Here is a 60,948-nt window from a genome sequence, read left to right as displayed (position 1 = left end):
TGTTTTAATTTGTATTATGCATAGGCCTGTGATTGTTCTGTTCATTAATATGTAAAAAAAAATAAGTATGTATTATGCATAGATGTTAAAACTAACTTGATTTTTCTGTGGGTGTGGGGGCGGGGCGCCAGGAAACTTTCGCCCCGAGCGCCGTCCGAGCTTGAAAATGTGAACCAGCACTAGGGCAAATCGTTTTTTTTTTTTTTTTTTTTTTTTTGCAATTAGAAAATTTCATGCCCTATAATTGTTGCCCCTATATCCCCACACGAACCACAAAAATATTTATCCAAATCAAAAAATATTTAGGTTTCCAGCAAAAGGCCTAAAATTTGTAATTTTCTTCAAAAAATAGATTTTTTTCTATATAACGGGTGAGTTCGATCAAATCTGCCATACGAAAGGGGGTGATAGAAGAGCCCATAAGCGGAGCATAACCACCCACTGCGGTCGCTCATCTGGTTTGCTAATTCTGCATTAGCTACCAGTTTGTTTGGCTCTCTTGGCTCCCTTAAGAGATTTTTCGCCTCCAGCTCAAGTGATTCCTATTCCGGGCTGATGAGTGCTAAAAAGCACGAAACTGCAGTCCTCGGATGGAATAACTGAGCTGGCGGTGTATTTTAATCACCCACTATCGTGTTCAATCCTTAACCGTAACCGAGTCATGGTAGATATAAGGAAAATGATTAAAAAACCAAAATTCTGAGAAAACGACCGGTTTCTGATATTTCTGCAGGACCTACGCACAAAATAAGTACATATTTGGAAGGTGCAGACTAAACCCTAGAAAATGACTCTTTTTCTATCAAGATAATCGCATTTTACAACAAGCTACAAGCTTTGAAACATTGGACACATTCAGAATTGAAATGGTGCCGAAATTTTCAATCTATGTTTTCAAAAACAACCGTATGAGCTACAACCGGGCAACTCTACCAAAAACTGACCCATTTCCTAGCTTTCACATGATACAACAAATCATAAAATTTAGAAAAATATTTCTGTGGAGCATGTGAGGCGAAAGGGGCAACGTTTTATCGACATAAAATTTCCAACTTCCAAAAGAAATTTATTTTTGATTCGGCCCAGTACACAGGGCTGGTTCACCTCTTTCAGGCGCAAGTCGGCACGGGTTGTCGTTGCTCAAATCATATGAAACTTTTTTAACAATAGGGAAGTATTCGATTTTCTAATTTTATTTTTATATGATAGAGTAACATACATGAACATCATCTGCGAAAAATTTTTTACGATACGACTAATACTTTTTTTTTAAATATTTTTTTTTAAGTTCACGCGCGAGTGACGTCATTTGCTTGTAAGTCCTTTGACTGACGTCACTGCCGCGCTGCGAGGCGGCGTGGTTGGCTAGGACAAAGAAGTGCTTGGCGATCTTTGGGGGAAGGCGTGGGAAAACAAGAGCCTTCTAACAGCAGCGCGCATAAAAGGCTAGTGAAAATCCTTTGCTGTCTGTAGGGTTTAATGCATTCTGCGATTGTTTTTAATTTGATTTTCTTTGTCATGGCTAGTAGAATCAATTACAAGTATTGCTTCGTTCCTGGATGCGTATCTACATCTAAAAAAACTCCTCACAAGCGATTTGTTATTGTTCCGTCCCAGCAGGATCTTCGAAAGAAGTGTTTTCAAGTGTGTTTATTAATTAAAATTTGAAAATGAAAATTTTCACTGGATTTCAATTAAAAACTATGTCAAGTGAGAAATACAGTTTGAAATATATGTTCACAACTGTTCATAAATAAATGTTTAATAAGTATATGAGATATTTTTTTAAAAAATGCAAGTAAACAAAGGAATTTAAACCCTGCACAATAAACTTAAATAGAAAGTAATAGATGCATTACTATTACCATTTTAATAACAATGCAAAAACTATTAATACTTTCTTTTTAACATTCAAACTATCTTCAAATTTTAACTATTACAAATTGATAATTTAAAAATACATTTTCAGTTTATCACCAGAAGCGTTTCTATATCTACAAGACCTTTCTTACATGCAAAAAGGTACTTATTTTATGAAATGAACACCATTTTCAAATTTATTATTTTTATAAAAAGAGCAAAAAAATATATTTTTCCTTTTTTTGCTAAGTTGCACAAAACCTCAAGGATAATTAACATGTATTAATGGATTTAAAACAATTTTCCACAAAAAAAAAGCAGATCAACTTTTATTGCCAACAAAGCGAAAAATTTTCAGGCAAAAACTGCTCTAAAACTTAGTACTGGAATCACTTGCCGTAGGGTTGTTACAAAATGCGCGCCTCATTAAAAGCCGCCAAATAAGAACTGGAATATTTCTCTTACATTGTAATTTATATATTCAGATAAAAAAACCATCGACACACAAATGGAAATGATCAATCTTGATAAGGGAAACTAATGCGAATAATATGAACTGCAAACATAGACGGATATGTACGTACAATTTTAAAGAATAACAATGGTGAAACTTTGTTGTTTCACTCCTAAGTTGTTGTTGTGAAGGGGCTCAACAACTTCTAGGACATTAAATCTCTCGTCCTTTCGAAAAAAGTCAAACACCATGAATGACTTTACTTGAGGAAGGTTATTGGATTGACCTTTCGTGAATCCTAGCTCCATGATGGAAAAAATGCTGGTTAAAGGCTTTAAAAAGGCTGAAAAAGACAGTGCTATTCACCTCCTGGTAGGCGCAACACGGCATGGAAATGGAGCTCTGATCGGAACAGGGAAATGACGTCAGCTGCTGACGTTTTAGGCCACACCTCTTTTTTGCGCATCGCTCTTTAAAAAATTCATAAAAAATCAATCGTTGGTTTTAAAAATCCGGCCATGGTGAATTTTTGTTTTTTGTAAGCCTGTCAACATTGTGCAATAGTTAAAATTGGAATATTTGATAGGTTGATACTTCCCTATTGTCTTGACATAAAAGGAAAAATATAAGAGGGTGCGCTACTTGAACATTGACTTTCATTTTCTTTTGGGACACCCTATTGTACACATGTATAAGAAAAATGCTTTAAATAAAAACCTTTGTAGCGGAGATACATGATTTTTGCAAGTGAAAAATGCTTGATGTTGCAGTCAATCAGGAGCACGACAATAAAACATTTACTAGAACTTCTAGTTAGAGCTTGCCGATAAGCTTGGTATTAAGTGGTGCAAAATTGATTTACTGTAACACAGGTTATGACATTGGTTTGATAATAAAATATTTTGTGAAGCACATTTTTATATAAAGTCTTTTATTATTTTTATTCAATCAGTTACTGTTTTTCTTGATAAGTGACTGCAATGTACAGCAAACAGCATTAAAATTTGAGAATGCTTTAGGTTTTGAAATTGTAATTTTCTACTACAGTCAGACCTCGATTTAACGAACCTCTAATGAATATCGCGATTTAGCGAATTTTTCCTTTTCCCCGTCTAAAAGGAAGACAAAACTCCCTATTTACTAAATAATGAACCCCGAATTAACGAATTAGTTTAACAGCCAAAAAAAATAATAATAATAATAATATTATATATTTTTTTCAATTTATGTTAGGAAATATTGAATTAATTTCCAAATGATGCATCCATCTTGTCCGAAGCAGTAAAAGACTTTTCTTGGAATCAGCCAAGGGCAAGAGGGCAACCAATGTAATAGCGATTCTGATGCAGAAGGCGATAATGAAATTTCCATTAAAACTTACTTTTTCAATTGCTTTACATGGCCTGGACAGTGGCGGATACAGCCGGCGGGCAACCAGGCATTTGCCCGGTGGGCCGGTCATGTTTGGGCCGCTCAGTTGCCCTGTCCACAAACAACAAAATGTAAATACCGCTACGTAAATTATCCAGCTTCATTCCCTCTTAACGCATAGGCTCAAGCCCACGCCGTGGGTGGAGGGGGCAAGACCGGCACCAAGGGGGCCGGGTGGGATGCTATCCCACCTCAGTTTTTCAGAAATGGGGCCGCCAATTTCATTTTAGTTATGCAATAAAAAACAGGAAAACGTTGGCAGTATTAAAAAGTTAAAAATACTTTTGCCCAATTGTCAGTTTCAGTTACGAATGATAATTCACATTTACTTTACGTATGAATTACAATTAACAATTGTTATGAATTGTATTTCATGACAATTGCAATAAAAGTGACATTTTTCAATAAAATTTTAACATAAAACGCAAACCTAAAACACAATTTAGAGCATCCAAAATGCTATATTATTAAAATTATTCAAGTAAAGACCTCCGAAATGTGCGTTTCTAACACTTTTTACGAAAAATGAAGTATTTAGTTTCCCTCAGTATCCCTCGAAGGGTACAAATCCACAGTTTAAGACCCTTAGAAACCCTTAGTTAAGAAAGTTAAATTTGAAAGTGATTAGATTTTTAAAAAAATAATAATAAAAATATGGGTCTCAGGGGTCGTCGACAAAAATACCCTTTCTACCATTTACCTTTCTTACTTTTTTTAAATAAAAAATATCATCTTGAAAATTAGAGTTCAAGTGGAGAAAAATACACAACCCCCAAAATATGGTTTATCTAGAAGAAAAATTAAAATACAGCGAGAAAGATTGAAAATATATTTAAATAAATAGTCCCACCAGTGTTCTTAGCGTTTGAATGTGAAACAAAATTTTATCAAGAAGTGAAGAAGATTATAAAATTTAAAAAAAAAGAAAAAAAATGTAGAGTGGAAAAAAAGCCTTAGATCATTAAGGGTATTTAAGGTCACCAAAGCATCAGGTCAGTTCAAAAAAGGCTTTTTTTTTTTTCCTGCGGCCGCAGATAGCTTGCATTTCAAGCTCATTCTAAATGGTTAGAAGTATATACCATGAAGTCAACAGCAGCCAACAAAACGATAGACTGTCTTAGAGTTTGTTTCAGTTGATTTGGTTTACCAGTTGTACTCGTGAGTGACAACGGACCGCAATTCACCTCCAATGAGTTTGAAAAGTTTATGAAATGCAATGGAGTGAAACACCGCAGAACTGCTCCATCCAAACCGTCGAGTAATGGCCAGGCGGAACGTTACGTGTACACATTGAAGCAGTCTCTCCGAGCTATGCAGGATTATGAAGGTAGCGTCACTCAAAAGTTGAGCAGATTTCTCCTACAGTATAGGAAAGCACCTAATGTCACGACAATGCATAGCCCTGCAATGTTATTCCTGAAAAGAGACGTTCGTACAAGAATAGATCTGCTGCTCCCTGATCTTAAGACTAGACTTCATGAGAAGACCAGAAAAGGCGTATATGAATTTAATGACAAGAAATTCGAAATCGGTGACCACGTTGCAGTTAGAGATTATCGAACACGACATCAACGTCACGGGAATCAAAAGTGAAAGTTTGGTAAAGTTGTGAGTAGAGATGGACAACTTCATAACACGGTAGACGGTAATGGTAGATTGTGGCGTCGCCATGTAGACCAGATGAGAAGCACTGGCGAGGTTGAGGACCAGGATTGGGAGCCAGTCTCTCCGGCTCCACACCTGAGTTCCAGACCCCATTCTACAACTGAGACTGCTACAGCTGAGGCAACAACAGTGAGTTCGACGGAGCTTCAAGACGTCTTGACGACAGACACCAGTTTCGCAGATCCGGTAGCTGATGTCACCACCTCTACAGCTAGCCCAGCACCAGCAGCTCATCCGCCTCCTCTTCGACGATCCAACAGGTCCAGACGACCCCCGCAGCGGTTGGACTTGTAAAGAGGGAGGAGATGTTATGTATTAACCTTAGGACAGTAACTGCAACCGTCCGATAAGGAGATCGGAACGGTCTAATGCAATGTAACAGAATCGCGCGCCAAGCCACGAGAGAAGTCGGTTGGTTCCGAGCGTAGCGCTCGTCGTTCTAATACGGAATAGTTTATGTATATATAATGTAAATAGTTTAGTGCTAGTAAATCATGTTAAAGATACACCTGTCTCATCATTATGCCTGTCTACAATCACTCGGCAACACAACACGCGGTATTAGAATTCTGACATCGTCCAGTCTTAGTAACCAGTAATTTTTTGCTTTTTGTCATTCCCTCTTTTTAGTCCATACTGTTAATAAAAAATAAGCAAATATCATTTTTAAGCAAACAAATAATATATGTTCAGATTTTATTATTTTCTATTTCAAAATATCAAACAATATGTTATGCAAAAAATGTTTTTTAAATTTACTTTCTATTAAAAGTAATTTCACATAATTATTTTCAAATTTCTCTCGAGTGAATTGCATTATTCCTTCACATTAGTAAATCCCCCTCTCCCCCCTCCCCCACAGCAGCGCGAAAAAAGAAAAAAACTCTCAACATCAACTAACAAGCTAACTAACAAATATGTAATTAACGTGGCCAGTTTGCACCCCTACACTTATCGTACAGAGAATACCGTCGTTATGGTATTTTTAATTATTATCAATTTTATATGATGAGAATCAGTGATCTGGAAATTAATTATTCAAATGAAGTTTTGCTATTTAAGTTCATCTAGATGGGTGTTTTTCCTGAAAAAAAAAACCGTTTTTTTAGTATAAAATCTGTTTGAGCTAAGTCTTGGGAAAAAAAAAGAAAGAAAGAATGATCGCCAACCGTAGACAATTTGTAACCATGACAACAAAAATTAGTCTCTCTAAATAAGTACTTTAAGCAACTAGCTAGGCTGATTCTCGACGTCATAATAATCTGGAAAATCAAAGAAACGTCTACTCGATCAAGTGAGTAAGAATAAGCAATACGTAATTACCCCCAAAAAAAGTAAACATTTAGTAATTTATAGCTGCTAATGCACGGTCTTAGTTGCACGGTCAATACCTGCTAATGAACATTGCAGCACATTTTCTTCCTCGAATTCTTAAAATTTTGTCTCTTAAATCAATTAGAATTCATCAAACCAGGGTTTTTTTTTTTTTTTTTTTTCATGTGTCATTCCATTTTCAAACACAAAAAAAGATAAAATAGTGCAGGAAAACAGAATAATCATAAGAGCTTACTTTCTTGTCTAAGAACGTTTGTATGGATAAGATTGATCATTGATCTCAAAAAATCAATTTTGTTCATCTACTATAATCAGGGCCGGATACATAAAGTCTGCCCTCCCCCCCCCCTGCAACAAAGGGGGACCTCTCCCCATCAGCTAGCAGTGTATATTTGCCACGTTAATAAGGCTTGTGCCCGTTTTTTTTTTTTTTTTTTTTTTTCAGTTTTTTGTTTTTATTTCTTGGACCGTTGGGCCCCTTAAGGACATGAGCCCCCGCGCACTGCGGGGTCTGCGAATACGCAGATCCAGGCCTGACTAATCAAATATTAACGAATATGTTTGTTTCCTCTCGCTCAGGTCCGTCTAGACTCTAGAGGAGTGAGGTCCGTCATTTGGGCAATCAAGAGAGGAAGGGAGGGGTACAATTGATCCCCCTGTATTTTAAAAACACTACGTAATTACGTGTTTTGATGTTTTTCCAATAAAAGGATTCCCCGCAGCACCCCGCCCTGGAACGCTTTGAAATGACAAACCTGCCCTGACCATGCTGTTATTTACTAACTCATGCAATAAGTGAGGGAATGATTCTAAGGAGTTATCTGTTCAAAAGGTTTTCTTTTACTTGAGATACATTTTTTCTAGTTGTTTATTTATTTATGTTATTTATATTTTTTTCGCGATTATTCTAAGCATAAATTAATAAATATTTTTACTAAATGTACGTTAACTTTTCAATTTTTATCAATATAGATATGTTTTTTAAAAATTTGTATTGCATAAACCTATTTATTCGCAACTCCAGCAAACTATAGGGGGCGTTGCATCCACTGTCTAATGGTAGATGAAAAAGGTAAAACAAACAAATGCCGTAACTGATAACTTACTTTGACGCTTAGTGAATGACAGTAAAGTTTTCATCGTGTTTGTGAGAAGCTTTCTTTTCTATTCTTCTGAAATTACATTACACCACAAACCGTCAAAAGCTTATAATTTACCCCAAAGAAAACGCGTGGAATGGAATGTTTTACCTTTTTCGGTAATATTGTTAATCACCGAAAGGTAGCGCATTCGAGCTCTGGAGTTGCGATGAAAATCTTCATGATAATGTCCCATTTAGCTTTTTATAATCAGGGGTGCTCATCTCCCATATGAGCAAGGGCACACGCACACCCTCAGACACAATGCATAGTCCTAGTCCCCCCCTCCCCAAGAATAAGAGCCCTCCCTTCCAAAAAAAGATAAAAAATCTCCTCCAAAGTACCCCCCCCCCTTTTAAAAATTTCAATGCCGCAGTCTGCGCCATGACTCCCCCCCCCCCCCCCCAGGTGTACACCCATGTTGTTAGGAAATTACAGCTATGAAGAAATTTTTTGTGGGTAGAGTTCCTTAAGGACTCTAGTTTCCTGATTGCGGCTCCTTCATTTTAGTTAGCACTGACGCACTGACAGACCTAAGTTGTTCACGTGATTCTATTCTCTAAGCTGTGTGAACTATTTGTATCATATATTTGTTTTCAATTTCATTGACAGAATTCGTTTGACATATTGTGCTGTTATGGACTTATGAATGACAATTGTTACGTCTAATTTCTTACTTAATTTTTTGCTGATGGGTCCTATCCCAAGGAATGTTTTAATAAATCAACTGCACCTTAATCATGGGTAATACCGTTGCACATAGTTTCTTGCGCTCACGATTACCTTCGAAACGTAAAACGTCAATTCGTGATTATGGAAGGGAAGAAACAGATGTTGAAGATGAAATGTTTGTTCCTAAAAGGTAACTAAGACAATGCACTAAAACTAAGCTTTATCGTGAAAAAGTTCAGAAAGTAGCTCGAAATATTTTTCAATTGTAATTAATCATTCAGATTAAACTCGACCATTGGCAGGGGTGATTGTGTTCCGGTATTTTACCGAATTTCCGGTATTTTCGGACGTATTTTCGGTATTTTTATGTCCGAAAATACCGGAATTATGCTGTTTTTTTTTTTTTTGTTATGCTTTTACCACCCTACCTCCACATTTTTTTAAATGATAGAATACTCATCAAATATACCTGCAAGTGCGTTAAGATGGACACCTATCCCTTAAGATGGACAAATGTCAAGATAATTTGTATAACACCAACTCGTAACTTTGTAATCCATTAAAAATTTAATCAAATGTACACACAATATTTTGACTCAGAACTATTTAATACTGTGGGAAAGGTGCACTTAAATAATAGGGACCAAAGATACCCCCCCCCCCCCCTGTTCTCGCTTTGAAACTTTCAGGTATTTTTTGATGAACTCACAATCACCCCTGACCATTGATTTGAACGGTCCAATCTAGGCAACATATCCTATTTTATATCTTCCTAAGGTCGAGTTTTGTTTAGGGAGCTGAATTCAGGTGTAAATGATCAATGTATCTTTCCTTTTTCCTCTACAAAGTTAATGCTAACTGGCTTTCTGGCAATATATTGTGAATATTTATATTGGATGTAAATTTGCCTTCACTTGGATAGTTAAGCATTTTATGTTGCTATGTGATTGGGGTATTTAATTTTAACGATCAGAATAATTTCTTTTAAACCAACAAGGGTCCTGCCTAAAAAAATTTGGACCCCTTTCAGACTTGCAAATGAACGTAGTGTACAAGGTCTTCAAACTGGTATTTTGTTATCGCATGCATGCTTCGAAAAAAATAATTAGAATGAAACTAAATATTATGCATATTTTAACTAAAAATGTCTATTTTATTTTAGTTTACATCGTTGCTAAAGAAACCAGACTAGTAGAGCAGCTGGAAATGTATTTAAGTATTTTACATAAAGAAGTTTTAATTTTTATTATTTTGTATCAGGGGTCGATCCAGCGCCAAATTGGGGCCGCTTTGCGGCCCCTTCACAAAATTCCGCATGGCAAAAGCGGCCCCATTCACAAAATTCCGCGCCGCAGAAGCGGCCCCATTCACAAAATTCCCCATCGCAAAAGCGGCCCCATTCACAAAATTCCGGGTCGTAAAAGCAGCCCCTTCACAAAAATTTATAAAAAGGCAGCCTCTTCACAATATTTTTTAACCGCAAATGTGTACGCATCTACCCGCCCCCGGGAGCCTCTTCCACCTTCCCCCCATCTTATCTTTTTGCTTGCTGCGTGAAGTGTTTTTGCTTGAGAGCGTCAGACGGGAGACGGGAGAGGGACACTTGTGATTGGTAGCTTCTTTTCAGGAAAATCTTAAATTTTACTTTGATTACGCAATATATATTTAGTATTAATCTGTGTTGAGTTTCAAAATCCAATTCTAAAATAACTTTACTTAAAATAAAATTATTTTACATGCTGTTTTTATATTTTTATTTGTTTTGAAGATCTTAATTTCCTTACATCGGCCATGGTAAACGAATTTTTCGCATTTTTAATGTTTACTGTACCTTGTTAAGAGGCAAACAAATAAAATTTCTTATATATTTATTAACATCATTAACTTGCAAAGTTTTAAACGAAATACCTACTCTGTTAGAGGGCAGTTCTCAAAAGGTGGGAACAAAAAAGTTAACTTTGAACAATTTCAAAAATTTTCGAATTTGATATCAATTTTGCTATTATTCTATAGTATGCATACCTAGAACACAATATATGAACATGAAAAGACAGCAGGTATTTGTAAAAATTGTTAATTAGCAAATTAAATCAGCAGTCTGTAGGTAACAGATTTTGGACATTGTTGTCCTGTAGGTAACGGATTTTGGACATCATCATAATGTAAGTTTCACCATTTTTGACAACTGTTAATCTGATTTTTAACTTTTCCAATGAAAATTTTATTTACTACTTTTTGAATTTTGCAATTTAATGATAAAGAGGATATTAATGAAGTACTTGAATGGCTATACTGCTCTTTACATATAATAAAGTTTTGGAATGATTTTGAAGAAGTTGATGAAAGGTAGAAAAAAGCTTCATTGAAATAATTATACAAACTTGTAGTTTGATTTATTGGGACAAATAAGGAATAAGAATAGAGACAAATAAATACGACATATATATTTTTAAAGGAAAAATAAAGAAAATATGCTTTAAGAAAGAATGTAAAAAATGACATCAGTTTTAATAATGAATATTTTTTCTAATGTTATAAGAATTAAAACGATGTCAAAAAAAAAATATTGAAAAAAGAAATTCGTATTTCTATTTGGAGATCGTTAAATTATGTTTAAAAGAAAGAAGAGAAAAAAAATCTAAAATAATAAAAGCGGCGGGGAAAAAAAAATGCTAGCGCAGGTGATAAAGGCGCCAAAACTGGTGCAGCTGACGATTAACTACATTTGTCAAACTGGAATCCCCCTCTGGTAACCTTTAGCTTTTCGTATACTGTGTTGTCGCTAACGGAGGTTTGCTTGGCAATTTTCGCGTAAAATGGCTTTCGTTCGATCATAACCAGCCATGTTTCTACTGTAATTTATGTATTGTTCAATGTGTAACGTATTAATTATGCAAAATACCAATGGATTACAGAAGATAACATCATAATAATCTTTTTTATTGATGTCAGAAGACAGTGGATTATAAAAAAAATTATAAATAAACGGACAGAATTATCGGCGTCAAGATCGTAACGCGATTTGGACATCTCACATGTATGTTTAAGAAAAATTATTTTTCTTCTAAGATACTGCATAAAAGCTTATGAAAACACTTTTAAACAATTGAAAACTGATTCTGATGATCGATAAATACCTTTAAAACGAAAACATCATATACTTAGTTCTCAAATAACAGCATTGTAAAGATCGCAACTTTTGGACATGCATCAAATTTCAAACTTACTTTTTTCTAAAATCGTTTACAAAGTAAATAATCTGTCTTTACTTTTGTTATTTGTGTAAAATATTAACAAAAAATTATTCAGTGTAAGATTCATGCCTTTAATTTTTTTTTTTGAAACGTATGGAAATAATTTAAAAAAATTTTTTTTAATGGTACATTTGCTCAGTTAACGTTTTGGTATGTCCAAAATTGTGCCATTTAGCAAAGAAAATATTTTTAAGGGCATTTGAAGAGCTTTTTTTTTTCCATAATTTACGCCAATTCTTGTCTCTATACAGCATTATAATTTACCTCAAAAATTTTAGGGTTAATTAAAACGAAAGTTATTTGGTGTTGAAGCTTCAAAGTTGAAGTCTGTGTTTGCTCCCACCTTTTGAGAACTGCCCAAGAACGTCAAAAGTCAAAAAATTAAACGCTGAATTCTGGTGCAGTATTATTTTGGGTTTTAATTACTTTTTAGTTTTTCAAACACATACATGGAATCTTTAATGAGTATTTCACTTCTGTGTTAAGAAATATGTGATATCTTTGAGTCTGTTCATATTGTATTTATTAGGAGTTATCATTACGTTCAGCAGCATGTGCAATTTTATTGCTCTTAAAGTATTTGAGAGAGGCAAACAGGAAATCTGTTGTGAGACTTTCACCTTAAGAAAGTGTGCCTTGCATATGTATATTTGTAAAAAGCAATAAATGTAATGTATGTGTCAAATTACGAATAAAATGTTAAGGGTCTTACTTTCCCCCCTCCCCCAGCGCATTTTCTCTTGACAGCTTTCAGGTATTCTTCAAGAACTTGCAATCACCCCTGAAACCTGTCTAGGGCTTTTCTATAACGATACGACAGCTAAAAATGCTTTAATATAATCTTTTCCAAGAAAAAAATCACGAGAAGGTCTTTTTTACAAAAATAAAGAAAATTCACAAAAATATTTTGCTTTTTCACAAAAATAACGAAATTCCACAAAAATATTTTGCTTTTTCACAAAATGGGGACCCAAAAAATAAAACCCGGATCAACCCCTGTGTATGCTAACACCAATCTGACCTTGAAGAAAAAAAAGCTTGAAATTCTTCAAATTTTTCTTTTTTGTGATTGCTTTCATTGTTTCTTTCATCTGCTTTTATCAGAGCTAAATAATCTTCGGAAGTTAATGCCTTGGAAGTAATAATGATGGTGTCAACAAATATTTTTCAAATGTTTCTCAACTACACAAAGTTAAAAGAAAAGGCCGTTATTAATGGATCTCAGGTTTTATGATTCATTACTAGTTTTCAGTTGACTTTGGAATGTTAAAGGAATTTTACTAAGAAAGGAAAGACTGAGCTGAAAGGAAGTACGTAGAAATTTTATGAATCACACAGTATTTCTTGCTTTAAACAGGGGTTGCTCGTTAAAAGTTAATTGTATTCCCATAGACTTTATATTGCACAACCAAGCAATTTGGATATCCTTGTGAAATCAGGGCTAGTTATAAGCAAGTTTGACTGTGCCAGTGAATAAAAAGTAATATTTTTCATTTTTATATTACTTCGTATTGTTAATTAAATAAAAATCTAATTGATATTTTGTAGGATTTTTCAAAAAATGGGGATTTAAATGAAAACTTTTTTCAGATATGTTTTTAGCTATAAAGCTGAAAAGGTTAATTGTTGCATAATTTATTCTCTATCAATCAAACTTATTATGAATCTAAAAAAAATTAATAACACTCTGAATGGCAATCTATCAGGGATAATATTTTTCTTAAAAAAGAATACCTTCTTCGTTTCTTTCCATCATTTCTTCTTTTTTCCTTTTTCTTTGAAAGAGGAAATTACAATAAGAAACATGTACTTCAATGTCCGGATTGGAAACTAATTTGGTGGAAAAAATTTCTAACCCTCATTTGATTTCAAACTGAATCTGAATGCCTATTATATGATCTATGGATTTGTGTTTGTTTTTCAGGAGGAAGCTTATGAGCACATCAAAATACATTTATAAAACTTTATTTGAGGAAGGACAAGGAAGTGATGTAAAAATTATAGCTCTGAATAGAGAATGGAACTTACATAGAATTTATTTATCTCAGGTACTTTTTCACATTATTTTCATTCTATGTGGTAAGTTCAGAAATAATGGTAGATCTTTTGCTTGAATCTGTTTTGTTTGAATTTTTAGTTGCATTCAAGTTTTAATAAATATTAGACTTTGATAATTTTAGAAAATTTATTTTTTGTGTGAAAAGATGTTAAATATAATGATATGAACAAGTTTTTATATGCCATGTCTATAAAATGAACTGAAAAAAGTATGAAATAATTTCTCTAAGTTTCATGTAAACTTAAAACCCTATACAATTTCAGAATTTTTTACAGATTATCTGGAAAATTTGATTGGGAATTTTTAACAGCTATCAAAATACTTATAAGCTTTAAAAGGAAAAATATGGGGCACTGACAAAAGACAATTGGTGCATTTATAATTTAACTAACAATTTTATCACTCTGCAACTAGTATAAACTGAGGTGTAATTTTTCACATTGCTAGCTATCCTCTACTTAAGTTATCTACATACACCCTATGTTTTCCCTTTTAAAGCTTAAAAGTATTTTGATAACTATTAAAAACACACAATCACAAATTTATCACACCATCTGTAAGAAATTCTGAACTGTATGGGGCTTTAAATCTAGTTGAAGCTTACAGAAACTATTTTATACTTTTTAGTTATTTTAAAAATATAATACATTTTTTAAAAAATCATTATTGGTTTTCTGCTTTTTAGTATTACACGTCTGAAATGTTTCAATTAATTTTAAATACTTCGATCAAGCAGAAACAGAAACGGTTAAATTGTCAATGACAGAGTTTGGAAAATTTATTCAGGCGATAAAAGTAGCTTAAACACTAAACTGCCGTAAATATCGTTGTAGTCCTATAAAATATTTACAGTAGAACCTCGGTTATCCGAGCTAATTGGGATCACTGTTGCCTTGGATGTTGGGAATCTCAGTTAGTAGGAACTTTGTATAAAGGCATGTCACAATTGCAAATTTTTTAAATGTATTAGTTAAAATACAATAAAATATTTGTAAAGGATAAAAACAAAAACAAGTAAAAATAATGTTTTACAGTTAAAGAGCTAAACTAGGAAAATAACTTGTAGTGAGTTTTAAAACGTCAATTGATTTTTTTACCATGCAAATTTAAACATTAACAGATGTCTTTAAAAAAAACACAAAATTTCCAGAATTTTTTTTTTAAATTGAAAATTTAATATTTCATTAAATTTACATTATTGTTGTAAAATCTGTTATCATTCTTTGCTAAAGTCCCGAATTTCTGGCAATAGCTTCCCAATCACGCAATTTCTTAAGCAACAAAATTTCTATAGGTGTAGTTACTATCTGTCACCTATTCTAAATATGGGTCATTCTTATGTTTCTTAGAAGCTAGTTCTTGAGGCAGAAAGGCACGCAGCGCAGTCAGAGAAACAAAACACCTCGTCCTTTTAAGGGCTTACGTATCTAGACAAAAAAAAAAAAGACTTCATTATCGGCTCGGTTATTAGAAACCTCAGTTAATGGAAGCACGGATAATCAAGGTTTTACTGTACCATTATTTAAGTTTCAATGTACAACATCATTTCAGTGCCAGCAGAATATTTTTAATGTGATAATATAAACAAAAATGCACATATTTCTCTTAGAATGAACTGGAAACACACAGCCAATCACCTAGCATTTTATTTACATTACCTCATATTCTAGCGTCATTACATTGAAAGTTCACCAGTCTGCAATATGCCTTGCATTTACTAATTTGATATTGTATCAAATTGTTTTTTACCATTTATCTCTTTGGACTGCCAAGCCTGTTAAGACAGATTTACAATGCCAAATAAAATGAAAAAAGGTTATTTTAAAATAGTAATGCTTATTTTACTTTACTAAAATCTCATTGTTAGTGACAATTGTTCAATACAAAATATTGTATTGACTGAAGTATAGCCTTAAAATAATTTTGCTTAGAATTATTTTTAAATAATTATTCTAACCATTCTAATTGTCACATATATTTTGAATTAACATCATCTGGAATAGTTTAAGGGCTTTCCAGTTATATCAATCACAAATTCCATTAGAGTGAAAAATGAGCTATCAAATAATTTAATTAATCAATCAAAAAATAAAATATTGTCATCAAGTAAGTAAGACAAGCTTTTAAATAGCTTGAAAATTTCCATTAAAAAAATCTTTGAACTGAATAAAACGAAATTATTAATGAGCTCCATTAAAATATGAAATATCTTCCAACTAAATATATCAAGTCATTAAAAAACAAAAATGCTCCATTAAAATGTAAAATCAAAGAATGAGGAACAAACATGTCCGCAATTTGAGGAATATTTATCTGTATTCTCCTATTTATAAAGTAAGTCCCCACGTGCCGTTCAAATGATTGAAGTATACTTATAACAGGAAAGAGCCCAAAAAGGTGCTAAATATGCAATATAATTGAAATTAGTAATTGTTTTTGGCGTTTATATTTTATTAATTAATTTTTTTTAAACATCTCTTTTTTGCATAAATATTAATGTGATTTATTTCTCCTCTTTCAGTCACCTTATTTTAATACTATGTTTCATGGACTTTGGGTAGAAACGACACAGAGTGAAATCAATATGGGAATAGAAGATGAAAATGTTACAGTTCAAGGTAAAAAAGCAACACATGTTTTGAGAGATTAAAATTTTGAATTAACATGTAATGATGTAAAATTTTATTTGAATTATAGAAACATGTTTTAATACCTAATTTTTATGCAAGCACTTTTTCTGATCACATTGTATAATTTAATTATATTGTTTGAGTTATTAAATTTTTTATTGGTTTTATGAATTTACCATGCAACAGAGATTTATGTAGCCAAATCAAATGATAATAAAGCGGTTTATTTTATTGAATTTAAATAAGTGGAACTTCTTTTGTTATACAAAAAACCTTAGTAATAATAGTCGCTCGCTCAAATTACAGTGAAATCCCATTACAACGAACTTCAAGGGACAGCAAATTTTGTTCGTTGTAGCGGAAATTTCGCTGTAATGGATTTCAAATAATGGAATGGCAGTTATATAGTCACTGAAAATGTAGTTCGTTGAAACGGAAATTTCATTGTATTGGTATTCGTTGTAACGGAATTTCACTGTATATGCTTTTTTGTTTTTATTGTAGTTTGGCTAATTCATGAGGCATTTCTTATCAAATCCAGCTCAATCCACTTTTTAAAATATTACAGGAGGGAGAAAAAAAATTCAAGGATTAATCTGTTTTTCAATAAAAACTCTGGTTTCTTTCTTTTAAATTGACAGCAGTTTTCTATTTGATTGAGCTAGATGTATTTCGAATTGCTTATTAGCATGATAGTATCCACTAAGATTCAAATTATGGAATGAAAATACTTGAAAATTCATACATAAAAAGAAAATTTAAATATTACATTGCCTTTAAACTTTGGATTATAATATGTTAAATAATATTCACTTAAAAAGAAAGGATTTAACTATGCCTTTAATAAATGCTTCGAGCAGTTAGGAGAAATTAATTTATTTACAGTAAGCTCTTTGATTAAGTAATGTAAAATTTCCAAATTTTACTATCAAAGTAGCTTTCAAATATTTTTGCAATCTTGCTAACTGTATAAATTATCCAAACATTTAATTTTTTTTTTTTGAATGATAGCCGTTGTTAATGTGAAATTTTATCCTAAAATATAATGTGGCTGAAATATGTTTCTTAACTACTTTATAAAAGCATAAACATATGTTACTTTTGAATTCTCTTCTTAGTTCTTTTTGTGCAGGCCAATGGTGGATACAACTTTTGGTTTTGGATGGGTTCATCATTAAAAGAGGAGTCATAAGTTTTATTTAGGCTCAAGAAGGGAGTCAAGGGCAAACCTTTTCCCCCGTAAAGCTAGTTTAGGTTATATTTGGTCACTGAAGAGGGGTTGACCCTCATGACACCTCCTTTACCCTGCTCTGAATTCTTGCACACTGCATGCAAGGCCTGAAAAGGTTAATAAAATCAAGGAAAATCACTTTTTAAGTAAGCTTGAAGACATGACGAAAGTCATGTCTTCAAGCAGAGTTGCTTAACTGACATCACTGTTGAGTTGCTTGACTGACGTAGAGTTGCTTAAACTGATGCTTTGCTTTACTGCTTAAACTTTTGCAATAATTGCTTTGTGACAGAACTATCAACATGTTTTTTTTTTTTTGTTGTTGTTGTTGTTGTTGTTCTTGAAAGCTTAACAAAAGCACAAAAAGAAAAAAAAATCATTTTAGTTTTTTCCATTTGTTTAGTATGTTTTATGAATATCAGAAATCTAAATTTAGATTTTTCTTTCAGCACTGCATAAAGTTTTTGGATCTTTGTATAAAGATGAAATTCAGATTGATTCTTTTGAAGCTGTTTCTATCTTAGCCTGCGCCATCCTTTTGCAGTTGGTAAGAGATTTCAGTTTTGATGATGTTTTGTCTTTCTGTTGAACTGTCGAAAGAGGGCTTTTTAAAATATTTTATTGCAAAATTATCTAAAGCTTAAAGTTTGAAAAGTGGAAAAGAAAAAAAGAAGCACAGCATTTTTTCACATGCTTTTTGTATTATTCAACTCAAAATTGTAGTTCAAAATTTTACTGAACCAAATAACAGTGAAAGAATCAAAACACTAACTGAAATGTGTTGCTCATATTTACTTAACAGATACATAGTCAGCACTCAGCATTAAGTAAAGCTGCCACACTAAGCAAAGTATCCCTACATGTATTTATTGTTTATAGTTTTGTTAATAAAAATTTTAAATGATGCATGTTGTGGGATTTCATAATTTACCTATGTCAATACATGTTTCATAACAATATATTCTTGCTGTTTTTTTTTTTTTTTTTTAATACAAGCTTAAAAAATATTTGAAAGTGTAGAATATATTTTCATAAACACTTACTTTCTTATAGGACGATTTGATACATCAAAGCGTTGAAGTTATGAAAGACAGCATCAAGTAAGTACTTGTTTACACTTCTCTAGTTTCAATACTTGCATGTATATATACCAGATTGAGAAAAAAAAAATACTTTCATATCATGATTTATTGAGAAACTGCACAAGGGGGGGGAAATGTAAGATTTGAATCATTTAAAGTAAATTCCATTCTGACACATGTTAAATTCCATCTCAGTGTTAAAAGTTTTATAATATGCTGCTAGTAAGTAATTAATGTTGCACAGGCTCAGTACCCGAAGAAAAAAAGCAGAAAGCATGAGGAAGCTTGAAAAGATCCAAGTTCAGATGGGAGGTAGTTTGGGGGGGGGGGGGGCAAAAAGTTTATTGCTCTATGCATATTGTATGAAACAACAACAAAAACCAAATCCATTTACTCGATTACTGAAATTTTGGAACTTCACTGCTAAAGTTAGTTTTTAATGTATAATTTAAATTTCAGATAAATGTTCAAAAATTAAACCAAGACTCCCGTAAGTATATAGCAATATTTTACAGAAAATTAAACTTTTTATTTCTGACACATTTTATGTCACCAAATTTGATTTCTAGCAATATTTTCTGAGCTGACCCACCATGAACTAAAAGAAAATACATAAAAAATTACTCATCACCCACAATGGAATGATTATGCAGTGAAAAATGAATTGAATATCGAAATTTTTCTTTAAAAGAGGCTTCTCACGTTTAGTTCTGTTCCTAATTTATATGTATGAAAACCTTGAAACTGATCCCCATTCTGTTGATTAGGAGATTTGTCTGTTGCATCTACGTTAATTTGTTGCTGTGGTCAAACTGCAATTTTCATAGATCGCAAGATGGTACGAGGGCAAATCAAAAAAACATTGCGCCTATTTTTTTTTTTTAAGCTGAAATATGACTGTGAATACAAAGCAAACATATACATTCCCACTCTCCATACTCGAAGTAATTTTGTACAAAATTTCAAGGCTGTAGGGCTATGGGGTCTCCTGAATCCAGGTCCACCACAGACTTCCTTTCAAAAAAAATTTTTGACCTTTTTTTTAATATAAAGCAATTACTGGAACCAGAATTTGATATTTTTTTACCACTGCTACATAAGACAGTTTGTGTACAGAGCTACATTAGGGAAACATATTCAGGAATATCTTTTTCAAGAAAGATTCTGTTACATTATGCATCACAAATTGAAAGTTAATTGTTTAAATTAGAAATGTACTGCTTTCATGCAGTATTAAAATTTATTCAGCTAAACAAGCTGTTGTAGTTTTTTCTCATACTATTCTTGCTAAATACAAGGTGTTGAATCCTTTATTTATCTTCTTAATGCAAGAAAATTTAATACAAAATAAAGCTAAAAAAATTAGTTAAGATTACTTCTTATCTCTTATATTTTTATTGGAAAGTCCCATATTTTTCTTTACCCTTGATATGATCACTTTATAAATGAATGAGCAATTAGAACTATTATATAGTTCTTAATAACTGTTAATAGTATTTACTCAAATTATAATTACATTACATAATTCATTTCACTGCCAAGCTGTAAGTTTTTCATTTCTTTTCAGCATTGATACTGCCTTACCATATTATGAGGCATCTGAGCTTTATGGTTTGAAAGAAGTTAAATCAATATCTTTAGACTGGCTCCATCATAATATGGTACTAAAAGTTAATACATCTCCAGTCCATTTGGCTCAAATAAGGTACAAATTTTTGTTGAATTATTTGTTGTGAAATATGTTTCCAACTGCAGTGCCAATTTCATTGAATAATCTAAAAGCTTGACTAATATAATTTTTTCCCTTTATTTATAAATTGTTGTAAAATGTTTTTATCATTTGAAGGCATTTTTGTTAAAAAGTAAAGATCCCCCCCCCCCCTATTGCATTTAAAAAATCAAATGCATCACGTATAAAAATAATAGTTTACGCGACCAAGACTGACCAAGGCTAATCAGTGATCTTGTTATTTGAATTTAGAATTTGTTGTTAGAATTGGTATTTCTTCCCATCTTTTAGAAGCTGTAGAAGGATATGTTTTTCTTTACACATAAAGCTGAAAACCTGTGTTCTTCACTAGTACAGTAGAAGACCGTTATAACACCAACCTATATAACGCAATTCTCTATAAAACGCACAACTTTTCAGAAGTAAACAATATGTTTTGAAGTTTAAAAAATCCCTCTGTTTTGCTTTGAAAGCATTAAAATTGTAAGGCAAATCACATTTTGAAATAGTTTCTCATCTATCCATCTTAATTCAAAGCTTTTAAAGGAAAATTAATACTTACAGTAAATAGAAAATACCAGATGGCTCTTGAAAATGCAGCTGTTATGCAAACCATGAAGCTAGCAGAAGTGCAGGATAATGCACTTTCTTTTGATTGTGAAACATACAGTAGAACCTTGATTATCCGAAGTAATTGGGACCGAACCTACTTCGGATAATCGAAAACTTCGGATAATCGAGAATTCATCTATAATCATCTAGTTTAATATGTAGAGTCGTCATTCAACTGTTATGGCTATTTTTACTGTTAAAGAAATTAAAATTATAAATGAAAATTAATTTATTTCTGGAACAAAATTTACAATGGTTTAAATGGAAGTTTCATCTGGTGCAATTTCGCCGTCCTTTGCCGTGCAGCTCTATCCCGAAGTTTTCTTAAAATCATGAGTTCAGAGGAATCACACTGTTCCTGTTGTTCCAACCAAGCAAGACCTTTTGCAAAACTCTCAAATGCATCATTGTTACTTATCTTATTTGTTCCAGAATCATTCTCATCTTCATCATCATCATCTTCTTTTGGAGAATTCTTGACTTCTGCTATTAAGTCCTCATCATTGAGCAAATGGAAGCCTGCATCTTCCATGTCACAATTCAACCAATCTGTAATTTCTCTATCACCACAATTTTCAAAGCCTTTCATTGTGCTGAAAACGCTTGAAAACTCAGTAACAATATCTTTCGCAATGTCAGTAGCATTTTCATCTGTGCCACTTGAAAAATTTGGCAAAAGTTTTCTCCAACTTCGTCTTAGTGTCGATTACGGCAAAGATTCCCACGCGTCACTGATCATATAAATGCAGTCTTTGATATTGATAGTTTTCCAAAACTCAACTATTGAAACTGCACCAGATTCAGAATCTCCTTCAAAAAGTAATTTTCTGATAAACTGCTTTCGGTAACGTCGTTTTAAAGATTCTAAGACTCCCTGATCCATAGGCTGCAGCAGAGATGTTGTATTGGGGGGCAAAAATAAACACCGGATGTTACCAGATTTTAAAGAGTTATGTTCCGGATGAGCTGGACAGTTGTCGAATAACAGAAGCGCTCCATTCAAATGTTTTTTTTCTTGCCAAGATTTCACTGCAGGCACGAAAATATCAAAAAACCACTTGGAAAACAAATTGGAATCCATCCAAGCATTTTTTTGATTTAAATAGTGTACAGGAAGAGCAGATCTGTTTACATTCTTAAAACATCTCGGATTCTTACTTTTCCCAACAACAGCTAGTTCAAGCTTGTGGGAACCCGATGCGTTGGAGCAGGCTAAAACAGTGACCCTATCTTTCATTCGTTTCCTTCCGGGAGCAGAAGTTTCATTTACCGCAGCTAAAGTTTTTTCAGGAAGGGCCTTCCAATACAGTCCAGTTTCATCGCAGTTGTAAATTTGATCTGGGGATAAATTCTCATCTCTTATCAAATCTTCAATCTTTGCAACAAATGAATCAACTGCTGCGACATTTCCAGACAATTTTTCCCCCTCGATATTGAGTTGCCTTATACCATGGCGAATTTTGAATTTCTCTAACCAGCCACTACTGGCTTTGAAGTCATCAGAACCACCAAGCTTCGAGTTGAGAATCAAAGCTTTTTCTTGAATCATTGGTCCAGATAGGGGTATTCCTTCACATCTTTTCTGCACAAACCATTTGTACAAAGTCGCATCTAAATCTGTATGATCGGCTAATTTCATTGTTTTTCGGAATTTGGCACCTTTCGTGATATCAAACTCGGCAAAACACTTTTTAATTTTTTCCGAGTTTCTTTTCATTTCGCTCACGGTTGACACACCAACGTGAAACTCTTTTCGCAAGTTTTGTAACAGCTTCACCAGATTCTAGTCTCGTTACAATATCATATTTTTCCTGTATGGTTAATACGATTCTTTTTCTCTTAATGGAAGCCATCATAAAGAAGAAAACATGAGTTTCAAAAATAAGAAAAACAATGCGTTAGTTCTATCAGATCCCCCGGCAGGTCAAAACTACCAACTTCATTGATAGCACTCAAGAAAATTCTGATCGAAAATGTAGGAGCAGAAAAAGAGAACCCACAGATTAGCACGAAATTTCCGGGAAATTTCGAATTCTGGCCAGCTGCCCAGCCCAACGCGACAGAGAACAGCAAACGGGTTTTCCTTCTTTTCCCTTTTCCTGGAATAGGTTCACAAAGGATAAGTGACACAGAGTGACCTCCCCCTTTTCAAATTCTGCTGCGAAGAAAACTTCTCTGCTCTTGAGATTACAAAAAAGGTGATTCTTTGCACTTGCTTACAATCAGACGGTGCAATAACACTTGATTGTTCTGGGTCTCGGCAGTAGACCTTCCAAATTTCGAAATGACATGTGTTTTTGTTTAGAACAGGAACGCTTGAAAGTAGGGGAGAGTATACTCATACCAAGAATTGAGCTAGTGAGAAGGAATTCCAAACTATTTATCTGCACTCGTAGTTTGGAAAAAACGACTGACATGAAAAAGAAATGTGGGGAGAAAAAATTTAAAAATGGATGTTCATTTAGAGAAAATTTTAGATAATAATAGGAAAAAAAAAAGAGAATTGAAACCGACTTCAGTTAACGGAGAGTTTCGGTTAATAGAGGTTCGGATAAGAGAGGTTCTACTGTATTTATTTGTGAACAACTAATTGTAATATTGGTGCTTTAATACTCATTGCAGATAAAACTCATTCTGAAGTGCTAATACATAGATATATTCTGAATATTAGTTTCAAAATTTGTGAAATGATCTATATAACACAAAAGCTCTGGTCCCAAGGTGTGTGTTATAACGGTCTTCTACTGTATTCAAGTTAAAGATTTTTAAAATAATAATATAATAACTATACCAGTTAATGGAAATCCATTTTTTATTCAAAACAGTTAAAGGTGATTACTGTTGTAAGGTTAACAACTAGGAAAATCAGATGATTGTGTAAAAGGTCTAGAATTTGTTTGTTGATCAGAGTTTTTAAACTGTAACTGAAAAGAAGGACGACCATATTTCAAAACTAAAAATTTTATTTAAAAATTATTAAATATTTTGTAAGTGACAAACAACCTTCTGAAAAAGGTTTTCCTAATTTTTTCAATCTGATTTGCGGAGCCTCTGTTAGTCTTTGATGAATTTACCCTAATGAATTTAAACGTCTGTTTTTATGGAAAATACTGCACTCTTTATCGTGTTTTTATCCTCCTGGATACCCGGGGAGAGGAGAGCCTGGGAAATTGTTAACTCTTTAGGAAATGATAGATTTTTTTCTTGTTAAAAAGTTATAGATAAAACATAACCTTTTTTTATGACTAGATTATTTTTGTAATATTCCTATTCCAGGTAAACAGTATTAAATGTGTTTTTATAATTTAGATTTTTACATCATTAAAAATAATCAGAAGTTGAATACAAAAGCTTTTTTTTCTGTGAGCAAGGAAAAAAAAGTCAAGTATGTGTTTTGTTTTTGTATTATATATATATATATATATATGTATATATAAATTTATTTCTACATTTGTTTACTTGTTTTTTAAATGTGTTTTTTTCACTTGTTTTTAAGTTATCATCTGTCTTTAATCAAAGCAGATGATTAAATAAATGTATTGATGAGGTACTCTTTATTGATTGTATTAATATTATTTCTTTTTCTCAGCTACTAACGTGGGGATTTTTATGTAATTTATTAAGTATTGTTAGTGATCGCTGTATTTAAACACTATAAGTGTGAAAAAATGAAATTTATATGGTGAAAGAGAATAATATTAATCTGTAAATAGGAATTTGATGATAAAATTAGAGCAGTGCAAAAAGGCAAGAATAAATCAATTATCAATGTTACATATGAAGTATGTATTAGTATTTGTATCCTTTTTAATGGTGTTTTTTAAAAACACATCAACATTGCAGTAACTGTAATTTTTATGTTGTGGGTATGGAAAAGTAAGGGAAACTGAATCCTGATCTAGAATAAACTACCAATTTTAGTAATAATGCTTTCTTGTGAAATTGTTGTTACAATCTCATTCTATTGATACTTTTTATCTATTTTCTAGTTGTGATTTAATGGCCGAATTGATATCATCTCCTGAGCTAGTTGTTGTCCAAACAGAATTTTCCCTTTATCTTATGTTGAAAGTAGTAAGTGTTTTAAGTTTCTCTTCATTTTATTTAAATTTAAATTACCAAAGTTGTATGCTACTCTGTGTAGGAAGTTGCACTTGCATTCATTTATAATGTTTTTAAAATTAATACTAACTTCTAAGCGTTGTTCATATGTATGCATATGCACAGAGACTAAAACTCAAGGTGTGATGACTAGATTTATATCAAAATTCCTCAGCTCTCCTCCTGGAAAATTGTCAGTGTGGGGGGGGGGGGCGCTTTTGCCCAAGAAACAATTTTGAATCTCCTGTGAAGACGAGCAATTGTTATATATAATTTAAAGCACGCACACACAGCACATCAAACACAAACTTTTATAATGTGAGAATACAGCCAAGCAATATTGCCACATTACTGCACTTTATCCCCCACGAAGCTTTTTATTATGTCTTGGCATAAAGCTTGGAGGGGAGTCTCCCTCCCACTTATCAGTTTAAATTGAATTTTAAATCTTCTTATATGCGCAGTATTTTTTCACTTCATAAACTGAAAATAAGGGTCAACAATTAATACAAACTCTGGATTGCCTACTGCTCCGCATTTTGTAGAGTTTCTCCACAAAACTAAATCCCCGCGAAGAAGTTATTTTCAACTTTGGTTGTTTTGAACTAGGTTTGAAACTTCAACTAGCTTTAAAATGTAAGCAATATTTTCATTTTTTATAATATTTTGTTATTTTAAATTTATAATGACTTGCATGTAGATATGGGCAATTCCACGTGACTCATGTTCAGTGGCGGATACAGCCGGTGGGCAACCGGGCATTTGCCCGGTGGGCCGGTCATGCTTCGGGCCGATCAACTAACAGCAAAGTCTTTCGGGCCTGTCTACTAACAGCAAAGTCTTTCGGGCCTGTCTACTAACAGCAAAATATAAATGTGGCTGCCTAGAGCCTGATTACCACACAGGCTGCCTAGGCCTGGGGCCCATGTTCCTAAAGGGCCCCAAACTTTTTAAAGAATTATGCATAGCATTGCAACAATATGAAAAATACTGTTTAAGGCTTTCACGGCCGGCGTCAATATGAGGAGATAACATTTCCGGGCTTATTGGCCGTGATCTAATTGGAGTAAAAATTCCAGACGTTTCGGCTTGCTTTGCTGCAGCCATCATCAGTGGTTTGAGTTTGGCGAGACTGATTCCTTGCTTCGGTGGCTCCGGTATTTAAGCAAACTGCTGCTGCGCTGCTAGTCCTGATTGGGAGGCATTCTCAAGCCGCTGATAGAATAAGGTTCCTGATTGGATGAGATTCAAGCCGCTGGGTGATCCTGGTACCTGATTGGATGGGATTTACAAGCCGTGGTGGCTACCGGTTTCTGATTGGATGGGACCACAGTATGTTTTAGAGTGTTGTGGCGAGCGGATCTAAGGGCAGGGTGCCATGTTTTTGGTAAATTGAAATTCTCCTCTTTTCCGTTGAAATTAAAGGGGTGTTTGAAAATTTCTATAGCTTTGCGATGAAGACGGGCAAAGTAATGAGATGTTGTAGCCAAGATTTCTGTGTCTTTAAATTTGATGTTGTGGACTCCTTGTTTGCTGTGTTCGGCTATGACAGACTTATCATAGTTTCTTAAACGGCAATGACGAACATGCTCAGAAAGGCGTGTCTTGATGCTGCGCTTCGTAGTTCCGACATAAACTGATCCACAGGAGCATGGAATTTTGTAAACTCCAGATGTGGAGAAAGGGTCACGGGGGTCTTTCACCGGGCGATAACAGTTCCTAAGTTGAGTGGTGGGCTTGAAAATGGTCTTGATGTTGTGTTTTTCAAGGAGTTTTCCAATTCGGTCAGTAACTCTGTGTAGGTAGGGTAAGAACACTTTCCCTAATTGTTCAGGTGGGGTAGGCTTCAGTTCGTTATTCGACCTCCTGGGATGAAGGGCTCTTCTAATTTCTCCTCTCGTCCTGACGACCACTTATTTCCAGTGGAACACAAAATTCTACGAACAACGGGATGAGCCCTGTCATCGCTAATTTCTACATGGAGTTCTTCGAACAGAAAGCCCTTGCCTCTGCCACAAAGAAGCCCAAGGTTTGGTTCCGATACGTCGACGACACTTTGGCGGTGTGGAGCCATGGGGAAGAAGACCTGCAACTGTTTCTTCAACATCTAAATAGCATTCATCCCAGCATTCAGTTCACCATGGAGAAGGAGAGCAATAATCGGCTGCCTTTCCTCGACGTTCTTGTGACGAAAAAGGAAGACGGGACGCTCGGCCACCAAGTGTACCTCAAGCCCACACACACAGACCGTTACCTTCATAAGAACTCAAACCACCACCCGAGACAAAAAATGGCTGTCATCAATACCCTCATGCACCGAGCAGAAAGAATCTGCGAAAAGACACATTTGAAGGAGGAACTGGAACACCTTGAGCTAGCATTTCAAGCCAATGGATTCACTAGAGGAGAAATTGGTTCAGTGAGGAGCGTAGGTTCAGAAACCCTGAACCTACGCTTCCCTAACATCACCAAATATTGTCTAAAATTGAGTTTTTAAGACTACAATTTTGAAAAAGTTTCGGGGGAGAGGTCCCCCGGACACCCCTATTTCAGACTCAATGTTAATCTTTCCATTAAGTTTATATTGCTAATACTTTAATGACTCCCAGAAGCCAGAAAGCTAAGTCCACTCTCTCTCTCTCTCTCTCTTTGTATTGATACATACGTTTGAAAAAGAATTAAGGGACTGCTAAACTCGTACCAGGCCCCTCCCACCAGGTTTTTGACCTTGCATCGAGTCTGGGGTTCGTCAGGGTATGGCAGTATAAAAAAAGGGAGTGTTTATGACAGGGCCCAGTAATGTACGTTTGTGTCGAAGGACCCATCACGTTCTACGACGGTCCTAGTCTTTCACTCATAAACATCCGCTAGATCAGTTTCGTAAAACAGGGCAATTAAGTTACTTATTATGACTGCAGAAAAGGACATGCTAGCCAAGCAGTTATTACGGAAATATTCCATCAAGTTCCGGACATTATAAAAATACTTAAACGGACAATTACAATCACAATTTCCCCCCAAAATAAGGTTTAGTTAATACTGTATCAATTTGTTCACCATTAAAGTGTAGAAGTGTTCCTATCTGTTAAATTTTGTTTATAAAACATATTTAGTTGTTAAGAATAATTTCCTCATATTTAAGTAATGTCCCAATCATTAGGTAAAATTTAATATCTATAAGAGCTATGGGGCCGTTACATCTCCTAATGCCAGGACCGATTTTTTCAATCAATCCGCCACTGCTCATGTTACCATTTGACAAAGTTTTACAAAAGTAACTGTCCTATATATTAAAGAGATACTATACCCGAGTTAAATGAAGTTCTTTACGGTCATCTGGGATGCAGTTAGAAGCTAGGTGTTGAAAGGTTGTGTAAAGCAGAGATTCAGACAGCTGAACATAAACAAATATGTTTAATACGAAACATGGGGACACACATACAGCAAGACATAGAGAAAAGTAGTGAAGCCCGATAAACAAGACTGCGGCTCTTTAAATAGAATAGAGGACAGATTTTCAGTATCCAATGATGTTTCCCAAATAGCAATAAGCTTTCTCCAAAGTCCGATGGTGGATTAAAGAATAGATTTTGCGAACTCCGTGGAAAGCTGCAAATGTCTCTTCCAATAAGATATAAGCACAGTTCTTTCTTTTAAACCAATGGAGAAAGCGATTACATTCAACACTAGGGATATCAGTATTTTAAATATTAGCACAAACAGATAGTATTTAAACCAGAATTTGGCACCATGACTCGCATTGCAAAAAAAAGGAATTCAAGTTTTGTGGATTACTGAAAACTTAAAATTTCTCCTCTTTCAAAGTAAAAATATTTGAAAAAAGTATTTCATGGAATAAAATACATTTATAAGTTATGATGTACACATGGGCACCCATATGCAAAATTCTAGGGGGGGGGGGGCAGAAATTTTCCCAATGGTTTTGCTGAACATTTTCCCCATAGAAACCGATTTCAGTACAGATTAGGGATATTAAAATTTGACATTTTTAATAACTTATTCATTGATGGCTAGAAAAGATTTTTTTTTACATTTTTGAAAAGAAAAAAGCACTAAAAGCAAGGAAGTTCTTTCAAAGGGGCGGGGGAAGCTTGAGCTGCCTCACTACCCCCCTATATGGGCGTTCTTGGATGTACACAAAAATTTCATTTATTCTACAGTTGTTTGTTGTGCTAATGAATATTTTGAGCGTGACTCATGTTACTTTTCCCACTTTAGAATTTGATGTTAAGGTACTATACTGATTTTAAAAAATCTTTTTTGAAAATTTTGTTGCAATTTCACTTTATTTCAGTATAGGTTAATGCTACATTGCCTATTTTAATGAGTCAATAATTTTAAAAAATCATTTTGAGCTAAAAATTAATAAATGTTAAAGTAGGTTAAGCTAATAAAAATCACTTTTGAAAAAAATATTAGTTATTATGTAGGAAGACCCATGGTACAAGTGTAAAATACCATCTTGGATAAAAAGTTGAATTTCTAGTGTAGGAATCAGCTTAGCTTAGAAGATAAAATAGTTTTTCCTTGTCTTCATGCCACTTCCAGTATTTTTCTGTTAATTACATTGTAGTGATTTCAAATTCTATATTGATCGTGAACAAATGATAACTTTTACAGGTTACAATACAATATTAAATTCCAGATTATGCCAATCATCAATGTTAATATTGCATAATGGTTGTAATAACTTGGCAGCCACTATTCTGCCTAACACCTTGCCAACTATATCCCCCCATAAAATGCAAACGAAACTTCTGAGAAAAAATTCAACACAACACATGGATTAAAGATTCAATACTAATTTCCAAAAGTCCAAGAAAAACTTCTATCTTCACTGTTTTTATTCAACGCCAATTCGGGGAAAATAATTTCAAAAGATTTCCAAGCACTTGTCATCTACCGATTCAGCAAAAAGTCAAGTTAATTACGACGTTCCAATTCATCACAAACACAAAGTTTAATACTCTGCTCTGCCGAAAATTCAAAAACATCTTGATGCATTTCTTATACTTATGATACCAAGCTCGTAATTATTATGATATAATTAGATGGGGCTGAGCCCATAACCCTTATGATAACTTACAATGTTTAAATGGAAAGCCGAAAGGCTAAGTTCCATAAGTCAGTCAACAATATTACTTGCTTATACAAGCATAGATGATACCGCACAGTGGAAGATGCAGAATTAATGTCAATGTGAAGATATGAACATTGGAAACTTGTTTAAAAGCTTACCTAAGCTTATTTATTGGTCCTTTGTAACTAAAATAAATAAATTCACAAAATAAGTTTATAAAAATGAACCCTGGCCATAAGCGGAGGCGGAGTTCACAACTCCCCAACACCTACCGGACCTAACGCCAAAGAGGCTGACAAACGCAAAAGAGAGAACAATTGGAATCTCTCACTATTTATACTAGCATGCCTTGTTTGCATATGATTGGGCAAGAAAAGATGCCAACCTAAAACTGAAACTTTACATGTGCCGAAAGAGTTGAGAAGTTAATTTAATTTGAATCAAGTCCATTTTACATTACATTACTTTAGGAATGAGAATGCGGTTGAATATCGTTTACCGATGTCTATCACCTTTTATTTATGTGAGATAATTTTTTTTCTAGCTTCAATTAAATCGCGTATTCACGCTTTGCTTATCAGAAGATTTGTACCCTTCTTGTTCTGTCTCTTTGAATGCATTCACACGCCTTTATTCCATTGTTCAGATTCTTCCAAGAACATGTTCTTTTTCGCCTATGTGTGCGATTGGGGTTGGAATTAGTCTTGTGATTGAGAGGAGAGAACGGGTTACATACAAAAAGATTGACATCACTAAAAGTTGTGTTCAAGCGGTGAGCATTGACATATAGCCTATCCAGGATCTTTTACATCTTCGTAGACTGTAGCTCTGATCACGTGAAATGTTTTAAGTTTTGGGGAATTCGCTTACGTACTGTACAATTTATAAAAAATGATAAAACGTACAACTTAAAATTTTAAATTTTTATTAAATTACAATGCATAAACTGAAGTTATGTGCATATTTATTCATTAGTATTAGTAGTGTACTATTAGTATTAGTATAACTGATGTTAAATGATTGCATTTAAGCTTATTTTTGGGTTTTTCACTTTTACGCGAAAATTTCGTTGTCCCCTTTGGTCCCGTATAAGTGAGAGGTCACTGTATATAGAAACTATCTTAGTTTATCATAAGAATCTCCTAAAACATTAAAATTAAAGCTAACTTTTGCCAAATGTAATGCTGTTTTATATTTTTGACTAAGTTTCTGTAAGTTTCAGTATTTTTAGTATGACTTTCGGATTTCAGAAAGCAGGAGGAACTCTGCTTTTGGAAATGCTAAATTTAAAAGAAATAACATTTTTGCCACTTCTTACATCTTCATTTTTCGGCAATTCAACATGATCCGCAACATTAGGGGATTTTTGTTTTGACAATGTAATCGAAAGAAAAGTAAAACATCAATCTACTTAAATTGAATGATTTTCACTAAAGCTAACCTGAAACTGATTTTACTGTACTACTGGTTGCAACTAAGATTTGAAATAAACTTGAGGGAATTTAAGAATGCCAGAAAGGAACACTGACCTATCCACACACCCCATTCCTTGTGAGTCTCGTAGCAACCTTTACTGAACATAGTTATTTCTCCCCTAACCTTCATTTTTCATGAGACAAGCAGTCTAAAGCGGAAAAAAAATCTACGAATGTCTTGAAAAAAATTTCGATACATAGAGATTTTTTTTGATACATAGAAACAATTTTTCTATGTAATGGACATGGAAATTTGCTGGGACTTCGATGTATGGAAAATTTTGATATATAGAAGTTTGATATATGGAGATTCGACTGTATTTAAGAAGTATATTAAGTAAAATATTTTTTAAAGTTTAAAAATCTATTTTCAGTGGCTGTTCCTTAAAGAGCATCCTTGTGAATCTTTTGACAATGCAGTTTCGCGTGCTGATGATTTTTTTAAGTTACGCTCAGGTAAATACTTATTGTATGTTAGCACTTGTTTAGTCTCTTGTGAAATGTTGTGCATTATTTCAGTTCAAATGAAAAAATAATCTTACTTTGATTTATTAGATTAAACTAAAATTTTTTTCTTTAAATTATGTTTTTTTTTCCGTCAGAATTATGACCCATCATTTTCTCTAAGTTAATGAGGAGAAATATAGTGAAAAATTTCCTTTGGAATAAAGAGAACAGTTTGCAAACTGGCAACGAATCCTCATTAGAATAAGGAAAATAATTGTCAAATACAAACAGCGGTCCCCCAAAATCCTCATTTCAATTTACAGTCTCAAAGAATCCCTATTAGAGGGAGGACAACAGTCCCTATCAAATTACCTCTGATCAATCACTTTCTTGACCTCACCATTTCCAATTTTAACGAAATTTGGTGTAAGGGACACATATGACAAGATAAGTAATTCTGCCAATTTTTAGAATTCTACTTTAAAACTTTTACAAAATACAGGGCTGTTAAAAAACTGGAAAAAAATGAAAAGTTGTGACATACAAATGATTGTAACTTCTCTCCTAGTTATAGTAGAAAAAATATTCATTAAATTAATAGTTTAAAAAACTAAAAAAACACACTTTAGTAGCAAAATGAACAACTAAAAAGTTAAAAATAATCTTTGGATGTCAAGTATATAAAGTAATTGACCAAACACTTAATTTTACTGTAATAGAAAAAAAGTGTGGGGGGGGGGGGGGTGCCTATTTACATTTTTGCATGGATAACAAGTGGAAGAAATTTAAGACAACTGATAAGAAGCCCCCCATGCTTTTTTTCTATTACAGTAAAATTAAGTGTTTGATCAATTACTTTATATACTTGTCATCCAAAGATTATTTTTAACTTTTTAGTTCATTTTGCTACTAAAGCGTGTTTTTTTAGTTTTTTAAACTATTATTTTATTTTTTACTTTTTAGTTCATTTTACTACAAAAGCATGTTTTTTTAGTTTTTTAAACAATTATTTTTTTTTCAAATAAGATTTAGATATTGCTAACACTTGTCTTTAGATATTGCTAACCAATGATTCCCGGAAGTGGACGTCAGCGAAGACCCGTGCCTTAGACCGCTCGGGCTACAAACGCTCATAAAGTGGTGGAATGTACTAACAGTAATAAGCCCCTAGCTCTTAGTCCAAAGGAGAGTTACTCACAAACATACAAGTGAAGCTAATAAAAGCTTGTTAAAAACCATTGTAAAGCTTTCTATTGATATAAAACATGACTTTCTTGCAACAGGCTTAAGTTTCAAGGTCATTTGCTGTGACTTTTGACCTTGAATATCTCAAAACATGCTCCCTTAAAATTTCTTCAAAAAAAAAAAAAAATATTTTATAGCTCTGACACTATTCTTCCACTACACCAAAACTTATACTAGGATCACAATGGCAAGGTACTGAAAAAAATCAGGAATGTTTACATGTTTTACATTGTGGAATTCGATACGTTAAGTCAGTCACCTTATTGACCTCTTCACCATTTCCGACTTTGATGAAATTTGGTGTAAAGGATACATATGACAAGATAAGTAATCCTGCCAATTTTCAGAACTCTACTTCAAAAATTTTATGAAATACAGGGCTGTTAAAAACTTAAAAAGTGAGAAAAAAATGGAAAGTTGTGATATGCAAATGACTGTAACTTCTATCCTAATTATAGTAGAACAAAAAGTTAAAAACCATTGTGAACTTAAAGAACAGAGCTTTCTATTGTATGAAACATGACTTTCGCATGAGAGGTTTGTTTCAAGGTTCACCATGTGTCAACGGTGTGAACGTTTTCAAGTGTTCACCATGGTTCAATTCACCGTGAACTTGAATGTCTCAAAACACGTTCCCTTAGAATTTCTTTAAAAATATACATATTATAGCTCTCACTCTTGTTTTCTAAAACTTAGGCTGGGGTCGCATTATCAAGGTGCTGCAAAAGAAATCAGGAATATTTACATACAACTTCCTGTAACTCGAACTATTGATAACTTGAAGTTATTAGCCGGTCCCTTGGGAGTTTTCGAGAGTCAACTGAATTTTCGTTGAATGTTTCACATTATTTCTGTCCTATTATTATTGTTTCAATTTTTGGATGCATTATTCATGAAGTAGAAACAAAACTCTGCCATAATATGGGAAGCTTTGTCATAGGATAAAACTTGCTGTTTTTATTTCTAAGATCTGTTGCTAATTACAGATGAAAATTACGGTTATCAAATAAAATGTCTGTCATTTTCTAGCTCTTATTTAAGAAATCTGTCGATTTGTCAAAATATGCATGCCTTATGAAGAAGGCACCCAAAACATTAAAACAATAATATTAGGACAGAAATAATGTAAAACATCCAACAAAAATATGTTAGCATTCCTGATTTTTTTGCAGTCCCTTGCCATTGTGGTCCAAACCTGCGTTTTGGTGTAGTGGAAGAACAGTGTTAGAGCTACAAAATATATTTTTTTGAAGAAATTCTAAGGGGGGTGTTTTGAGTTATTCAAGACAAAAAGTCACTGTGAATTACCTTGAAACTTAAACCTGTGGTGAAAAAGTCATGTTTTATACCAATAGAAAGCTCATTTTTTTTAGCTTTGCAATGGTTTTTGAATTTTTATTCTCCTATCATTAGGATAGAAGTAACAGTCATTTGCATGTCACAACTTTCCTTTTATTTCCCACTTTTTAAGTTTTTACCAGCCCTGTATTTCCTAAATTTTTTGAAGTAGAATTCTAAAAATTGGCAGGATTACATATCTTGTCATACGTGTCCTTCACACGAAATTTCATTAAAATCGGAAATGGTGAGGAGTTCAAGAAGGTGACACAATGTAAAACATGTGAACATTCCTGATTTTTTTTCAGTACCTTGCCATTGCGATCCCAGTCTAAGTTATGGTGTAGTGGAAGAATAGTGTTAGAGCTATAAAATATATTTTTTTGAAGAAAGTCTAAGGGGGCATGTTTTGAGATATTCAAGGTCAAAAGTCATGGTGAATGACCTTGAAACTTAAATCTGTCTTAAGAATGTCATCTTTTATATCAATTCAAAGCTCTATTCTTTGGCTTTACAATGGTTTTTGAATTTTTATTCTACTATAATTAGGAGATAAGTTAGTCATTTGTATTTCTCAATTTTATTTTTTTTTTCTACTTTTTCAGTTTTTTAACAGCCCTGTATTTCCTAAAAAATTTTGAGTAGAATTCAAAAAATTGGCAAGATTACTTATCTTGTCATATGTGTCCCTCACACCAATTGTCGTTAAAACTGGTGATGGTGAGGTCTAAAATTATTTTTTTTTATTGATTTGACATGGAATTGCCCCAGAAGAGATAGCATTATAAATTCATTCATTATGAATGTAAAACTATAATTTTTATCCTTTCATTTAAAAAAAAAATTCATTTACATTTTAATTTTTTCACAATTATTAATTTGAAAGATTTAAAAATTGTTCTTATTGAAATACAACCCAATCAAATTAAGTGATAATTGCAAGATTGCAATCAAGAAAAGGTTGTAGTTTTAATTTAAGTAATGAGTGAGTGTTGCTTTATTGGTAATGCATAAATTTAGTGAAAGTAGAGAAATGCCATACTTTCATTTGTTGTTTATTTAGTTTTTTTTTCTTCCATTGTTGGATATTTATACTGCTTCATTTTTTTTTATTTATTTATTTATTTATTTATTTTTTTTTTTTTTTTTGAACTTTCTGTTACATAGACTTTAAATGGATGTACAGTCGAGTCCCGACTTACGCGAGGGATGCGTTCCAAGACTCTTCGCGTAAATTGAAATTTCGCGTTGTAAAAAAATATATGCATACAAATTTTTTAAAGCGTACCAAATACTTTTAGGCACTTATAAACACCCTTCAAAATGCTCTAAAGCATTCCTTAACCATTAGTTTCTTCCATAAAGAACTGAACTTTTATTGTATTTAAAAAATAAAAAACTGTTATTCAACATGAAATACTTAAAATGCACAAAATGAATGACCAATGGGAATAAAAGATATAAAGTAAAACAAAACAGTACGCACTGCATGCAGTAAAATTAAAATGATGCACAAAATAGTATTGTACAGTAGATACAGTTAAACGAATGTTTACGAGTAATATTTACGAGTTAAAAAATGAGGATACTATTGATGATTTATGCTCCAAGATCAGATCGTTATTTTTTTCTAATGCATTTTTAAATACGCTTCACCTTTCATTTAAAACGTTTCAATTTGTAGCTACATCTCCTCTACCTGATCTTTATATTAATCCACAATGCAAGAGCGTGCGTAGATTACATTTTTATAATTTTTACTTTGCTGGACTGCTCTGCAAGCTTCAATATTGAAACTAAGTTCTGAACTTTTACGGACATCTTTTTGTTTTGACTTTAAATTGTACATATGGAAGATTCCCTCATACTTATTGTCGCGCTAGCTTCGACGTTTTGTAATTGTTCAAGCATATCGAGAATCTTATCTTTTTTAAAAAAATTTTATCAGAAACTTTCTTTTCTTCACATTTTCAAACCTTAGATGAAGGTGACACTAAGGTGCCATTACGGTTATTTGATACACTAGACTAGTTTGGCGTGGGAACTTTGGCTGTCAGTGATGCTTAAAGGGACGGAATAACATTCATGAAATTGATATTTAGTAGCCAATAACGAAGCTGATACTTCCTTCTAAAAAAATTCATGTTGTGGGCAAAAAATTCGCGTCAGCTCTAAAATTCATTACTCGTGAAAAATTCACGTTATAGCCATTTCGCGTAAGTCGGATCGCGTTGTAGCGGGAGTCGACTGTAATAACATCCTCAACTTTGTTAATACACTGAATTAACTTCCCAATTAGAATGCAATTGATTTTTTCAAAGGTACTTTACATATTACAATGATTGTTTCATGCTACTTTTGTTTGTTTTCATTGAAGCTTTTTTTTTTTTTTTGCAACCTTTTAGCTTTTTTTTAATACTTGATGAATATTATTTCAACATGCCTTAACCAAGTGACACTAAGACATCAGGAAAAGTTTAATAAAATGTTATTTATCTCATTATTATCTTACCAAAGTAAAATATTTCTTTTTAACATTCTATTAGGTGATGTACCATTTCTCTTAACCAATGCTGGAAAAAATTATCATAAAGCATTTCGTGCCTTACGCCTAAAGCATTTAGTCGCTCATCATGTTGATCTTGAAATTATTGAGAGTGATAACATAATACCTATTGGTAAGAACACCTTGCATATTTTTTTATTTGATTGCTAATATGCATTGCCTTCTAGCAACAGTGCATAAAAAAATATTTTAAAACAGGCAAATGAAAATAAGTGATTATTTTGATAAAATTATTATTCATCACTTGGGGACTAAAAATTAAAAATGACTTAAATACCAAGAATTTTTTTTTTAATACCAAAAAAGGTTCTAAAGACCAAGCTAAACAAATTGGAAAATACCCTGAGTGCACACTTCAGTAGTTATAGTTGGAAAATTTGTTGAAAGATTGTGCTGGTTGTAGTAGACAGGAAAACCCTTCCGTCGCTTCAATCAATACAGCGAAGCCTTGCAGACATGAATGCATTTATGTGTTGCAAGAAGAAAAGAAAAATAATAACTTCAACTTTTAATTTTGAATTCCAAAAGTAATAATTTAACAAAAGATATTAAGAAATGCTTGTGGATATTAAGAATGCATTAGGATAAACAAGTTCAACACAAAAATTCATTATCAGTTGTAGAAGGACCTGTCGCTTAAAATTTGTTCCAAACCACTAGAACACGATTAGAAACAATGACATAGCCAGGAATTCATGGTCAAAAAAGGAGAAGAATCTGAGGTTTGGAGAGGAGAATAGTCCCAAATTCCTCCTAGGCTACGCTTCTGAGAACAAGTTTTCTACTGATCTGTAACATTTATGATACCATTGTTGGGTTTTCAAACCCAGGGATTTAGACACGGGAGCCCTGTGTTCCACTGAATATGCCACCGGATGGTTCACCAACCTGGAAAAAGGAAAAGAAACATATGTAACAAATAATCCAAAATCTGTGAGAAGGAAAGGAGGGGGGGGGGGCAGAGAGAAGGAGATTATGACTTTGGGATTATGTAATCTTGCCAGTGAAGTAAAGTTTAAGACAGACATTCGTTTAATATAAGACATTTGAAACAAAAGTTTCATCCATCTGAAAAGTATTCTACACACCCTTCTCTAAAAATCAGGTTTACTATTTATATTCTTAAAAGTCTATAATTAATCCTGAATCATCTTTCATTTTTTTTTTTTTTTAACTTTGTTTCAGATTGGTTCTTTCCTGTTTTCAAGACTCAATGGTATCATATGTTGAGAATTGACCAAGGTGCGGATCAAGGGTTAGTTAAATTCACAAGAATGTTGAAAGACCTTTTAGCTGTTAAAACTTTAGGTGTAGGGTTTTTTTTTTTTTTAAGCATATTTATTTGAGTGGAATCATAAAAGTTAAGCCATATATTTATTTTAAAGGTTTGAATAATTTTCATGAATTTTTCAAGATTTCTCTCACATTAACTTTTTTTAATTTTGTTGAGATTGAACATGCAAGGCACCTAAAAATGCCCTTAAACTGTCTTAATTTTTCATCAAATTATGTATTTTAAACTTATTTTAGTTATTATTAAATTATTAGGTGTTACTTGTATTTCTGTAAAAAGTAAATGTTTAACTTTTTATTTATTGTTTAATTTTATTTTCAAAATGAAGTGTTTTTGCAACATTGCAAAATTGTTTTCATATTTTAACTTGATTTTGATGATTTTGTTATGTTCTCACAGAAGTTGTATGTTACTTTAAAAATGTTAGACTAGATATCAAAGAGAAAATAAAAGAAATGAGATAAAGTTAATGAACTGAAACAATAGCAGTGCTTTACATGCTTTGTGCAAACATAATGATAAACAATTCTTTGCATAAAGCAATGAGCATCTGTTTAAAAAACAATAAGCATTTTTTATGAAAAAAAAAACATTTTATTTTAAAAATCTGAAAAAAATTAGGAAGATATGAAGACACTTTGAAGGTTGCATATTGAAAAGATGAGACCAACAGGGCTTGACTGTTTATATTTCACTTAATTTTTGTAATTGTGCTTTTTGTGGGTCATGTGAAACTGGGACCGTTGAGTTCAGTGAGTTCGCTTTAGCTTATTAATGCTTTATATATCTACTCAAAAGATAAAGTACAGAATGAGGTTATGCCTAAACTTCTTAGATTTTGTAATTGAAAAGAATGCCGGGGGGGGGGGGAGAAAGAATATCCTACCTACAGAAGAATTTAAAAAATTCTTTGAATGCACTGAATTTTACTCTTTTGGTTCACATAAAGTTACTAAGATGTTGTTTTTTTTTTTTTTTTTTTTTTTTTTTTTTTTTTTTTTTAATTGTGTGAGAAGTCTATGTAGATATCACTATCAATTATAAGTTGTAGGTGTCTTCAAAATTAAGAAAAAAAAGGTATATTTTATTAAAACAGAAATTTTCTCCCATGTTAATTTTTTTTAATTGTATTTTTTTTACAACTTTTTTGTTTTAATATATATATGTATTTAAATATATGTATACATCGATGTTGTAATCTTTGTATTTTGCTTTAGACCAAGACAAGCAACTGATGAGGAATTCAAAAGAGATTGTGTTCGATGTGGAAGGATATTGAAAACTGATACACAAGTAAATCTTCAAATCTCTTTATAACACACTAGATAATAAAGCAGGGCCACCCTTTCAGCTGTGCTACTATCTTGTTACTCTGCTTCTAATCTAGCAAGAAAAGTATTATTCTCCTTCTATGGGTGCACTGTTAGATTTAAATTAGGAAGTGCCTTGTTATAGTTTGAAAATGAAGCAGTAGCCAAAAATACAGTTTAATGATAAAGTTAATTAAAAATATGTATCAATTATTCTGATCACAGCACTAGTATACCGAATTTCGGTATTTCAAACTATTTGTATTTTGTGTTTTTGTAATTGTATTGTGTATTTTTGCAATACTGTTATTTGCTAAGGTAAAATACCAGTATGTTCGCTATTAGCTGCAAATAATAAATAATTTTCAATCGTAATGTTTTCACTCTAACTTATTTGATATTTACTGTTATTTTGAATAGTCATTTTTCTTTCAGTGAGATAGGACCAAAACCAATCTGTTGATGCAAAAAGTTGTCTTCAGAAACAGAAATTAGTGTTAGTTAAATAGTTAATACCACTAGTTGGTTAATGTAGTGGAAAAAATGCAAAATGATACATTCATCACAAAATAGTGTGATAAATCGCATTTATGTGCACCATGTTTTTATTTCTTCAACATTCCGAAATTGTGTACCTAAAATTTATGCTGTATTAATGCACAAGAAAAAATGAATTGCTTTTAAACGGTAGAAAGTCATTTCATTATTTATTTGTGCTAAAGGGACATAAATTATAGTTTTGTTCTGAAAAGGCTTAAGTCATTTTTGCTGCTTTTGTTTCTGAATAACTATACTGTCAGAATTTTATAACCACATACTTTGGGGTCATTATCCTCCGTAGATTACTGGGGAGAATTATCTTTTTCTTAAATTCAATATTAAATCTCACAAACAAAATTGCGTTTTTTCAAGAATGGAAAAAATTGGTTTAACGCCATTGGGAAATAAGCTCTTCATTTGTTCACAATAAAATTCATATTTGATGCAGTTTTGCTTGAAATTCTGAAATATGGCAATGAAACAAGCATGTTGTTTTTTATCCTTCTTTGAAAAATTTTGAATACCAGTATTATAATCGGCATTTTTGTATTTTATTTTTAAAAATACCAAATACTGGTATTGCTTTTTTTAGTCAGATATTGCAATCACTAATCAATATACGCAAAATCAGAATTCTTTTTTTTTTTTTTTTTTTTTTGAATGAAGTGGGAATTGATCGTTGAAGAAAAATATCAAGCCTATGATCATTTCACATGAAAAATTAACTAAAGATAATCTTTTTGACTCAGAAAATTTTCTGAAATACTTTGGAAAAATTGAATTTCTGTTCGCATTTTTTGCCTTGGACATCTTGATTATTATGTTATGTTCATGCCGAGATTATTACAGTAATTGCTTCAAAATAGACAAAACACATGTACTGTTGTAATAAATGCATCTCCCTATTCTATGTAAAAATTCTTCAGAACAGAAGCATAATTATATTTCTTCTCCAAAGGTCAAATTGCTAGAAGTAATCTGACAAGTGCTGAAATCCGGCATATTAACGGAACACTGCCACTCTTGATACATGTGCAATGTGTGTGTATAGATATCGCTGGGATATTTTTAAAGGCATTAAAATACTCCTTGAATTTTTGAGTCATGAAAATACGACAACCGCAAAAACCATGATGATTGTGATTTATTCCACAGTAATGTAATTTCCTAAGGATGAAATGAAACATGACAGGAAACAAAGAGATGAGTACTATTTGGATTTTTAACGTTTAGAATGTTTGAAATTTAATTTTAAAATAACTGCATTCAAATGCAATATTTTTAAACATCCAATTGCTTCTTTTTTTTTCCTCTTTTCCCTTGATGCTAAATTTTTATTGAGGTACTATTGTGGCCTATTTCCAATTTTAAATACATGAAATTTGCTTATGTAAATGTTAAAAGCATATGTGCGTTTGGTTATATACATATACACTTAAACCTTTTTTTGTGTGTGTGTGTGTGTGTGTGTGTGTGTGTGTGAGAGTTTTTTTTTTTTTTTCTTTTTTTGTGGGGGTTTATGAACATTTTAATCAGATTGGCACTCAGTTGACAAAATTATTTCTAAAACGAATGATTTTTTTTTAATGCTATTTCCTTTATGCAGTTCGTATCCACCGCACAAAAACAGGTTTGAATGAAAAATAACAGCCTCCTAAAGTCCCATAACTTTTTTTCCGTGTCATGTTCATTATGAAATACTACCATTTTCATAAAAGTTGGTATACAAATAATTATTTAAAAAGAAAAATAATGATTTTAAGACATATTCAAAAGCACTTTGTTTCCATCTTTTACACGAAAGTACTTTATTTCAACTCATTACATTGATTATAACTTTGATCCTCTTTTTCAGCATAGTTGGAGGTGGACGGGCTTTAGTTTTGGCTTTGATGTTGTCATATATTACTCCAATGGGTAATATTTTTATGGAAATAGTTTTTTGCTTTATCAGTTCAGAAAAATTGCTTGATTTATGTGTATAATTCTTATGAAAAATCAAAATGTTTTGCCTAAACATAACTGTTGTTCTAAAACGGTGGTTCCCAATTTGGAGACATCGTCCCCAAAAGGGCAATAAACTCTTCAGAAGAGATAGGGGAGTGTATTTAAAAGAGAAAATAACAGTAATGAAAGGCCAGTAAGTATTGAAACTGAAAACGTATCACAAGTTGAAAAAGAAACAAATTGAAGTTCAAGATCATCTGCCTCAAACCGAAAGTATTTCGTTATTCATTACTGAGTTTATGAATTTTCATTTTTTTTTCTTTTTTAAACTTTTAGTGTCGGGGATTTTTGTTCCTCCAGATTCCAATTTATGGAAGAAAATAATTCTAAAGCAATATACTTCGGTTTTTGAAAACTATGTAAATGATTTTAGTTGAGTATTTCCCTTGTTTTCTGATCAAAAAAAAAAAAACCCTTAAAAAATAGCTTTTTTTTGTTTAGTAATTTATTTATTTTTTTAGTTCAAAAGAGATTGGATAAAATTGCTTTATTGTATGCGATTTACTTCAAATTAAAATTTATTATTAATATTTTCAACAATATTCACTAGTGCCAACAGAGGGGACGATGAGTGTGAATCAGCATGTAAAGGGAAGCAATGGGCTCAAAAAGGTTGGGAACCACTGTTCTGAAACAGTGTGTAAAATTGTTCTTGCTTTGTGTACATTTTTACTTATTCAGTTTTTTCAGTTTTTTTTTTTTTTTTGCTGTAATTGTGTTTTTCATTTTCTTTTTTGTACTTTTGTACATTTAGTGATAAATTACTCTTCTTATTTTATTTATTCATTTATTTATTTTGTATATGTGTAAGAATCATCCCTTTTCAAAGCATCCGTTCCTATGATAATTTTGTCTTTTTCTAAGAGATGAAAAAAAAAACATAGCCTTTAACAACTTGTTTTATCATACAGTAAGTACACAATGGGAACACAATAGTAAAAGGTTTCATGAGTAATTTCTAAGTTGAATCATTCTTGCTGCTTTGAATGAATTCCAGATTTCTTGGAGTAAAGTCATTGTTCATCATGTATATTAGTTTCATTCACAATCAGTTACATAGTAACATAGTCATCAAAAATAACATAGTCATAAAAAAAAACGAGCTAATGTGTGCATCACATGACTTCCTTTTACTCTAATTTAATGTCATTTCCTCATGATTGGCAATTTTAATGTGATTCAATTGTTTACTCTCTAAATATTACCAACAGTAGCCAAATTGAAAGCAAATTTAAAATTTAAAAAAAAATTGTCAAATTTGTCACCAAGTTGGCAACAAAACTTGACGACTGAAATACTGGCGATATATCGCCAAGCGTCCGACAAATTATAACACCACTTGAGTTTACATTGAGATTAACAATGAGTTCCCCCAAAAAGGGGCAAAAGACCCCTTTAGGAACATCCGAATGCAACCAAAAGGGAAGGTGCACAACTAGGCCCCACTAGGAGTCTACGTACCAAATTTCAACTTTTTAGGACATACCATTTTTGAGTTATGCGAGATACATACGCACATACATACGTACATACGGACGTCACGAGAAAATTTGTTGCAATTAACTCGGGGGTTGTCAAAATGAATATTTCGGATGTCTGTAAGTTCCTAGACCAATAGGTTCTGTAAGTTCCTAATCCACGTGTGGTCAGGTCGAAAAAAGACTCAACATTCATTCGGGGGTAAGAAAAATGGAAATTAAGGCCGATTTTTGAGTGAAAATTTTTTTGCGAATACAATACTTCCTTTTTTGTAAAAGGAAGTAAAAATCAAAGTATTAAATCAAATTATAATTTCTGAAACATACAAACTCCATCTTTGCATTGTTGTATTGAGAGTAAAATCAATCCATATTTTTCTGTTATTACACTTTTGCCTTTTAAAATCCAACTGAACCCATAAAATGTCTTTTTTTGTTATGTGGTTTGACTGTGTGGAAATCATAAAATTTTGTTTTCACTTTTAGTTCTAGTCTTTGGTGTATTTAATCTTCTATTGTAGAGTTGCATGCTTATCATTTTGCCATGCCCATTCAAAATTTAAATCCAGTTACTTGTAACATTTTTTGAGGGGGGGGGATCTGCAATTCAGAAGAATGTTATCATAAACAAAGAATATGCTCAAAATAGTGTGTGATTTAATGCTTTTGATAGTTGTCCTAAAAATTTTCACCAATACTTTGTGTGTGTGTGTGTGTGTCTTAACTTTAAATCATTACACCAACTCATGAGTTATCAGAATTCATTAAATCGCTTTACTGTTTATTAATAGAGCATTGGACATTTTTTTTACATTTTGGGGTTTTTTCCAGTTGGCGGGTATACTAACATTTATCTATATTCCATTGCACTTTTTTCTTCCACCCACATCTTTATTAAGACTGAAATCATGTCATCATACCCTCTTCTGATTCACTACACCTTGATTAAATGTTATCTGTTAATAAATGAAAACTAAAGTTGCAAAATATTCAGAAATTTGTAGGCGTCGGGAAAAAAAAATTCCAGTAGGGGATGGATTTTTAACCGAAAGTTTTTTTTTTTTTTTAATTTTAGAGAAATATGTATTTATAATATATAAGTACATATACACCATATACACACCCATTAAAGGAAAATATATTAAACTTTTTACTGAAACATTTGTCTAATTAATGATATTGATATACTAAGTCTGTCTTCTCTCTTCATAGCAGTTTTAGTGAGAAAAGTAGAAAATCATACTTGGTGTGCAGGGAAATGAAATTATCTTAAGCTCACACTATTAAATTTAGTGTTTTCACGTGGAATTCTGAACATAAAACGCCTTTTAAACAAAAAAAGCATGGGAATATAGTAAATATTTTAAAAATTTACTAATTATTAAATTAGTAAATAGTAGAAATTTCTGAATACATCATTTTGTACCAGAAATATTAAACTTTTCAGTTCTTCCCAAGTGGAAATAAACCTTTTTGGAAAAAACGGGGTTTTTTCCTCAAAATTTACCAGGAAATCTCTGACTGTTCCCATCTCTAATCAAAACTATAATCCTTTGACTGAGAGATATTAAACTCACTGTCCTCAATATTTCTTTGAATTCAAAGCTATTTTGACATGAAAAAATAACACTAATGAAAGCAAAATTATAGAAAATATAAAATTATTTCGATTTAAATTCAAGTTTGGTAATCTCACAGTGAAAATTGTAAAAAAAAGTAGATTACTTGTGCTATTTCTTAAAGCAATGTTCAAAATACAAGAATTATCTAGAAATTTAAAGAAATTGGCAAGTAGTGTACAATTTATTTTGAACAATAAAATTATTTGATACTGTATTTACTATATTTTCTGTTTTTTCTTTGTGTTTTCTTGTGGTTATCATGTAAATTTAGAGTATTGACAGGGTGTCCGAGCCCTAGAAATTCATGGATTTCGACTATGATCGAAAATGGTCATAGAAAGTCATGATTTTCAGCAAAAATGCTCAAAAGTCATGGAAACTGATAGCTGGTCATAGATTTTGAGTTCAAGAACATGCATATTTATCGAATTATTGGTATTAGCTTCAAAGTTTTCGTATCTTAGTCGTTTCTTACTCTTTTACGCATCAGTCTCGATTTTTCACACATTTCGAAATCTGATTACATCCATTTTTATAATATTCCCTCGTTTTTCTTTACTATGATTCTACCATTTAGACATTTATAATCATGTGTTTAGCATTATTTTTAACCCTCCTTATATGTCTAATTCTGTAGTTGAGGACTGGTAGACTTCTAAGTTTGCCACTCTAATATAGACTTGAAATTTTTAAATCATTTGCATCCGTATTGATTCAAGAGACTCATAAAAATTATCATAAATTTTCAGCAGTGTCTTAAGTTATGAAGATTTTAGAAAATAAAATTGGTCTGAAGAATTAATTAAGGACGTTTAAGATGTTGATAAAATACAGAAATCAGGGAATTTTCAAGGGTAAAAATTTTAAAACTCCGAAAATGTTGCAAAAATCACAAATTCGGGAATTTTTCAATTTTTGTAACCAATCCTAAAACTTTGGCGGTGATATATCTGGTAATGTCTGGTAAGTTAATTATTAAGTAGTTTAGATTTTTTTTCTGATTATTTATTTTATTTATTTTAAAACTAATTTTGGTAATTACTAAATTATAGCTAGTCACAGATATTTTAGAAAACTACTTGCTTTTTTTTGAAAAAAATAACAAATTTTAGATTCATTATTTGTTTATAAAAATATTTACATAAAAAATTCAAAAATAATCAAATAAAATAAAATAATAAAAATCAAGTTTAAATGTTTCGCTGTTCACCAGTAGTTTTATATCATTATTGCTGCATGTTTGGTGCTTCTTTCATTTTGAAAAATCATTTTGCAACTAAAATTTTTTTTCCAGCATTTTTAGTAATTGAAAAATTGAAGTATCATATTGGATTTTTCATAGAAAAAATAATAAATTTGTTTACATGTGCATTCTTACCTGTATAAAAACTTTAAATGATTTATTGGAATCCAAAAAAAAAATCAAAAATTTTAGATTTATAAATGTATAATCCTTGGTAACGAAATAATTAAGTAAACACTCTGATTATTTCATGTGTCACCAGTCATGTGTCTCACTAGTCATTGATCCATAAATTGGTTTATAGTTATATAAATAGCTGAGAGCTAAATGCATTTCACTTTAATTTGAATTCTTAGAAACACATGATGCCCAAAGCATAGATCAAAATGTAGCAGATACTCTGTATTTAAAAATATGGTTATTAATGAAATTATTCAAAATGATATTTTACTTGAATATAATGTTTTATTTATTTTATTTATTTATTTTGTTAGAGCCTTCAAATTGCATCGGTTTTTTAAGACAGATGGCGATCTTCCCATTGTATTCAGTGCTGCTGATGTGATTTCTTTACGAGCTAAAAAACGCAACTTAATGTTTCGTATAAGTGTGTTTTCATTAGACAAGAATGGTAGACTTTTATCCAAAGCTGAAACAGTGATTGATTCTGCATCATTATTCAAGAATGAGGTATTAAAAGTTGATTTTTACTGTGGCTTTACTGAGTATAGTTATGATTCATGTCGCCATGTTATTATGTTCATGTACTTATTAATTTCAATCGATTGTTTAGCTTTTTATTTATTTATTTATTTTAATAGCAATCACGAATTGCTTATTAAGCTCACTTGACCAGAGTTGATGTTGCTCTGATTTTTCAGATTGCTAAAACAACCATAATAACTTCAACTTGTTGTTTTGATATTTATTAAGAGGACAAACTTTTATTGCCATGATTACAAATCGTTTGGGTTCATTCAAGGCTTAACTTAAGTAGGTTTTACATTTAAAAAGCGAGGAGAGTGTAACATATTATGTTTCTTTCAGGAGAAAAACACCAATGTAGATGAACTGAAACAGTATTACTTCATCCAAATACAAAATCTCCAGATTACTAATCCCCATCATTTAAGATTGATAAGAAATAAAAATATATAATGTTATGCACTGTAAATAATCTTTATGATAAGTGTACTGCTGGATATCGGCCGTAAAATCTTTATCTTTAGTGCCACATCCTAACCACCATTTCTTTTTATGGATATGCCTTGTATTACCTATTCTAGAAAATCACCAGTCATAATATGACAGGTGCAAATTTCTTGGCCATTTCCATTCCATTCCATTTGTAGAAACAAGAAACTCTACGAGTAGAGTTGTATTTTAGTTCATGATTGCAAAACCATAATTTGAATTCAAGACGTCAAAGTTCAAATTAATAGTTTTTTGAGCAATCAGGATTGCTTATTGCTTTCATTTGACTGTTTTTGGCTTGCTATCATTTTATTTCCCACCGGCGCCACCCTCTGCCAGCACCACCCGTCGGCCGGCCCCACGATGCTGCTCCTCTAGCGAAAACCGTCTCTAGGTTGCGTCCATATCCTACACACACATGCATACACACACACACACAAACACATACACACACATACACAAACACCACCATACACACACATACCCCGACACACATACACAAACAAATACACATGCAGAAACACATACAGACACCTACACATACACACAAATACACACAACTACCCACACACTCATGCCTGCACGCAGACACAAACACGCATGCCTACACACATACACATACTCCCCCCCCCCACACACACACGCCTACACACACACTCGTGATTGCGAAAAACATAATTTGAATTCAATATGACAAAATTCAAGTTATTTTTTTTTTTTTTTTTTTGCTTAATTTTATACCTGCTTTTATTTTCATTCAGCAGTGTTGCGGATAATTTTTATTTCTTTTTCTTTCTCTAATATTTTTTATTTTTATAGCAAGTAACCGTATTGAACTTACCAATGGAGATGAAGTTTCCTATTGTTGTTAGTGCCAATTTCCTACTTACAACACCTCTACAATCATCTGATGGAATCATGCCTGTGGTCAGGAATCTAGAAGAATATTCATAAACTCTCCAACTGCAATTAATGCGAACTTATTTCACTGGACAGCTAAAAATGTTGTAGCATCCCCATATACTATTTTTGTGCGTTAATCTCCTTCTTTTGATAAATGTTATTGTTTGACATCAAACTATTCGAAAATAATAATGCTGGATTTTATTATTCAATCCTATTAAATTGGAAGCATTTATAGTTGTGCCTTTTTTAAATAAATTTGATTGATTGAGATCTAAGTATTACAACAAATGGAAAGCGCATTTTGTTTTTCATTTTATTTATTTTAAAATATTTGTAGTTGTGCCTTTGAAATATCTAGGTAAAAAAAGTTGCTGTAAGAAAAACAGGGTTTAAAGCATAAATTTGCAGCAAACTGTAGGCATGTTTTTGGGGGTTTCAAGAAACCCTTTTTAGAATGCAGAAAGGTATGAGCTTGTGAATGTAAAGTCGTCTGGACATGAGACTTTTGTCAGACAACTTGACATCCACGAACTCACATTTTTTTGCATTGAAAAAGAAGTTATTTTAAACCCCAAAACAAAAATCTGCATTTTTTTGCAAATTTGTACATTGAGCATTGTTTTTTTATTACTTTGTAGCACAAAGGTATTTATTTATTTATTATAAATGTTGTGTTTTCTTTTTATATCATTAATTTTTGCAGATGATTTCAATAATAATGATATTTGAAGAATTCATGTTTGTATTTTTAAATTTCTTGAATTGGTTATTTATTCTATAAAAAAATCATAAACAAATTTATTTATTACTATATCACGATGTATTTTTAATGAAAGACGCACACAATTCAATAATACAATATATTTACCAGATTCCAAGTACATGAAAATAAGTTTTGTTAGTTTTTAAGCTTTAAATCAGTTGATGAGCTATTTCTGTCAACTAAAGGATGTATGTATAAAAAATTAATCTATCTACAAAACTTGACTAAATGATTTATTTTAATGCCACGGGATTTTTGATGTACTTAGTATTATTACTAGTTTACCTTTTTTTTAATTCATTCCATTCATTTTTAATGTGTTCTTCAATTTCAAAGAATTCTTTGCTTAAGATCTGATCATGTAATTAACTCGTTGCTAATTTTATGATTTAATTTCTAGAGGTAATTCTTCATTATTTCAATTACTTTTGATTTCCTTTTGAAATTATTTTGTAAATATTTATGTTGCATTATATTAGGTTGAATAATGATCAGTAGCGTACATAGACTTTGGTGTGCCTCCCTCCCCCCCCCCCCCCTCCCATTGCCGCAAGGTTTATAAGCACGCTCCACCCCCACCCCCAAGAAATTTTTTTTATAATTTTATCACAGTATTATTTCTTTAGAGTCTGCACCTTCACGCCTCTTGTGGCTTCTGCGTCGAGGCAGGGGCGGCAAATAAGGGGGGCAAGAGGAGGAGGTCGCACCCCCCAAATTTTTTAGCATAATGACAAAAAATGGATAAATTCAATTTTTGTAAATCGCAAATCAATGTTCATTAAAAAAAATTCTCTCTCATTCTCAGTAATAGTTGATGAAACTTGACACATTTCCAGGCACAAGCAAGTATTCTCTGTTGAATTCATGGAGCACTTTCTGGCCTTTTCAGCAAAAAAAAAAATTGACATAGAACCGTTGTGAGCTTCAACTGAAGAAGTAATTTTCCTATATATATATATATATATATATATATATATATATATATATATATATATATATATATATATATATATATATATATATATAGGCTAAATTCTTCATTTTGTGTGCCCAGTGTAATTATTAGGCCCAGATCTATTAATTTTGGGCCCCCTGCAACAAAATCTATTGGGTCTCTCACCAAGGAAGCTGTGCATATTTGCAACGTTAATAGGCCTTAGTGCTAGTTTTTTTTCTTTTTTTCAGTTTCTTGGGCTGTTGGGCCCCTTAAGGACGTGCCTCACTCCCTCACTGTTTGATCTATGGAATGCAGATCCGGGTCTGGATCTGGAACGATGATATATACAGTATGAGAGGCCCGTGCAAGCAAGTAGTGTGCATGATTTTCAAAAGAAAATTCCTTGGGACTTAACATTGATTGTTACGCTCATGTTTTAAGTGTATGTTTATTTATTGAGTGTGTATTGCTTTCATCAAGTAGAGAGAGAAACATTCCAGTTACTCAACACATAGCGTTCTTTCACTGAAACTTCTTAAAAATGCATGTTACTTTTGGAAAAAATATCACACATCAACAAATTCCTTTTCTGGGATTCTTTAATTATGACTCAGAGTGACACAATATGGTCTTCAATACTTAAAAGCATAAAGCATTTCTTGATAATTTCAAAGCAATGATTTGACGCCTGGCAGAATTATTCCAAAACGATTCTTTCAATGTTGAGAAAGCTGGTGCCCTCTAACATGAATGGCTTCGTTTAAATTTTATTTAATTTGTTTATATCGTGGAAAGTTTTTTGAAAAATACTGTACTCTATCAAAACATTTTCAATCCATTACCTTTATTTTTAGACTGTTCAAACTTCAGTTCAATCTGCAATTGAAACTGTTAAATGATTTTAACTTGGATGTTTATTTCAATCAAGCGGGCAACTTTTCAAAAAACAAAATCTTGCTCTGCGCCAATTTAAAAAAAAAATCAATTTAGAATATGTGACAGATATCTACATGAAGATGAAAAATTAAACATTGATTTAATATTTTGTATAAACTAATAGATTCAGTTTTTAATGAAATTAACCCAAGATTTTATGAATATTTTTCTGTATTGTTTGCTCTATATTATCTGGATTGGATGTTGAAAACATAAAACGAAATGTTTCAATGAGCATTGTTTTGTAGATAGAGACTAGATTATTCAATGATGAAAAAAGAAGCCCCTCGCAATTTTTAAAGTTGCCTGGTTGAATTTAAAGAGCAAGATCTGAAAAGTGTATTTTTGTGCATAACTTTGTCATCTCAATTAGTTTTTTAACTATTCCAAACAGCTCAGCTAGTTGAGCAAGATCATTTTTATGTCTCATTAGGTTAGAGAAGTATTTTCGAAGCACCATGGGTCAAAAGTTTTTTATCTTTTGCTGTACTGGCAAAAGAGCACTACCATGGGCATTGATGGATTAGTGCATGATTTCCTGTTCTTCTGATTTCTGAAAATCATGCTTAAAAATTCCCTAAAAGGTAAAAACTGTAGTATCAAGGTGTTTTATATAAAACAAATTAAAATTTTGTCATAAATTTTAATTCATTTTATAAGTTATCATGCTTTTTTAAACATTATTTTTTGTTAATATTAAACCCGTTTTATGATCACCTCTTGTTAGCCAGTGTGTGTTTTGCACCATATTGAGGTAACTCATATTTAAGAAACTCGCCCCCCCCCCCCCCCCAAATGAAATGCTGAGATTCCGCCCCTGCATCGAGGGGGGTTGCTATGTACGCCACTGATTATACTATCGAAATATTTTTATCACTTCAGTAAATTAATTTATTTTTTAATAAAGTGCAACAACTCTGGAATACATTTACATTAATTAAACATTTTAACTTAATTTTGATGTCTTTGTAAGACTATATGATTGTATTAGACACTGCATATTTTAAAATCTTGATTGAGCTTTAGATATTGATGTCCTTTATTAAAGACATATAAAAACACAGTCAATCTTTGGATCAGGGATGCACCGAATATTCGGTTGGTATTCGGTATACTGCCTATTCAGTAAACAAACTGAGTATTTGGTTCGGCCGAATACTTTAATATTCGGCAAGCGAATAGTATTAGAAATTTTAAATATTTACCAATTGATAAACAAAAACATTGTCTAATACAATGATTGAAGGTTTTAGTACCATAGTACATACAAAATTATTTCAGATTGTTTCTTACAAATTTATTTTTAATGCAAGAGTTAACTCAGGTGTTGAATTTAAGGTTGCTTTTCAATTTTTTTTTCAAATTTCATGATTAGCTTTAATTTCTCTAACTCATTTAATTATGAACGTAACCTGGACAAAACACATAATATTTCATGCTTATAAAAAAAAAAAAGTAAATTTACTGCTTTTTTTTTTTTTTTTTTTAATATTCTGTCAAGAAACAACAGCAAAAAAAAAAAAAAAAAAAAAAAAAAACAGTTATTATCACTTCAGAAATTTAAACAGGTGATTGATAATGTACAATAACGACACATGTATATTAAATTTAGAATTATTTTAATTATTAAAGTTTTACACCATGTGAAATGTTAAATATTTTTTAAAACAAACTATAATTGAATTAATCATTTTAATCAAATTTTAATTACTGTAAATTTTGACACAAGAGCATTGGCTACTTTGCACTGGATGTTAAATGGAAAAGCATTTACATTTCACAAAAGGCAAAATAGATGATAAAAATTTTCTATTTTTAATTTGCTTAAAATAAAACTGCAAATATTTCAGTTAAAAATTTTAACTGGATATTTGGTGTTAGGCAAAATATGGTATTCGTTGCATCCCTACTTTTTATATTAATTTTCTTTGTTCAAGGCACACAGCATTTATAACTCCAATTACAATCAATGTATTGCAAATTGAATGAGTCATACTTTATGAAAATAGAAATATTCATTTTAAATGAATTCAATATTTTTATGCTAATTGTACATACTCCAAATATTGTTATTTATATATTTAAAAATGTCTTCCTTGATGCAGTCTAATACAGATATTTATCCACAGTTGAGTTACAGTATAACCTCGATTTAACGATTGTCATGGGACTGGGAAAAATTAACGCTAAATCAAGGATATCATTAAATAAAGGAGCATATACATTCAATTCAGTTGAACCCGGTCCAGTGAGATGTATCATTAAATTGAGCAAATCGTTAAATTGGGTATCGTTGAATCAAAGTTATACTGTATTGTGATACTTGCATAGGTTTCTAGAACTTTTAATTATTTTTTTAATAAAATTTTGCATGGTTTTTCCTCCCTGAAGAAGAGTTTTCTGTAATATTTATTTCTTTTGATTATTATGTTTTTTGAGTTTCGTTAAAAGTTTGTTCTGCAAGTCAGCAATTTGAAGCATGTTCAATACTCTTCTTGTGACTTTTTAGCAACTGCAAGAAACATATCCTTTTGGATATTAATAAGTAAACTGTACTCTATTACAATGCATTTAATATTTTTTAAGAAATAAAATTTTTGAAAATGTCTTTGATGTGAATAATTCTTTCTTATATAATTTTTCAAATATATATATGTTTGATACCATGTTTGTGAAAGAATTTGAAACAGGGTACCTACCTACAAGTTGAGAACAGTGGGAGAAGTCTGAGAAAAATTAGAAAAATAATCACAGAATTAAGGAAAATTAGAAGAAATACGTTTGTTAGGTTCCAACTGTTATCCTCCTTTTAAAAGTAAAATATAAACAATGTTTTACATTTGATGTTTTCTTATGCAGCTAACATGTACAGTTTAGGCTTGTTTTGGGGTACTGTGAAAAGAGTACCTATAAAAAGAGTATACTGAGAAGTAAAACCTCATTTATTTATTTTTTTTTTAATTTCTGAATTTTTATGCTGTATTATAAAAATATCATTTAATATCCTGTGATTTAATGCTGTATCACCTAATGTAGGGTTGATTGGGGGAAGTGGGTCACACCCTGAATCTAAAATATGTGGACATCGTTTTTATACCTCTCTTACATTGATGATGTCATATTTCATCACAGTGATTGGTTTTGCATATATTTGGGTTTCGTGGAATTTTTTGCTACGTCATAGAACTTAGTTTTAAAAAAAAAATCTGTTTTTTTTTTTTTTTTTTTTTGCGAGTTTAAGCAACATTTTTCAAAGAAATGTTTCCAGGTTAGTTTTTATTTATTTACTTATTTATTTATTGTGATCATTGAACTTTTCAACAATTATTTTTGTATAAAATCATTATATATTATTTATGTAGCCTGTTTTTTGTTTCTACGCGAGATCTTCCTCATTTCTTGATCAATTTCTTTTATTTGCCCCTCATTTTATAGCTTATCGCGCAGGCTAATGACGAAAAATAGACCCACGGTCTAAAAATTGTTTCTTCTGTCAAAAAAAAATTTGTTTTAATGCTCCAGACTGAGGTTTTCAGTTAAATTTATAAGTTTAACTTCCACAGTGACCGACAGAGCTGAATAGCTTGATCGGCAGAGCGTTCGACTGGTAACCAGAAGAACGAGTGTTCGGGCCCAGCCTGGATGATTGCATAGAAAAATAAGAAAAATATCACGCACTGCGTGAGAACTTCAAATGAAATAAATAACACAAGTAAGGCAATAAAATAATTGGGATGGGAACGCTCCTTGTTTTTACGAAAAATTTCATGCAATCAGAAGCTTAAGTCAGAATCTCCCGCGGTGCTATCCAGCTAAAACGTTGAATATAATTGAGATTGAAGGACGCGTAACGATATTTCAATTCAAAAAGAAAGCACATTTATCTCTACATAGTATAAAACGAAGTCTCTAAAAAGCGTCTGTTTGTTTGAGCACGCATAACTCGAGAACTACCCGGCCGATTTCGCCGAAATTTTCACAGTATCTTTCTTTTAGCACCGGAAAGGTTTGCAGATCGGTTCGAAAAAAATTCGATGAGTAGATCTTACAGTAAATTACATATCGTTGGAAATGGTAGAATTTTCCGCGTTCTATGCAATTTGTTTCATTGCTCAAACTTAATTACGGTGGGAGTTATTTGCGTTTTTAGCTCGAATTTTGTTAGGCTTAGCTGAAATTTAGGCACTAGTTTCTTCATTAAATCTATCAATAAAATGTGAAGGAATTGTCCCACAGTTTTCTTTTGACACCATTGGAAAAAGCGATATTTTTTACTCCGCATTCATCTCGACCTACGGTCGAAAAACTAAGCTTCTATCTCGAAAGGAAAGAAAGTTACAAATCTTTTTAAAGCAAGTACAAAAAATCATTTCCATTCAAATTGTCAACCATTTTCTTTCGCATTTTAATTCCTAAAACTTATTTTATTTTGTGTTTCCATGGTTACGCTTTTTAAATCCATCTTTCTCGATTTAATTTTTTAAAAGTATTTTAATATCTGTCGTCATTGTTTGGAAGGGAAGTTTTGTATGATGTTTTTTTTTATTTATTTAAGCTTGATTGTTGAATATGCGTCACTTGACACAATTTTTATTTTCAAGGTAGACGGTGCAAAGCCGGGGAACGCAGCTAGTGAGGAATAAACAAGTTCTTGAGTTCTTTTAGCGGCTAGTAGACGAACCTGTTTCGCGTAATGCCTTTCGGGTAGAAACACCGCTTTCACTCCAGAAGCTACCAGGAGTAGAAAAATTCCACATAAACCCCGCTAATAACCGGAATGCGGTGAAAAGCAGGTTTTTTCCGGGGTCGAAAGTGTCCATGGAAACGGCCCTATAGAACATCCCCAACCGTAGGGGGTCTGGGGGGGGGTCCCCTGGAGGAAATTTTGAAAAATAGGTACAATTTTCTGCATTTTGAAGACTTAAGGAGTAATTGAAACTACAAAAATGTCAGGAAAAAAAATAGGCAAACAAAACTTTTTAAAAATTTTATACTCTTTCGCAAATAAGGATAATACACTTGTAAAAATTGTTTTTGGTTCCACAAATTAATGACAGCAATCGACAGAGAAAAAGGGCAAGGGAAAATATAATGCATTGTTACTTATTGACATGGGCTTCCGAGGAACAATTAGTTTTTGATCACTGTGCCAACCCATCGACAAATACAACAATGAATATATAATATGAACAGTAGTAAAAACAGCTTTAAATGAAATTGCGTACATATTTAGAAAATAGATAATAGGAGAGTATCATACCGCCTATTTAGACAATTAATAAATAAGTTAAACACTTGATAAGAAATAAAATTGATGCACACTTTGCTAGGAGTTTCAATGACTTATCTAATTATTTTCAGATTCGAGAACAATTAAAATTAATTAAGACAGGAATTAAATCTAATATATTTGCTTTTTAAAAACCTTTTTTTTTTTGATGAATAAAATTAAAAAATACTTTAATTAATTGTAATGCAGCAAATTATGTCTCGGTATCGCCTTGTAATATCTCGGCGCCCAGGGCGGTACCCCAGCTTTTCCCCCTCTTCGGATGGCCCTGCTGAGAGGCGTCCTAAGAAATGGCGGCCTCCGGGACCAATATTTATGTCTCCCTTCCACACAAAAAGATGTGAAGACTGAACATTTTTATATTAATAATTAGATAATTGAACATGTAATCCGAAATCTATGCGTACCAAAGAAGGCAGGAATTAATTCTAATAATATTAGCATTTTTTTAAGAATAAAATTACGAAAATAATTAATTAATATTAATGCAACAAAAGCTTAGCTTATGGCGCCCTGTTGCCTGTCATAACTTAGCGCCCGGAGCGATCGCCCTGCCGGCATGTCGATCCCTCCTAAGAAATGACCGTGCCCTGGGCGAATACTTTCTCGCGCCTCTCCCTCTCCACAGAATGGTGTGAAAGTACCGAACATGTTTATATTAATTATTAGATGTTTGAAATTTATTAGATATTTGAAATAAAAAAAAAATAATTAAATATAATGCAGCAAAAGCCTAGCTTATATGGCGCCCTTTCATGTCTCGAAGCCCGAGGCGATCGCCCTCTTCGCCACTCTCTTCGGATGTCGGACGTCCCTCTCTCCCCTCCTGCTACATGGCACCAGGGTAATCTCTTCAGGCAAAGTCTGGAGGCGGCATTATTGCAGCTAATTCACTGCTACCTTGAAAATGCTTTAAACTGAGTGACCATTGCTTTCTTTTCCCCCCTTGACTTCCCATATCAACTCTTCATTTAAGAACATTTAAATTTAAATAGAAACCATCCGGTTACTCTAGGGAACAGTCTTATTGTGATAATGCATATCACATTTTTTTACCCATTTATTTTTTTCCTATTTTTCTGTCATTTTAATTGTTTTTTTCCCCCCATTTCGTTGTTTTTTTTAATTTTCTTGCGCACTCCACGTTTTCCCTGCGTTCCCCTTTAAATTTCTCGCATTTTACGATATCAACTGCGCGATTTATTCATTTTTCCAATCGTCTAGCTTTTTGTCAATTTTTCAGTCGTTGATCCGATTTTTTTCATCTTTTTGTCCGCCATTAAAATGGTGGTAACGTCCTTTTCCTTCGTTGTTTGGGCGCCAAACACACTCATTGGTTCCCGCGCATCGCCACGTATCCGGATCTGATCGCTCATTCGCCGATTCATTTCTTCCACTCCACTTATTCACTCTCCTCGCAACTCCCAGTCCGCTCGGTCGTGCTTTTTGCGGCTCTCGGTTTTCTTCTATGATGGCGATGCTGAAGCATCAGTGCGCAGCGTCCTTGGACGGCCGTGGCTCTCTGCCGTATGTTTAAGACCTCAAAATGAGGTGAAACCTTTTATTTTATAACAACATAATCATTTAATTAAGAACGTTAAACTTCGTGGCAACTGATGATGATAGCATAGGAAGTGTATCACCCGTGTGTATGATGACTTCGGATGGAGGTACGCAGAATGTGCCGGAATCGAGCCCTTCAATTATGATTATATTATGATGCTCAGCATTCACATAGCTCTCCGCATCACCATTCACATAGCTGTGAATGGTGATGTGGAGCTGCATTTACCCCAATCAAATTTTAATTGTATGATGATTTATCATCATCATCACCATGGAGATTACCAACTGATGCGCCATTTTTTCGGCGTGGCTTGGCCTGCAACTGACATCGTTGATATCTGCTTCATCCCTGAATACACCCCACCATCTTCAAAGTGAACTGCCCGGCCTGCGCCCATTTTAATTTGAATGTTTTACAAACCATGCGAATGAACTCCCCGTTTTCCGATTTTTAACGAACTTTGCAAGCTCCAGCTCCACGTTTTTTTTTCTTCTTTTTGAACTTTTAAGTATGACGCCCGTGGATTTGTGTTTTTTTTTATTAAGTGTTTGAATTTTTTTTTCCTGGTGATCACCATACAAAAGTCCTGTCATATCTGGTCTGCTTCGAAATTTAGCATGAAATAAAGAATGTACGGTAATTGATATGTTTCATTCCTATCGTCCACATACATTCAACATGGGGTAAGTCTTCTAAATTTTTATGTTCTTCGGGCATTCAAGGCAGTTGTTGATCTGAGGTTATGTGCGGCTGCGATGCTTCCACTTCCACGGCCAAAATTGTCATCTTTTTGTGTTTCTGAATAATTCTTCAAAATTGAACGCGACGCATCATGACAAAATGACGCCGTTTTTGAAATCAAGCGCCCCCAAGCTGGTCTTTCCACCGCCCTCTTTGGGTGTCCAGCACGGGCCTGCACACACATAGACAGACATTTCCCAATAATGGTCAAAACGGATTTAGTACACCTCAAAACATTTAAAACATCGAAATTCGAAAATTCTCACTTCAATATATTAAATGTAGAAGGAAGTATCAACACAGAAACAGCATCGTCAGTAGTCATTTATAAATAAAATTGCTTAAAATGTATTCGTACTTTGAACTCACTTTACTTTGAGAAACTGCATTTCAATTGTATCAACTTCTTTTTTCTGCTTTTCGAATATGCTGTTCAGAATCTCCGCTACACTCTCACGTTTTGGTGCTAAAGTAAAGGGTTTATTCTTCTTACTTTTATTTTAAAACTAGCTGCATTGCCTGGCTTTGCACGGTCTACCTCGAAAATAAAAGTTTTGTCAATTGACGCATGTTCAACCATGCTTCAATTCGAGAAAAAAAATACCACAAAATTTCCCGTCAAAATAATCATTCTCAAAGAAAGAAAACGGCAAATCAAAAGTTCCCGAAAAAAATAAACACAAACCTGCATAAATACAACTAAAATTCTTAAAAAAAGAAAGAAAATAAATCACCAAATAAAAATCAAAAGGGGAAATTTTTACCTCAAAAAAAAATTTAAAAAAATTAATTTGAATTTTTGGCGTCTTGAATTCAAATTATGTTTTTCGCAATCACGAGCGTGTGTGTTTGTGTAGGCGCATGTGTGTGGGTGCGTAAGTGTATGTATGCATGTGTGTGAGTGAGTGTTGTGTACGTGCGTGTGCGTGTAGGTGTTCGTGTGTGTGTGTAGGCGTTCGTGTGTGTGTGTAGGCGTTCGTGTGCGTGTGTGTGTGTCTGTGTGTAGGCGTTCGTGTGTGTGTCTGTGTGTAGGCATTCGTGTGTGTGTGTGTGTGTAGGCGTTCGTGTGTGTGGGACATGGACGCCACCGCCCAGCAAAAGTGGATTTCGGGGGACAGTGCTCAGGACCAGCCGCGCCGCCGCCGGTGGACGGTGGTGCTGCAGGCCTGGTCCAAGCTGAAAAAGGCACGGACGCCAAAAACGATCAAGTGAGAACAATAAGCAATCGTGATTGCTCAAAAAAAGAAAAAGTCGCAACCGAGAAAAAAAAAGTGTGGCAACCTTCTAAACGCTAATTTAAAATGAGATCGCGGAAACGATAATTTTCCGATTTAAAATTTCTGTTCCACTAGGCTTAGCAGTGCTTTTTAATTTTTTCCCGGTGATTTTACAGCCTTTTTTTTTTTTTTGGAAATTCGAAGGAAATAAATGAACTCAATGGGTGTTTTTCGCGGGCTTTCGAATGGGACCTGAATGAAAGAAATCGGATAATTTCGGGTAGAAAAAGCCATTTAATGCCATTTTCAGGTCCTAAAATCAAAATTCGAACGGTTCGGTAATTTTTTGGTGTTTGAAAACCCCCTTATGTCCCTTATCGAGTGCCCAAGTACTTCCCTGCCAAATTTGGTCTCGATCCGACGTGTAGGGAATATACATGTATACATACATGTATATATACACACACACACATATAC

The 60,948-nt window shown here is 32.6% G+C and overlaps 1 protein-coding gene across 1 annotated transcript; it reads left to right on the top strand.

The window, feature by feature from the left end:
* Positions 1–8,617: 8,617 nt before the first annotated feature.
* On the top strand, positions 8,618–49,068 carry LOC129216292 (protein germ cell-less-like). Its single transcript, XM_054850501.1, has 14 exons — positions 8,618–8,746; positions 13,735–13,858; positions 16,391–16,487; positions 18,180–18,277; positions 18,784–18,830; positions 20,380–20,517; positions 25,143–25,227; positions 32,205–32,286; positions 37,407–37,538; positions 38,612–38,681; positions 39,938–40,013; positions 42,426–42,487; positions 47,415–47,610; positions 48,934–49,068. The coding sequence occupies exons 1-14, from the start codon at positions 8,625–8,627 to the stop codon at positions 49,066–49,068; spliced, it is 1,464 nt and encodes a 487-aa protein (XP_054706476.1). The 5' UTR covers positions 8,618–8,624.
* Positions 49,069–60,948: the final 11,880 nt, after the last annotated feature.

This window comes from Uloborus diversus, chromosome 2 (genome assembly GCF_026930045.1).
Source record: "Uloborus diversus isolate 005 chromosome 2, Udiv.v.3.1, whole genome shotgun sequence".
Lineage (NCBI taxonomy): Eukaryota > Metazoa > Arthropoda > Arachnida > Araneae > Uloboridae > Uloborus > Uloborus diversus.
This window is presented reverse-complemented; position numbering and strand designations above follow the sequence as displayed.

Coding starts and splice junctions, on each gene's coding strand:
- LOC129216292 (XM_054850501.1), top strand. CDS start 8,625: ATGGGTAATACCGTTGCACATAGTTTCTTGCGCTCACGATTACCTTCG. Junction 32,287..37,406: donor TTTTTTTAAGTTACGCTCAG/GTAAATACTTAT, acceptor ACATTCTATTAG/GTGATGTACCATTTCTCTTA. Junction 37,539..38,611: donor TGATAACATAATACCTATTG/GTAAGAACACCT, acceptor ACTTTGTTTCAG/ATTGGTTCTTTCCTGTTTTC.